This window comes from Gossypium hirsutum, chromosome A01, assembly GCF_007990345.1.
Source record: "Gossypium hirsutum isolate 1008001.06 chromosome A01, Gossypium_hirsutum_v2.1, whole genome shotgun sequence".
Taxonomy (NCBI): Eukaryota; Viridiplantae; Streptophyta; class Magnoliopsida; order Malvales; family Malvaceae; genus Gossypium; species Gossypium hirsutum.
In genome coordinates, this window is record NC_053424.1 from 40,361,174 (window position 1) to 40,433,262 (window position 72,089).

The window sequence follows — 72,089 nt, forward strand, 5'->3', positions numbered from 1 at the left end:
CACTGCACCGATCCACCTACTGCTGGGGATTTCCTGACAGACAAAAAAATAAGGGGTGAGTTTTCGCAAACTCAGTGTATACATCCCCACAGTAAAGCATGCATGAAAACGGATAGCAGACAAACAATCATAATCGAGCCTGAGCACTTAACAGGAATAGTGTAGGCCTTAGCCAACTCAGAACAGTATCAGATACATTCGGGCCTTAGCCCATACAAACATACATGCATCTCAGTCAGAACAGTAATGCCCACCAACCCTACACACCATCTCTGTCCAACCCAACACACCATGTGGGGATAAAATTGATCCACCCAGCCCTACACACCAAGTATGGGGATAAAATCAACCCATCTAACCCTACACACCAAATGGTACCGTATACGACACGTATCAGATATATGCGGCATAACTACCAGATGACATGCTAATATCCTTTCAGTCTTCCTTCTCTTCAACAACATGCCCAACCCAATGTAATACAACATAAATAATAAGGCATGCTCATGTGCAGATATCAAATCATAACATCATCATCAAATCAGAACAGATACACATGCTTTAATTATCATGCTTTTACATACATCTTAGTATCAAATCAGAGAATAAGGGTCTAAGTAAAGCTTACCAACCTTACAATCAGGTCACAGTTGACTTGGATGACCTATGCAACCTTGCAGAACATTTCAAACAAATCGAGCTTCCATGCTCGTGTGCCCTACCCGTGTGGGACCACACGCCCTTGTGGCTCACACAGCCTAGATTGGCCTTTCCCGTGTGGATCACACGGTCTGGCCCAAGATCCCACAAACCTGTGTGGTTCACCCAAGTGGCTCACATGCTCGTGTGGCCCACATGGCCCAATCGGTCAAGCCCATGCCTCGCACACGGCTTTGCCAGCCTCACACACCAATATCCGTCATGCTCGTGTGGCGCACGCACGACCTACTTTGTCAACCACACGGCTGTGTCTCGCCACACGACCTCCACACGGGCAATCCACACGCCCATGTGGCGTCGACAGTAGCATTTTTTACTTTCACCGAAACAAGGTTTCAGATCTATTGGAGTACACACCTGGTTTTGATTGAAGCCTAACGCAATCCCGAACACTCCAGAACCTACTATTGTTAGTCGTAAGCCAAATCTTCAGTCTCTTGATTTGAATAGTTCAGAATAGACAAATCCCAAAACGAGAGATCTACTTACTCTCAACGAATAATGGCGATTACTCGCTGTTCAGAACCCCGATTAGTGATCCACAGAACCTTGATTGCCCTTTAAACAACAAATTAAATCCCTCTTAAACGATCTCCAACATAAACCACACAATTTAACAAAACCATGGCTTCCAAGTAGCCTCCTCAGTGAGATGATTCCGCCATAACACCTTCACTAAAGGAATGGACTTCCTACACAGAACCTTAACATCACGGTCTACAATCTGAACTAGCTCCTCTTCAAACGTCAAATTTGGTCTAACCTCAATCTCCTCTACAGGCACAATGTGCGTGGGATTAGAGCGGTAACATCTTAACATCAAGACATGAAATATATCATGTATGCGATCTAACTCCGGTGACAGCTCTAACTGGTACGCGATTGGTCCAACTCGCTTTAGAATCTGGTACGAACCAATAAACCGAGGACTCAGCTTACCCTTGCGTCTGAACCTCAAAACTTTCTTCCATGGCAAAACTTTAAGAAAGACCTAGTCCCCCAAAGAATACTTAATGTCCTTCCTCTTCAAATCAGCATAAGACTTCTGTTTATCAGAAGCCACTTTCAGACGCTCTTGAATCAATCGAACCTTATCCTCAGTCTCTGAAATCAACTTTGGACTCAGAACAGGTCACTCACCCAACTCAGTCTTTGAAATCAACTCCATCATTATTCAACCCAAAATCTGTAGTAGTCCCAGGGAAATCGCATCTTGAGAGTCTTATCTTCTAATTGCTTAGCTCTAATCTGCTCAATCCATGTCGGCTTCACTTGTAGCTTTTCAGAAGACTTCCATCGTCATAAAGACTCAGTCGAGCAAACAACGCTTTCAAATCAGCCATAGCCCTACGGCTTAATGCATCGGCCACCACATTGGCCTTTCTAGGGTGATACTCTATATTGTAGTTGTAATCCTTAAACAGCTCAACCCATCGCCGCTGCCTAAGATTCAACTCCTTCTGAGTGAGGAGATACTTGAGGCCCTTGTGATCAGTGTAGATGGTACACTTCTCACTGTACAGATAGTGCCTCCAAATCTTTAATGCAAAGACAATTGCAGCGAACTCCAAATCATGCGTCGGATAATTAGCCTCTTGATTCTTAAGCTGTCGAGATGCATAGGCAACTACCTTACCGTCTTGCATCAAGACGCAACCGAAACCCACATGTGACGCATCACTGTAAACCACGAAGTCCCTACCAGGCTCAGGCTATATCAGAACTAAAGCTTGAGTCAAAACTATCTTGAGCTTCTCAAAGCTCTCTTGCTGTGTGTCAGTCTAAACAAAAGGAACTCCTTTATGCAGTAACTTAGTCAACGGCGCTGCAATCAACAAGAACCCTTCTACGAAGCATCTATAATATCCTGCCAGTCCAAGAAAGCTGCAGATCTCTGACACATTCTTCAGCTTTTTCCAATCCAACACAGCCTCAATCTTACGAGGATCAACATGAATTCCCCTAGTAGACACCATATGCCCCAAAAAGGTTACCTCCTTAAGCCAAAATTCACATTTAGAGAACCTCGCGTAAAGCTATTTCTCACGAAGGATCTACAGAACAACCCTGAGATGCTCATCGTGCTCGTCCTCAGACTTAGAGTATATCAAGATGCCATCAATGAACACCACCACAAACTGGTCTAAGTATGGTGAGACGCACGGTTCATCAAGTCCATGAACGCCGCTGGTGCATCTGTCAACCCAAATGGCATAACTAGGAACTCGTAATGCCCATAACGAGTCCTAAATGTCGTCTTATGCACATCAACCTCCTTGACCCTTAACTAATGATAACCTGATCGTAGATCAATCTTTGAAAACACTGACGCCCCTCTAAACTGGTTCAACAAGTCGTCAATTCTCGAAAGTGGGTATTTATTCTTGATCGTCAGCCTATTCAACTGACGGTAGTCGATACACATCCTTATCGTACTGTCCTTTTTCTTTACAAACAGAACCGGTGATCCCTATGGAGACACACTAGGACAAATAAACCCACGATCGAACAGCTTATAAATTTGAGCCTTAAGTTCTACCAGCATTTTGGCGCCATTCGATAGAGGGCAATAGATACTAGAGTTGTACCAAGAATCAACTCAATACCAAATTTACCTCGTGACTTGGAGGCAATCCTGGTAACTCCTCTGGAAAAACATCTGGAAAGTCCCTCACAGTACAGATGTCATTAATCGAAGAGTCTATAGAATCAAAAACACTGATGTAGGCCAAAAATGCCTCACATCCTTTCCTCACTAGCTTCTCTGCCACTAATGCAGATATCACATTAGACAAATAATTCTGTCATTCCCCAATCACGACTATCTTGCTATCCTCCTCGGTCCTTAAAACAACACTCTTTTTAGCACAATCCAGACTTACACGATGCTTCATTAACCAGTCCATGCCCAAAATTAACTCGAACTCCCTAAACGAAAGTTCCATTAGATCAGCCAAAAATATCATCCATTTGACTTCCAACGGAACGTCTCTAAATAATTTATTAACCTTAATGGACTGCCCCAACAGACTCACCATCAAAATCTCACTAGAAATGCTCTCATGCGAGATTTCCAAAGTCTCAAACACAGAACATGCAACATAGGAATGTGTAGAGCCTATGTCTATCAGTGTAATATAAGGTACATCAAGAATTAAAAACGTACCAGTGATGACATCCGGAGCATCTCTATCCTCACAACATCGTGTAGTATAGACAAGTGCAGGCTGCCTCGCCTCAGTCGGCCCATCACCTCTGCCTGGTGCTCTCTGGCGTCGACCCATACTATTACCACCCCTGGCCTGTCCTCAACCCCTAGGTGGCTACTAAATAATCCTCGGCAGCAATGCAGTCTCAGTAGCCGGAGCTTGCATCTAATTAGTCCTTAATGGACAATCTTTAACACAATGCTCAGTAGACCTAATCTAAGACAGGCTCCAGTAGACCTCCAACAGTCTCCCGGATGCCGTCTATTACAGAGCTGATAAATTGCTACCTTAGCAGGTGTAACAGTAGGCCCAACTCTCACAGCCCCATCTGATTTGGCCTTTTTCCTAGGCCTCACCCCAGCATTCGAAGGCTCTACATCCCTATTAGCCTTGCCTCGACCACAGTTCTGGCGCTCAGCGAGCTTAACCTCTTCGGCTAACTTGGCCTTCTCGACCAAGGTAAAGAAATCCCGCTCCCTCTGTGGAGCTTTCAGAACCCGCAGACTATCACGGAGACCATCATCAAATCGGACACAGTGCTCATACTCGGTCACCACCATGCCCCTCGCATAACGGCTCAATCTAATGAACTCAGCCTCGTACTCAGCCACTAAATAATCACCCTGATTGAGATTTAGGAACTCAGCCTCGTACTGTAGCTGGCTCCCACATACTTACTCTGATAAGTGGTCTTAAACAGATCCCAAGTCAGTCGATTGGGCTGAGAGCCCTCCTTAATGGTCAGCCACCACTGCTACACCTCATATCGTAGCAATTACATAGCCCTCTTGAGCTTCTGCTCATTAGAAAAGTCTAGACCAACCATGATACACTCCGTGGCCTCCATCTAGTACTCGGCCACACTCGGAGCAACTCTAGTGATGCCCTTGAATATCTCAGCCCCATTCAACCGGAGTCATTCTATAACCGACCCACGGCCTCCAGATCCAGTATTAGCCCTAGAAACCCTCTCCAAAATTCACAGCATGGCCTAGGACAGTGCGTCGTCCCCAACTGCACGGTCTTGAGACTCAGCACCAGCCTCAGTAACAGGTGACACTAGTGTCTCGCTAGTGTCTAGATTAGGGATCGTATCAGATGCGAAGGACTCAGCTTGAATCCCTCTACGGCCTCTACCTCGGCCTCTAGTACCCCGTCCAAGAGTACCACGTGTGCTCATCGTAACTATCAAATTAATTTGTATTTAGAATTTTTATGCACATCAGTTTACAGTTTCGATAGTATTAGCGGATTTTTTTAATATAATAATAGAGTTTCAGAGTCTGTTATCGTGAGAAGCAGTCTCACTACAGTTTCAGTCCACACTACCTATAGTGTTTCAGTAAAGTGCTACCTACAGTAGTATCATAACACACACAGAGTATTTCAGACAGATTCAAACAACATTTCAAGATGAACATGCTGTCAGATAGTACATATCAGAATTTCAGAGAACTTACAGGATCAATGCTGAAGGCTCGGTGTACCCAAAATTGTTATCAAAGTTATTTCAAATCATTTTACAAAAACCAATTTTTTTTAAAACCCAATACACAGTCGAGTTTTGCAACCTAGCTCTGATACCACTAAATGTTACATCCCAAACCTGGCCTAGACGTTATTGCTGGATCTGGCGAAGTCACATGTAAATGTATTTAAAACTGTTTTTACCCAAAAAACCATTCCAGTTTCCACCTTTTACTTACCTTAGAAAACATATATTGATTAATTATCTTAAAAACATTTCTTAGTTCGCAGAAGCTGGAGAACAAATAAAGTTGCAGTTCCAAAATCCATAAATAGTATTTCAAATTTTCAAACTTAAACCAAACACTCTGAAACCAAAAATTACATAATTACTCCCAACTATAGCAATTAAAATAATAAAAACATTAAAAACCTTTAAAACCAAAGTGTATGTAGCAGTGGTCACCGTTGAGCTCTTCCGCTGCACCGATCCACCTACTACTGAGGATTTCCTGACAGACAAACAAAATAATGGGTGACTTTTCACAAACTCACTGTGTACATCCCCACAGTAAAGCATGCACGTAAACGGATAGCAGTCAAACAATCATAATCGAGTTGAGCACTTAACAAGAACAGTGTAGGCCTTATCCCACTCAGAACAGTATCAGATACATTTGGGCCTTAGCCCATACAGACATACAAGCATCTCAGTCAGAACAGTAATGCTGACCAACCCTGCACACCATCTCTGTCCAACTCAACACACCATGTGGGGATAAAATCGACCCACCTAGCCCTACACACCAAGTATGGGGATAAAATCAACCTATCCAACCCTACACAGCAAATGGTACTTTATACGACACGTATTAGATATATGCAGTATAGCTGCTAGATGACAGGCTAATAGCCTTTCAGTCATCCTTCTCTTCAACAACATGCCTAACCCAATACAATGTAACATAAATAATAAGGCATGCTCATGTGCAGATATCAAATCATAACATCATCATCAAATCAGAACAAATATAGATGCTTTAATTATCATGCTTTTACATCCATCTTAGTGTCAAGTCAGTGTATAGGGGTTTAAGTAAGGCTTACCAACCCTACAATCAGGTCACAGTCGACTTGGGCGACCTGTGCAACCTTGTAGAACATTTCAAACAAATTGGGCTCACACGCCCGTATGCCCTGTTCGTGTGGGCCCACACGTCCGTGTGGCTCACATAGCCCAGATTAACCTTGCCCGTATAGATCACACAGCCTGACCTAAGATCCCACACATCTATGTGGTTCACCTGTGTGGCCCACACAGCCCAATTAGTCAAGCCTGTGCCTCACACATGGCCTTGCCAGCCTCACATGTCTGTGTCTGTCGTGCCCGTATGGTGCGCACACGGCCTACTTCATCGACCACATGGCTGTGTCTCGCCACACGGCGGGCGTGGCGTTGACATTAACGTTTTCAGCTTTCGTTGAAACACGGTTTCAGATCAATTGGAGTACACACCTGGTTTCGATTGAAGCCTAACGCAATTCCAAACACTCTAGAACCTATTATTGTTAATCGTAAGCCAAATTTTCAGTTTCTTGATTCGAATAGTTCAGAATAGATAAATCCTGAAACTTGATATCTACTTACCTTCAACGAATAATGGCGATTACTCGCTGTTTAGAACCCCGATTAGTGATCCACAGAACCTTGATTGCCCTCTAAACAGCAAATAAAATCCCTCTTAAATGATCTCCAGCAGAAACCATACAATTTAACAAAACCATACTTACCGAGTCGACAGAACCACTAGAAGCACACCAAAACTAATCGAAAGAAGGAAAAATAGAGGAGAGGGATAAAAGAAATAAAATTTTGGTAGCAAGGTGTTTGGGAAAAGAAGAGAACAATAGAGAGAGCAAAAAGAAAAAGGAAAACAGGTTAGGCAAACACCTGATAAACCCTACCTCCTCCTTTAGTGTTTTAGTCCAACTCAAATGTCCGCACGGCTTATCAGCAAAATAATGCCACACTCACGACTCGAACTCGGGATCTTAGGCATAACCCCTTGCCATTTAACCACTAGACCAGCAGGCCCATTCTATTAAATTCCTACCAATAAATTCTTATAAGCCTATCAACTAAAAGCCAGGCTTAATTCAAATAAAAACCAAAACTTAGCCCAAGTTAAGGCTCAAGCTTGGGACCTTCCAAACACACCCAAGAGCACATAACCTCTTAAACCACATATATTTGATGCCAAAATGATTCAAAACAAAAGTCCAGATATTTCCAAGCTCAACAATCCCAAAAGTCAAAATTACAAGAATTTGGGACGTTACAGATTTCCCCTCTTGGAAAATAGCCCTTCAACCACCATTGGAAGCAGCATTCAAGTGCTCATAGAAGCCTTGGTTCAACAAGAACAAGTGGAAAAGGAGGAGCGGAGCAAACTAGTTAAGCTTCAAAGAAACACCGAATTTGATTCTAGTTTCCTATCCTTTAATTTTTATTGTTGTTGTTATAAACATATCTATGAATACTTGTTATATTGATATGTTTAATTTAATTAATATGACTTAAATATAATTCGTGTTAGGTTGATTGCATTTCATCCACTTAAGTTATTAAAATGATGTTTGTGTTGTTATAGCCCTTGGTAAGTTGTTTGATTAAGTAAAATCATGATTAAGTTATTCGTGCATTACAATTCTATGGTAACTAATGAATTAATTATTTAATCGTGTTGAAATTGTAATTAATTAACATAGTACTTAATTAGTGCATGTAACACCCCCCACCCATATTCAACGCTAGAATAAGGTTACAGAGCATTACCTAACTTATAGAACAATTAAACAACCATTTAGCAAACATTTTCTCAGTTCAACCATTCATCATCCAATCTCAAACAATTTGTCCCTAATACAAGCCTACGAGGCCCTAAACATGCTTTGGGACTAGTTCGGGACTAAACCGTTAACTTATGAAACTTTACGAAACTTAGAAAAGTTTTCCTCAAAACAGGGGACACACAGCCGTGTGGCCAGGCCGTGTGTCTCACACGGCTAAAGACAGGCTCGTGTCACAGGCCGTGTGGACATTCGAAATGGGAGCACATGGCCGTGTCCCAGCCCGTGTCCAACCCTGTGTAACTCTCTAACTTGGGTCACACGGCCAATACACACGCCTGTATGGCTAGCCGTGTGTCCTAAAAATGGCCACAAACGCTCGTGTGCCAGCCGTGTTCTAGGCCATGCCAAACCTGTAGGGTATACTGAATTATGCCACATAAACAAGTCACACGCTTGTGTGCAAGGCCATGTGGAGCATACTAACTTGATTTCAATTTCAACACCAAGGGACACACGGCGGTGTACTTGATAGTGTGTCACACCGTGTCTCTGCCCATGTGGACAAAATAGGCTATTTACCATACCAACTCAACCAAAATGGCACCAAATCATAGCATAATTGAACATCTCATTTAGCCATAATCAAGGCTACGTCATACCATTTCCAATACTAACAACCAACATGCTTATAACCTCAAGTCTTAATCAAAACATACCAAAACACATTTACAAATCAACTAACTAAACTTTTACCAAACATACATCATTTTTCACCAGTTCACAAGCATAATTCATATCTAATGTCAACCATTTAACATATACTATATCAATATCCACAAGCCTCATAATATAATCTATACACATATCTATTCATGAGCTCACATTAACAATCATATATACATATATATGCACATAACCAAAATCCACCAAATTAAGCTAAATCTTATGGCTATATTTACAAACCAAACATAAAAATTTACAATGCCAATTCATATGGCCAAATTCATTAACCAAACATAACCAAAATGACTTAAAATCCCTATACATGCCATATACTTAAAATACCAAATTTATAGGTACCAAAAGATAGGTGGATAGTGTGAAGCGATCTCCGATGATCCCCGAATCCGAGCTAGCTCTGTATTCACTATAAAACATAGAAAAATAAACAAAGTAAGCTATAAAGTTTAGTAAGTTCATATGATATAAACATAATGCAATCACATAAACATAAATCAATGATTTGAATACACCAATATGTAGCTTGCCTTAACTATCAAACCTTTCAAATGCTCATTCACAAAATTATATACTTCTATTTTCATTTCTTCGATTCAACACTAAAATAGTTTATACACATACCTGTACCATCTCATACCAACCTCACATACATTCTCGTCTTTCATTTACCCGTTGAACCATTTTGAATAGAAGTCGGATACTTACGGGTCTCACACGATAAGTACCTATACCATGGCCCGAAGCCAAATCAAGGTAACTTATCTGAAATTCTAATATCATGACCTGAAGCCAAATCAGTTTATCTCACACTCGAAGTGTTATATCATGGCCTGAAGCCAACTCAAAATATCCCTAATGACATGTCACTAGCATCCTAAACTATTCCTAAGGTTCAACTGGAATTCCAACTGTCGAATCATCATCAAATCATTCCCAAACTTGTTCGAAGTCACAAAAACACAATTTATGCTATATCAAAGCATATAGAATACATTTGAAATGAAATTATAACATAGGAACTTACCTCGATTCAAAAATGATGAAATTGTCAATTAATTGAATAATTTATCTTTTCCCCGATCCAAGTCCGTATTTCTTCTTTCTTGATCTAAATATATTTAAAATTAACTTATTTAATCATCTATTCATTCAATTTGGTCCAAAACACACTTTAAAACACATTTACACTTTTGCCCCACATATTTCACATTTTTCACAATTTAGTCCTTATTTCATAAAATCACAAATTAATGAAATTCACAATAGACCCATGCTAGATAAATTACTATTATGCCCCTAGTAGCCCATATTTATAATTTATTACACATTTTAACCACTAGCTTTACACATTTCTCAATTTAATCCCTATTTTGCATTTTCACTAAAAATCACTTTACAAAACTTGCGTAATTCATAATAAATATTCATAATCTATCATCAAACATCAAAAATAATACGTATTCATCCATGGAAACTTTTAGAATCTTTAATAGTTTTGTAAAATAGTCCCTGGGCTAGCTAGTACTAGATGCAACGATCGTAAAAACATAGAAATCATTAAAAACCGAGCAAAAACGGACTTACAATTGAGTATCAAAGTGATCAAAACTTTCAAGCCCTAAAATGGATTTTCTTCATGCTTCATTCGGCTATGGTAAAGATGACAGCCTTTAATTATTTGTTTGTTTTATTTATTTTATGTTATTTACCAAATTACAATTATACCCTAAATGAAAAACCATTTAAAACATCCATTTAATGTCCAAATATGTCCACTCATATGTAAAATGATCAAATTACAACATAAGGACTCTAAATTAAGATTCCATAGCTACTGAATACCTTTAGCTAATGGAACTCCACTTTTACACTTTACGCGATTCAGTCTTTTTTAACAAATTGACCAATCAAATGATAAAATTTCTTAACAAAACTTTCACACAATCACATTATCATGTTGTAGACATTAAAATAATAATAAAATAAATATTTTTTACCTCAAATTTGTGCTTTCGAAACCACAATTCTGATTTGACTAAAAACGAGTTATTTGAGTGCATGTTTAATCTTCTAAGATAGCTGAGGGTTAAATTAGCAATGGTATTAGACGGTACATTAGCCTTGCATAACTTGAAATATTATTGTGATTAAACTATTTCAAGGTAGGAACACATTGTTACCTCACTTAATCTTTTAATTGCTTATTAAGATTAATTAATTGTTTGAATTGGAATTGGAAAATGTTCAAGAGATTAGTTAATTTAATAGGTACGTAAGAGCAGTAGTTAGCAAATTACCGAGTTGCCATGAATTTATTTGTAACAACATGAACATGAGTTTAGTAATTTTAAATTGAGAAATGTAATTAATCTAACACAATTATGTCATCTTGATTAAAATCATCTTTTGAAAACGTGGATTGGAACTTTCTTTTTACTTAGTTAAATTTTAGTTTTTAATCACTTTCTCAAAATCAAAATATTTTTCTTCACCAAAGTGTTTTAATTGCATTCATAAATAAATTCTTTTCACAGTCCCTATGGATACGATAACTTGACATTTACTTGTCAGTTTATTACTTGTTGCGATTGTGTACACTTGCACATTTTCGTAATTCCAACATCACCATTATATTCTGACCCCAATCATTTAACCTTTATATAAAAACATATTTTTTTAAAGATGGAGGGTAGTGGATAGGCGACAGCAGTATACTACTCATATACATGTCAAAACCGAGTTAAAATACAAGAACAAGGGGGTGAAGGGTGTCTAACAAGCGATATCTAGGTGAAGGCTTGCTAACAGGCGGCACCAGTGGAGGGTTTGTCATAGGCGGCACCCAATCCTATTTAACCAATGTTTTTAAACGGTTTGGAAGATAATAAGAGAAGAGGAAAAAAATTTCTCTAGAAGAAGAGAAGATATAGAAGAATTTGAATGGTTAGTAGATATTAAATTTATTATTTTTGACAATATTTTTTTTGAAATTGCATATTGAGAAATTTAATTATTTTTATAGATTTAGTAAAGATAGAGAATCAATTTTTCGCATGTGTTTATTTCGATGAAGCAATTTTTACAACAACAGTTGGATGTATATTTGAATGTCGCCAACAAATAGCAATGAGATTTAATAGAAATGTATTGGTTGATGATATGAAGGAAATGATCAGTATAAAAATTGTTAGACCTTGTGGAAGGAAGATCTCGAAACTATTCTAAAAATTTCCAGTTTCGACAGATCCCATCAAATTTACCAAGATTGAACTTATAGACGATAAAAACATGGAGACAATGGTTGTTATTTATTGTCAGGATTAGAGTCACCAAACTAATTCGATTTAGTTATTTGCTAAGTTAGTTGATGTGGAGTCAGCTAAAGATTTCACTCCATTAAGTGAAGAACATGAAGTTCAAGATCTGTGTACGGTGGTTTCGAGAGTGTTCGTTGATAGGTGATTGACTATATACGGGATCGACATCAATCTTAATGCTCCACTTGCTTCTGAGAACCTTAACCCGAATCCCCGTTTACAAATACATCTGGTGGTGATTAAGACCGATGCAGATGGTGATGATGGATATGATAATAATGATCCTTTCAATCATGAGGTTAAAGATTATAGTGATCGCGATCTAGACGAGGTCCCAGATGATATTGATGATGAAAGCATGAATAATGATGGAAATTTTAATGCGTCTTTAGTCGAGAACCTGAGTCAAGGCATTATGATACACAATAATCCTGGAGGACATATGTCGGTCATAGATTCCAATGCGGCACATACATCTGAGTTCTTGAAGTACCTCGATATACTACCTATTCAACGATTGGTCACAGATTCTAAACGTGAGGAGTTGTTTATGGGCCAAAAATTTGTAACTAAGGAAGATTGCATATTTGCAATTAAGTGGTATAGCATGAATGTGTCAGTTGACTACAAAGTTGTCGTGTCTAAACTAACATTGTATATTGGAGAGTGTTGGATGTTGGTAGAAGCTTGCAATTGGCGAGTACGAGCCGTATTTATCTAGAAGTCACAAATGTGGGAGATTCAAAATTTTGTTGGGCCTCGCAGATGCACTTCAACACGTATGACGCAAGATCATCGCAAACTTGAATCCAAAACTATCTTCAACTGCATCATGCCAATGGTGAAAGACATGCCGACCATTCTTGTTTCGGTACTAATTGTTGAAATGCAAGAACGATTCCAAAACCTAGTGTCATACCGAAAAGCGTGGATAGCTAAATAGATGGCAATTGAGCAGTTCTACGGAGATTAGGATGGGTCGTACTATGAGCTACAATGGTGGATAGCCACTATGCTGGAGTACGTGCCATGATGTAATAGCTCATTTTTTAGTGGTATCAAAAATAATGGTTTTGGGACCACAAATTTGATGAGTAAGCTCGTATAATTAGTATTTAAATTATACGAGTCAATAATAATTTTTATATTGAATTTGATTTGATGCTTTTAAGTAATTGAATTAAAAGTTAGTATAAGTGGTTTGGTTCAAAAGTCAAGTGGTTATTGAAAATTAGGTATTAAGACCTCGTTTCCATAATTTAAAGCCGTAAATATTTTTGTAAAATATTTGCAGAATCGTATTATAGGTGAATTGAAGTTTGGTTCGGTAATTTTGACGATTGATTTCTTAATTAAGGTAAAAGGATTATATTGTAAAAGAGGTAAAAGTTAATTGATATAGATTTAAAATAATAAAGGGACCAATATGGTAATTAAACCATGGTCAAAAAGTCGAAGCGATGGTGGCATGATTAAATCTACTAACTTTTTGGCTATTTGCTCATTTTAGTCCTAATTAGTTTAGGATTAAATTGTAATTAAGTTTATTTAGTTGGAATTTAATTTAATTGAAGGACCAATTGTGTAATTAAACCTTCCTTAAATGGTAATTATACCATGTTTTTATATATTGGACATTTTTTGACATGTTTTAGTGATTTATAAGTTATAAATTCAATTGTGTAAATTAAAGAATAAGTTAAATTAAAAGATTTAAAGGATGATATTATCAATTTTCATTCTTCTTGTTTTTGGACAAGCCAAATGGCCATGGGAGACATGGATAAACCTACGACCAAGCTAGGGCACCTTGATTGGGTAGGTAATTCTTGTCTGTTTTTAGTAATTTTTATGTTTTTGAGCTCCAATTAGCTTAATCTAAATAACCCATGGATTAATTTGTAAAATTTTCAAATGTTGACGATTATGCCATTGATGAAATTGAGATGTTTATGGAGTTATATGAAAGATTATTGAGTTTTTTTGTTAGTCAGGACTATTTTGTAAAGTAGTTTTTGACGATTTTAACGTTTAATGACTAAATTGTTAAAGTGGTAAAATTACTTGTACTTGGTGTGCAAAAATTGCAAATAGGGGTTGTATGGAGACTTTTGAATAATTGGTCAAGGTGGGTTTTAAATAAAAATGGTTAATTTGCATGTTTGGGGCTTAAGGACTGAATTGAATAAAAGTGAAATGTTAAGGGCAATTTTGTAAAAATGTCAAAAGGGGCTTAATGGCATAAAATGAATTAATATTGCTGTTAAAATTTTTGAATTGAATGGAATTAATATTTTAGATCCTAAACAAGTGGAAAACCGAGGAAAAAAGAAAATTATCAAATAACTCATGTACTTTGTCGTTGTTGCAATTTAGTCTGGTAAGTTCGTACAGTTTAAATTTAGCACATTTTAAATGTATTATATGCCTTAATTGTATAATGTTTGGATTATATTGATGGGTGTTAATAAGAAATGAAAATAATGAATTGACACAACGTCGATCATTGATTGAGTTATTCTGGACCATTACTGCAAATCAGTCTTGTAAGTTCGTATTTCTAATTTTTATAATTAGTGTTTCTTTTCATACATTTTATGTATTTGATATGTGGAATTTATAAGCATACTTAATCAATTGAGGGTTGGTGATATGAACGATTAAGGTGATTCAGCCTTGGGCCGGGACGTGAAATGATTAAATGATTAAATATTCTGTTTTGATGGTATAGATCGTTCCTATGGATGAAAATCCTGCATAAGTTGCAAATTTTCGACAGCTTGTGTGAGTAGCATTGAGAACTAGTGAAATGACTGATAATCTATTCTGATGAATGAATTGTAGCGATGGTTGAGATCCTGCATACGTTGCACATCCTCGTCAGCTTATGTGAGCAGCATTGCGAAACGGTCAATGTTATGGAAACTAGCTCAAATGAGCGATACCCTGTATTTCTGAAATGATGAGTTAATGACATCTAAGAAAATTAATTTAATGAAACGTGTAGCTCTTACCTATGGTGGGTTCACACAAGAATTACCTTATTGGTTATTCAATTGTATTGTTAAGTTACATTGTGGTAAGCTCTATTGTTATTTTTACAAATTTACTAAGCTTCAAGTAAGCATATGTAACACCCATAACCCATAACCGTCGTCGGAATAGGTTAAGAGATACTACCAGACTTGTAATTCAATTTAGAACAATTATATCATAATTCAATTAATAACATTCATTCACAACCATTATGAACTTAAAACAAACATATTAAACTTTAATCATACATTCAGGACTAAATCATAACATATTACAAATTTCAGAAACTTAGAAAGTTTTTAAGTTTTTAACTATCACACGCCCGTGTGAATAGGTCGTGTGCTTCACACGACATTAGACACGACCGTGTGTCCAGGCCATGCAAAACAGGGCATACATACTGACTTGTCCACACGGCCACATGACACACTCGTGTGCCAGTCGTGTGAAAGTTAGGGAGGCTACTGACTTGGCCGCACGGCCAGTCATACGCCCGTGTATCTAACCCATCGAAACTGACTTGGCCACACGGCCTAGCACACGCCCATGTGTGATTGACCATGTAGCCTGCTCATGCTCATTTCGAAATGGCCTTCGAGCAACACGGTTGAGACACACGCCCATGTCCCTACCTGTGTGGGCAAAAATAGGCTATTTGCAAAGCCATATTGCCACACTAATGTCACAAGCATACATAACCTATAACGCCCCGAATTTGGGCCTAGAAGTATTGGGCCTTTAGTTTGGGCCCGTAAGGAGATTGTATATAAGCTTTAATTGTACAAGGAAATGACACAATTAAATGTCTGCTTTAGTGGTTAATGGCCATGAGAAGTATTGGAGAAATCTTGGGTTCAAACCTGGGCTTTAGCAAAAATTTTGGTAATAAGTGAATAAAACCCTGGGTGCTTGGATGAAGGCCTTTTAAATTATTGTGGTAAATAAATGACACAAGGAAGCTTGTGGTCTAGTGGTTGTGGCGTCATTAAGGTAGCAAGGGAGCTTGGGTTCAAGTCTTGGCTCTTGCAATTTATTTTGGTTTTTCTTTTAAAGGAACTCGAACTTTGGCCTATAGACCTTATATTTAATTGGTGATAAAATATGACAAGAAAGAGCCTGTAGTGGAGTGGCAATGTGGCATGTTGTGTAACTATGAGGTCTAAGGTTCAAGTCTTGGGATGCGCAATAGAGTATGTGGACTGGAACTTTGTGGTTGAGGTGGTCATAAGAAAATAAGAAATTTTCCTAATGGTTGAAAGTAATCCCACATCGGGAAGCTAACATGGGAATTGGTGAGATGCTGGCTTTAAATAAAGCGAACTAGATGAGTTGGTAAAAAGAAAAAGGTGATTAAGACCCATTGCAGGATATGCCAAGGTTGGTAATTGTAGACTTTAGCATGTTCTCATAAACAGGTGTGTAGCGGTTGGATTATTGGGGTGGGTTGCACAGCATTGCATGTATGATATTTTTGTGATATTATTGCGATGTGGGCTTCGGCCCAACTGAGGCTAAGATAGGCTAGGCCTAATTGATTCTGTTATGGGTTGTGACCCAAATGATATTGTAATGGGCTTTGGCCCACGTATGCTCTGAACTGGACTGTACTGTTATTGTAATGGGCTCTGGCCCAGACTGATTCTGAATTCTATCTGTTTACTGACTTTTACTCTAGTAAAGGGATTACACACTGAGATTTCGTAAACTCACCCCATTTATTAACTATGCAGGTAATCCCCAACTTTAGGTGGATCGGTGTCGCAGAGGGACTCATAGACGACCACTCAACTGCACATGTTTTTCTATTTCGTTTATTTAGTTAAGCACTTTGGTTTTTGATTTGGGTTGTATTAAGGCCTATTTATTTGCTTAACATTTTATTTGGGAAATTTATTTAGTATACTTAATATCTGTTAGAAGTAGGGCACGGTTTTCCAAAACAACAACTGGTTTTCAAAATATCTCGTTTCTGCAACTGGTTATAAGTAAGCTTTCGCAGCAAGTAAGGTTTTAAGGGAATTAACGTTTCACAAGTTTTACAATGTCCAGAGGTTTTGAGTAGTAAAAAGGGTTTTCAATGAGAACATGATTTTTGAAAAACACTTCAATGTGACACGTCAGATTCGGGCCTAACTTCTAGGCCGAGCTTGGAATGTTACATTTAGTGGTATCAGAGCCAAGTTACAAAACTCAACTGTGGAATGGGTTTTAAAATTGGATTTTCGAAAGAATTGTTTCAAAAAGGTTTGAAAGGATTTGAAGCATTTGAAATGTTTTTCTGAATATTTTCCTGAAAATGTGGTTACTGAGTCTCCGGCACTGAATCCATAAGTTTTCTGTTAGACTGTACTTAAAGTTAGATTTTGTCTTTATTCACTGTATGTTTAGGAAATCAGTTTTTTTTAGTTAGCAACAATACTGTGATGGATTTCAAAGGCAAGCAAGGTCGCGAGGAGTTGCCTGTCTCCCTGGAACATCATATAGTTCAGAAAACTGTGTCAAGGTAAGCCCGCTAACTTCGGGTAACAATAACCCAAAGCTTGGTACGGAGGCACTGATTTTGTTGGTAAGGGAAGGGCTGGAAGAAGTGTTCGAGGCAAGAGTTAAGGCGTATGGTGAAACATTTCAGGCTAGGCACTTGGAGTGCAGCAAGAAGAGGGATCATAGTTCCTTTTAAGTCAGGTGTGTTTTGTTTGGATGTGATGTTTGAATATAGAAATTGTAGGCATGTGTGGTAAATATCTGTTTGCTTCTGTGGTTAGATGTTTTGGTTGGGTGTGAGAGGTTTTGAGATTAACTTAAAAGTGTATTCATGTAGTTTGGAACTAGAGTGCGCAGCGGGAGCGTAGTGGTGTAGATTGAGCTAAGCGCTTTTTCAGATAGTTGGAAATTTTGAGGACGAAATTTCTTTAAGGGGGTAGAATTGTAACGCCCGAATTTGGGCCTAGAAATATTGGGCCTTTAGTTTGGGTCCGTAAGGAGGTTGTATATAAGCATTTAATTGTACAAGGAAATGACACAATTAAATGTCTGGTTTAGTGGTTAATGGCCCTAAGAAGTGTTGGAGAAATCTTGGGTTCAAACTTGGGCTTTAGCAAAAATTTTGGTAATAAGTGAATAAAACCCTAGGTGCTTGGATGAAGGCCTTTTAAATTTTTATGGTAAATAAATGACACAAGAAAGCTTGTGGTCCAGTGGTTGTGGCATCATTAAGGTTGCAAAGAAGCCTGGGTTCAAGTTTTAGCTCTTGCAATTTATTTTGGTTTTTCTTTTAAAGGAACCTGGACTTTGGCCTATAGACCTTATATTTAATTGAGGATAAAATATGACCAGACAGCGCCTGTGGTGGAGTGGCAAGGTGGCGTGTTGTGTAACTGTGAGGTCTAAGGTTCAAGTCTTGGGATGCGCAATGGAGTATTTATTTTGTTGTTTGAGCTGTGAGGAGGTGGAGTTGGACTGGAACTCTATGGTTGAGGTGGTCATAAGAAAATAAGGAATTTTCCTAATGGTTGAAAGTAATCCCACATCGGGAAGCTAACATGGGAATTGGTGAGAAGCTGGCTTTAAATAGAGCGAACCAAATGAGTTGGTGAAAAAGAAAAAGGTGATTAAGACCCAATGCAGGATGTGCCAAGGTTGGTGATCGTGGAATTCGGCGCATTCTCATAAACAGGTGTGTATTCACGCCCTTCTTTGTTAGAAATCGGCAAAAGCTGAAAGCCGCCACGAGCGTTCTAGTGTGCTGGGGCTGTTCTGGGCCTCGATGGGTCGAATGGGCCCGTGGGCTCGCTTGTGTAAATTTAACTGTTAGGTGGGAAGTAGTTGGGCCTGATGGGCCATATGAATGTGATTGGGCCTAATAGGCCATGTGAACGAGATTGGGCCTAAAGGGGCCAAATGAATAAGTATGGATCTGTTAGTGTTTAGTAAAGGGGTTTTGGACCTAGTTTTTGGTAACTACTCAAGCAGACATAAAACTTAAATACTTAATTAATCGTGACCGTGGACGAGTCATAAGGTTAAGGTGTGGCAATGGGTATATGCATGTCTAGGATTGGATCTAGGGAGAGCTTGGTACTTAAGAGGTCTTAATGACTCACCTCCTCTTCTCTGGAATCCTACCTGGTGCATAGTATCTGTTCACTTTAGCCAATGAGGACTTGTTAACGGGCCAAGGTAAGTAATAAACCCATAATAAAGAAAAATTACTGAAATACCCTCGATTTGTAAAATTACCAAAATACCCTCGATTGTGAAATTATCGAAATACCCTCGATTTGTGATAAACCGTAAATTATACATATTTTTACCCCATATTTAATGCATTTTATGGATGATTTCCCTTTAGAATTGGTGAATTCGATGCTCCTAATGCTTTAATTTCATGTTTTATAGTTAGGAGAGCATAGGAGAGTGAAAGGAATGAGAAACGGGCCAAAAATGGAGAAAATGAGCCAAAGAACGAAATCAACACAGCCTGGACCTCCTCACACGGGCAGACCACACGGTCATGCCAATTTGATAGGCTCGAACACGGCCTGAAGTAATCGAACACAGGCGTGTGCCACGGGCATGTCCCTGCCAAGCCCAAGTTTAGTCCAATTCGGAAAAGGCTAATTTTGATGACTTTTAGGCATTCCAAAGCCTATAAATACACCCTAGAGAAGGAAGAAAATGACACGGAGAATAGGGAGTAAGGAATTACTCCAAATAAGCCGATTGATCCATCTCAGAAGCCGGATTCATCATCAAGACTGAAGATCTCTCCTCAATTTCCCTTCAGGAGTTTTGGGTTTTCTTTATGTTTTGTATTCTTTGTTCTTCTGAGATGTTTTCTTATTTAGTTATGAACTAAAGCCCCTAAATACCTAAAGAGAATGAAACCTAAGACGAATCTTGTTATTATTTTCTGAATCGTATGATAAATATTTAACTTGTTCTTAATTATGTGTTCTTAATTCTTGTTTTGATAACCCAGGATATTGATTCAAGACAAGCTCTTATTCAGAGGAGGAATAGACCCTGTCTAAGAGTACATTTGTCATAGTTAAGCGGAGTTGATTGTGTACCTAAACATAGGGTGACAAGATTTTTCCAGATTAGGGTGAAACCTAATAAAGGGATCCATAGATCGAGTTAATGCAACCCTAGAGTGTTAATTAGAGAAAAGTCTCGGTTATTCAATCTAGGGATTAGACGTTATTAGTCTTGAATAGGGATAATAACATAACTTAGGGATCTCTACGGAACAAGTTGAATGAATAAATCGTCCGATTTGGAGCCAAAATAACAAGTAAAGTCTAGGTGGATTTTTCCTTAGGTATTGTCTTAAGTCAATCGATTTTCCCCAAAAGCAATTCCCCAATTCTTTTCTTTGTGAGTTCTTAGTTTAGATAATTAGTTAATTAAAACAAAAAAATTTTATTCTTAGGCTAGATAATAAAAAGATAGTCATTACTAGTACGTTTAGTTTCTTTGGGTTCGACAATCCGGTCTTACTAAAACTATACTACTGTTCGATAAGTACACTTGCCTACATCGCAATAATAGTTAGTTCAAGAACGAGTAATTATAAATATTTAAAACCTATCACGAAATCAGGCGATCAAGTTTTTGGCGCCGTTGACGGGGAGCTAAGATATTAGGAACGCTCAATTTTTATTACTTTAGCCATTTATTTTTCTTGAAATTTAATTTAATTTTATTATTATTATTATTTATTAACTTACTTTTTCTTTCTCTTGGCAGGTTTTTATAGTTTATGACTAGAAGAAACCCGTCAGGACCATTACTGTTTGACGAAGAAATCGATCGTACAGATACACAGAGAACAAGCAAGAAGACGATACTCAACCCCCAATCGAAGAGATGGCTAAAAATCAAGACAATCAGCTACCTCCTGCAATTACGGCTAATCAAAATCCTGCTCCACACACTATGTATGATTATGCTAAACCTTCTTTAACAGGAACTGAATCTAGCATAGTTAGACCTGCTGTAGCTGCAAATACTTTTGAATTAAAACCTAAAACTATTGAGATGATACAGCAATTTGTTCAGTTTGATGGTTTGCAGGATGAACATCCCAACGCTCACTTAGCAAACTTTCTGAAATTTTGCAATACATTTAAAATCAATGGCGTTTCTGATGATGTCATTCGTCTTTGGTTATTCCCTTTTTCATTAAGGAACAAAGCTAAACAGTGGTTGAACTCGTTACCACGAGGGTCAATTACTACTTGGGAACAAATGATCGAAAAATTCTTACTAAAATATTTTCTGCCGGCTAAAATGGCTAAATTACATAATGATATCTCTTCTTTTGTGTAGATGGATTTAGAAGCCCTCTACGATGCATGGGAGAGATACAAGGACTTACTGAGAAGGTGCCCTCACCATGGATTACCGCTTTGGCTCCAAGTTCAAACATTCCACAATGGTCTAAATCCTTCGACTCGACAAATGGTTGACGCAGTTGCTGACGGAACCATCAATAATAAAACACCTAAAGATGCCTATGAGTTTATTGAGGAGATGTCACTGAATAACTATCTGTGGCAAGTCATGAGGACAAAGCCAACGAAAACAGCCGGTGTTTATAACGTCGATTCGGTCACCATGTTGTCAAATCAGGTAGAACTCTTAAATAAAAAGATTGATAGTTTTCTTAGTCTTCACAGGTTCACCCAGTAATGCAGTGCGAAGCAACTAGCGGTGGAACAAGCCATTCGGAATACCAACCTTATGGCCATAGCATGGATAACGAGCAACTAAACTACATGGGTAATAATCCTCGACCTCAAAACAATCCATTTAGTAACACTTACAATGTAGGTTGGAGGAACCATCCCAATTTTTCGTGGGGAGGCCAAGAAAATCAAAGACCACAACATCCTCCAGGTTTTCAGCAACCACCCTACCAACAGAAAAGAAGCTGAACCTTGAAGAGATGCTCTCAAAGTTTATATCAGTGTCAGAAACTCATTTCCAGAACACCGAGACCACACTTAAGAATCAACAAGCATTGATCTAAGGGCTCAAAACTCAGATAGGCCAGCTTTCCAAACTAATCTCTGAATGACCACAAGGTAGTTTGCCAAGTAATACTGAACCTAACCCAAGGGAATAGCTCAACGCGATTAATGTTCAAGATGAAGAAGGATTTGTGGAGCCTGAACCAGAACCGCAGCAAGAAACTGTGGTAAGCAAAGGTCAAGGTGAGGTAGATCAAAACACAAACAAATCAGTGAATGTTGAATATAAACCTCGTGTACCATACCCCAACGCAACAAGGAAAGACCGCTCAGATGAACAATATGGTAAATTCCTTAAACTCTTAAAAAATTACATATTAACTTACCGTTTATTGAAGCTCTATCGTAGATGCCAAACGCAATGAAATTTTTAAAAGAGCTTTTAGCAAATAAGCGAGAGTTGGACGAGCCATCGCATGTAGAGCTAAATGCAGTGTGCTCAGCTATTCTGAAAAATAAGCTACCGAACAAACTAAAAGATCCAAGGAGTTTTACGATTCCTTGCTTAATTGGTAGTTTAGATGTTAATAATGCATTAGCTGATTTAGGGGCTAGTATCAACGTCATGCCTTTTAAAATATTCAAGCAACTAGGTCTCGGGAAACCCAAACAAACTAGGATGAGAATTCAATTAGTAGATAAAACTATAAGATTTCCTAGGGGTATTATTGAAGATGTGCTAGTCAAAATCGATAAATTTATATTTCTCGTTGACTTCATTATTTTAGACATAGAAGAGGATAGCAATACTGCTTTAATCCTAGGAAGGCCTTTTTTAGCAACTGCTAAAACAATTATTGATGTTGGCACAGGTGAGCTCACGCTTCACATAGGAGATGAAACACTCACCCTTTAAGCTCGCAATTCTGACAACACATCGGAAATTGAAAGTGATCGTCTAAACCATTCTATTAAAACTAACCACATGATACAACCCACTTTGCAGGAGATAAGTCTGAAGGAAGTACATGAGCCACTCTCAAACAACAGTAGAGGTTCTATTCATGAAGAACGAAAGTTGCAAATAGAGGAGCTAGATAAATGGCGAATACATAAACCGAGAACACACGATAAACCGAAACTATGCCAGAACGAGCCCGATACCTCTCCAAATCAACTTAAGGTTGGTGATAAAGTCTTATTAGATGCTGCAAATCCCCACATTGTCACTACCACACTGAATGAGGAAATCCCTCTTACGGTACTAAGTGTTTTTCCATTTGGTACGGTGGAGGTGAGTCATCCCAAGTTCGTCACTTTTAAGGTAAACAATACCCGTTTAAAACCTTATTTTAAGATTGATAGGAGGAATGAGGAGTATAAACTCCTCGAACCACCATGATCATTCAACGAAGAGGTAAGTCGAGCTTAGACTATAAATAAGCGCCTCTCGGGACTTAACCCGAGCACTAACTGTATTAACTTCTTCCAAAATTTAGTCTTCAACATCAACTTACTAACGGAACTCTTTAATACAGGTTTTTCGCAGAGACACGGCCAAGCACACGGGCGTGCTTATGGCCGTGGGAAAATAGGGCAAGGATTTCCCCAACACGGGCTACGATACAACGCCACAGCCATGCGACATGGCCGTGGCCAAGCCTGGCAAAACAACACGGGCGTGCGACACGCCCGTGTCCAACACACGTGGTCCAACACACCTGTCAAATTAACACGGGCGTGGAGCTTGCAACACGGGGGTGGGAGAAGCGAACGAAGCTCGACACGGTCGTACGACACGACCGTGTGAACCCATACGCCCGAGGTACACGGGCGTGGGACGAATTTCAAATGCACCCAAATAGGAAAAATGCGAAACACACGGGAAAAAATTGGGGAACACGGGCGTGTTCCATGGCCGTGTGACCCAAAATCTATAAATACCCTACACTATTCACTTTCTTCCCCATTCAAAAACCCTAACCCTTGCCGCTGCAAGTTCACACAACCTCCCTGCCACGCCCGTGCGCAGCCTACGACTCCATTCTCGACGCCCAATCTCTTCCCTTAGCATTTGTTTACTCCTTTTTCTTTTATTTCACTGATTTATAATGCTATTTATCATATTAATCTATATTTTTCATGTTATTTCCATATTGATAATCACATAAATTTCATTTATCAAACAAGTTATCATGTTTCTCATGTTTAAAATCTTACTCATTACATGATTCCTACACTTCATTTAATTAGTTAGAAGTGAATATTCATGGCTAGGATAGTTGAAATAATCATGCATATTGTGTTGACATCTCTTTTCATTCATATAGTATTTTGCATTCCATTCCTTGCCATTTTCACTTATATCACCATGGTCATGCCACAAAGAAATGGGTCATTGAACTTATTGTTTTAATTGAATTTAGTAATTGTGGCTGAATATATTTATGCATTCTCCTTTTCGAATTTAGTCGCATTCCTTTTATATATTATAAATTGTCCACTCATCAAAAGACGAATTGATGTTTCCACTTGCAGGTACACAATGTCGTCTTCAAGAGGAAAGAAAACCGCCGTACCCACTTCAAAAAAGAGGAAGGGAGCATCCTCTTCTGTGGGCCCAACCGCGAAAATTCGTCACCCTCTCCTACAGTTCCCCCGAGGGCCCTAGGAAGAACTGTTCCAAATACTTCGGGCCCAACCTTTAATTGCGAGTCGCTGCATCGATTGGGCTGCTGTAGAATAAGTTCAGTTGGCTGATTCTATTCGAGCCCTCCTAACCATCAACCGTTGGGAGCTATTCTTTGGGATTATCCAGCCAATATACCTTGAGCTCACGATGGAAGTATGCTCAACATTCCATCTTCAGACCTTAATGACGAACTACGATGATCCCGGCATGGTTCAATGTCACCTAGGCAGATTAATCTGCCAGCTAAGCATCCCAGAGTTTGGTGCTGCACTGGGCTTATCTACAGAGGAGTTCAAGGAGGAGAATGATTTAGACACTCTCTGTGGCCACATACACTTCTCCCCTCGAAGTACTGGCACACTTTGGCCCCTGGTGCGGCCTCCTACAATCCTAGCCGCTCCAAGGCATCAGTTCTCCCACCATCCTTGAGGTACTTACACGCTATTTTAGTTCACATGATTACGGGGAGGCGAGAGAGCACTGGCGTCATCAACACCCACGACGCCTACTTCTTATGGTGCATGTCACACGGGCACATCATCGACCTTGCCTATTTCATCGCCCTCTCAATTTAGCACTAGACGGAGCGGTATAGGAAGGGGGTCATCTCCATCGGCCCCTACGTGACTCGGCTGGCGCGACACTTCGAGCTCCTCAACACCGCGGCCCAAGAATCATCCCTCACCCTCATCGGCCAGATGTCTCCACAAGGCATCTCTAGCATCCTTAGCATGAGGATGATTAAGAGGCACCGAGAAACCTACCCTTCCCAGTATCGTCTCACCCAATCTACCAAGGAGGAAGCCTATGAGGACATTCCTGATGATGTCCTCCCACAGCACGACGATCCACCGACTTAGCCACCACCACCCTCTCGTCCAGTTCATGCGGCGACTTCATACGCTAACATCTCTGAGAGCCTCACTTGATTCGAACAACAATGTTTTCAACGATTTGACAACATTGATGCTACTCTACAGCAGATTTGTCAGCACCTCCACATCTCATTACCTGTCCCACCTCGCGAACCATCCAGTGATGAAGATGTTTAAAAACATTTATTTATAATTTTATGTTTTTATGTTAATTTTTATTACAACTACTTTTTATTTTTGTTAGATTTTAGAATTTTATTTTTAATTATTAATTTTGGTTATTTCTTTATGAGTAATTATTCTTCCTAATATCCCCTAAAAAGTTCTTGATTTTATCACAGTTATATCGAGATCTTAAGCTCATCATCACATAGGAACTAAAACTCTACCGGGAAAGGTTCTCCACGACTGCCATGTCCTGCTCGACCACAACCATAGCTACCACTAGATATAATATTCTTGTGGTGCAAGACTTATGGATTAATGAACCTCTACTACCGTTGGAGTATCCTCCTCCACTCTCGAACCAATTACTCTTCAAAAACTCCAGTTTGAGGAATTCATCATACAGGAAGTTTCACTTCTCCCCCTATCTTTTTTTTTTTACTTTAATGTCTATCTCTGTACATTGAGGGTAATATACATCTTAAGTGTGGGGGGTATTTATTTCATTATCATAAAAATCCCTGAATGATTGTCTTGTTCTCTTAAAAAGCTTTCATATCATATTTAGGATAAATTTTAATTAATTTATGATTTTGATTGATATATCTTGAATTAAAAAATAGGCAATTATGCATTGATTGTTTAAACTTTAAGACATTAGAGAATCAAGCATGATGAGTTGATTTTTAAGAATTCAAAATCTTAGGTTGTTTCCCCAAAGTTTAGGTATTACTTTGAATTGGAATTCACAACTTTTTAACATCAAAAAGCCATAATTTTTATGAGATTTTTGAGCCTTTTGAGCATATATTAATTCTTTCATGCTCACTTTTATTATTGCTTTGAGTGCGTTCGTATTGAACTGTTATTCTAGAACTTGCTTGATTATGCATGTCGAGACCACACCATTTGATTTGATATGTCAAAATGATTAAGGCACTTAGGATTAAACCACTCATGCCATGAAAAGCCTACCTCCATGATTAACCCCTAGTAAACCCCCTTGAGCCTAACAAACCATTCTTTGTATTACCCTTAATATTAACCCTTAACCCATTATTATTGAAATCCCCTAAATTAATCCCTATTTTTGTCGAAATTTGAGTTGAATGGATTGCTTAGCTATGTTTTGTTCTTAATAGTTAGTCTATGTTATTTAACTTGTACTTAAAAAAAACTATGTATATTTATTAGTAATTCCATATTCTGAGAAAAAGCTCTGTTGTACGCAAATGAAGATTAACTCTTTTTCTAGTTAGGCAAATTTTCAATTCAACCTCGATTCTAACCCTTTCTTTCAGATTGTGACCACACCCCCTAACCAAGCCTCATTACAACCCTCTAAAGACCTTTTGATTGATGTATCATCTTAAATTATAGTGGTGGAGATTTGATATTTATGCAAGCCTATGGTAATGACTTTTCAATATTGACTATTGAGTGCTTCATTTATTGTCCTTAAACACCTCAAGTGATTTGAGTGAATCTTTAGTGAGGATGTAAAACTCTCTGATATTCTGAATCAAAGGTAATTACTTAGATGAGGGGAGACACCTATGTTTGCATGAATAAAATGCTCAACTTGGAATGTGTGGAACTTTTATGTTCTTTTAGTTGAATTCTTAATGTATGATTACTTATGGATTAATGTGAGATATTATTGATAGAAATTATAAGTTGAGAAGAATTTATTTTGATTATGAGTTGAGAATTTTGCTTGAGGACAAGCAAATGCTTAAGTCTTGGGGTATCTGATAAACTGTAAATTATACATATTTTTACCCTAGGTTTAATGGATTTTATGGATGATTTCCCTTTAGAATTGGAGAATTCGATGTTCCTAATGCTTTAATTTCATGTTTTATACTTAGGAGAGCATAGGAGAGCAAAAGGAGCGAGAAAAGGGCTAAAAATGTAAAAATGAGCCAAAGTACAAAATCAACACGGCCTGAACCTCCTCACACGGGCAAACCACACGGCCGTGTCAATTTGGCAGGCTCGAACACGGCCTGAAGTAATCGAACACGGGCATAGGCCACGGGGATGTCCCTGCCGAGCCCAAGTTGAGTCCAATTCGAAAAAGGCTAATTTTGAGGGCTTTTAGGTATTCCAAAGCCTATAAATACACCCTAGAGAAGGAAGAAAATGACACGGAGAATAGGGAGTAAGGAATTACTCTAAGGAAGCCGATTGATCCATCTCAGAAGCTGGATTCATCATCAAGACTGAAGATCTCTCCTCAATTTCCCTTCAGGAGTTTTGATTTTCTTTATGTTTTGTATTCTTTTTTCTTTTGAGATGTTTTCTTATTTAGTTATGAGCTAAAGCCCCTAAATACCTAAGGGAATGAAACCTAAGACGAATCTTGTTATTATTTTCTAAATCGTATGATAAATATTTAACTTGTTCTTAATTATGTGTTCTTAATTCTTGTTTTGATAACCCAGGATACTGATTCAAGACAAGCTCTTATTCAGAGGAGGAATAGACCCTGTCTAAGAGTACATTTGTCATAATTAAGCAAAATTGATTGCGCGCCTAAACATAGGGTGACAAGATTTTGCCGGATTAGGGTGAAACCTAATAAGGGGATCCATAGATCGAGTTAATGCAACCCTAGAGTGTTAATTAGAGAAAAGTCTCAGTTATTCAATCTAGGGATTAGACATTATTAGTCTTGAATAGGGATAATAACATAACTTAGGGATCTCTACGGAACAAGTTGAATGAATAAATCGTCCTATTTGGAGCTAGAATAACAAGTAAAGTCTAGGTGGATTTTTCCTTAGGTATTGTCTTAAGTCAATCGATTTTCCCCAAAAGCAATTCCCCAATTCTTTTCTTTGTGAGTTCTTAGCTTAGATAATTAGTTAATTAAAACAAAACCTCTTTATTCTTAGGCTAGATAGTAAAAAGACAGTCATTACTGGTACTTTTAGTTCCTTTGGGTTCGAGAATCCGGTCTTGCTAAAACTATACTACTGTTCGATAGGTACAATTGCCTACATCGCAATAATAGTTAGTTCAAGAACAAGTAATTATAAATATTTAAAACCTATCATGAAATCACGCGATCAATTTGTAAAATTACTGAAATACCCCCGATTTGTAAAATTATCGAAACACCCTCGATTTGTAAAATTACCGAAACACCCTCGATTTGTAAAATTATCGAAATACCCTCAATTTGTAAAATTACCAAAATACCCTCAATTTGTAAAATTATCGAAATACCCTTATAGTGTAAAATGACCGACATACCCCTGTAGGGTAAAATGATTATTTTGCCCTTGAGGGTAAATGACCGACTTAGACTTCGAATTTGACTGATTTGATTATGAATGTATGACTGCATTTTAATTAACTTGACTGTGGTTGTATGACTGATATGCTCTTAATATATGTTTAAAAGACTATTACTGGGTATGGTAATTTTGCATACACGTGTGATGATTGAGCATGACATACACGACATATTGCATGGGTTGGGAATTATGGAACGGAGGAAGTATATGAGGATCTCATGGTTGCTTGACGACCGTGGATCGACCGATGGCTATTAAGCTTAATATTTGATTAGCAGCTTGCTGCAATGAAGGTAGTACCTCAGTTGGGCTACCATTGATGTGTATCGGATGGGTGGGTCGATATTTATATCCCCACATGATGTGTACCGGGAGACGGAGTTGGTGTGTAGCGGTTGGATTATTGGGATGGGTTGCACAGCATTACATGTATGATATTATTGTGATATTATTATCATGTGGGCTAAGATGGGCTAGGCCAAATTGATTCTGTTATAGGCTGTGACCCAAATGATATTGTAACGGGCTTTGGCCCACGTATGCTCTGAACTGGACTGTACTGTTACTGTAATGGGCTCCGGCCCAGACTGATTCTGAATTCTGTCTATTTACTGACTGTTACTCAAGTAAGGGGATTACACACTGAGTTTTCATAAACTCACCCCTTTTATTAACTGTGCAGGTAATCCCCAGCATTAGGTGGATCGGTGTCACAGAGGGACTCGGAGACGACCACTCAACTACACATGTTTTTCTATTTCATTTATTTAGTTAAGCATTTTGGTTTTTGATTTGGGTTGTATTAAAAACTCTTTATTTTCTTAACCTTTTATTTGGGAAATTTATTTAGTATCCATAATATCTGTTAGAAGTAGGCACAGTTTTCCAAAACAACTAGTTTTCAAAATATCTCGTTTCCGCAACTGGTTAAAAGTAAGCTTCCGTAGCAAGTAAGGTTTTAAGGGAATTAACGTTTCACAATTTTTAAAATGGCCAGAGGTTTTGAGTAGTAAGAAGCATTTTCAGTGAGAACATGGTTTTAGAAAAAACACTTTAATGTAACACACCAGATTCGGGCCTAACTTCTAGGCCGGGTTTGGGGTGTTACATAACCACCATTGACAATTATTTTACAAACATTTCATATACAAAATATAACCAATTCATACCTATTACATCTTTATCAAATCATTCACAACAAAGTGTATTCATATATCAACATTCAACACTATATATGCCAAATACCATTCATCAAATTTACCAAATTAAAGACATATTACATAAGCTTTCATATTAAGATAACCATTTCCAACTCAAGCCATATCACATAGCTTGATCAAGTACCAAAATTCACATTAAATTCATTAGTATAAGTAACCATATGATTCAACCTAAAAACTAGCCTATACATGTCATATTTACATCATTTACATAAGTTCCAAAAGTACCAAAAGTCGCCAGGATAGTATGATAGTAATCTCTAACTTTAACCTAATCGAGTAAGTTTCGGATCTATAAAACACAAAAAAATAAACAGAGTAAGCATTAAGCTTAGTAAGCACGTATAATATAGAATTAAACTTACCAAATGACAATAAGCATTTTAACAAATTAAAATCCAACCCATTTGTTATATTGCCTATTCACATCACCAATCACAATTGGTTATCTCATATTCATCTTTTCATCAATTCATAAGAATGAAACCAACCACATATACATTCAAATAACATCCAAAACAACTCTCAAGATAGAAATTCTATAATTCAATTTTATAATTCTATAATTCTATAATTCATAATTCATATAACCACTAGGCATTTCAATTCTATAATTCACATATATATATTCTTACAATATTCAAGATAGAAATTTCAATTATAAATATAAGTTCGATTTTAATTATAAGAACTTACTTCGAGTTGCTCAGATATCAACTATCAGCTACTCGTTAATCTTTTCCTTCCCCCGATCTAAACTCGAACTCGGCTTATCTTGGTCTATATATTATCAAATTCAACATTTTTAGTAACCATTTAATTCAATTCACACATATTTGGAAAATTACACATTTGCCCTATACTTTTGACTACTTTGCAATTTAGTCCTTTATACATAAAATGGCAAATTTCACATTTTTAACCACAATCCACCTTAGCCAAATTCCATATGGCATTATACTAGCCCATATTTTCACTTTATTCATATTTCCAACCACAAAATTTCTATCTTTCACAATTTAATCCCTTATTATCATTTTTTTCAAAAATCACTTTATACAACTTGTATATCTATTAACAAGCATCAATATCTAACAAGAAACTTCAAAATACCTAAGTATTCAACAATGGCATATCTCAAAATCTTTAACAGTTTTAAAAATGAAGGTATGGGTCAACTAGATTAAGCTGCAACGAGCTCAAAAACGTAGAAATCATTAAAAACAGGAAAAAATCATACCTTAATTGAAGATTCAAGCTTGGCCGAATAAAAACCTAAGTTTCCTATTCTTTTCTTCTCAATTTTCAGCAATGAAGATGATGGAAATGAGAATTTTGGTTTTTTTTTATTATTAACCTTAATTAACATTTTACCAAAATAACCTTAATGAACTCTAATAATTTCAAAAATACCAAGCCAACAACTTCCACTAGCTCATTTAGGTCTATCTGACATGCAAGAACTCTCATACTAATAAACCATAGCAATTTAATACTTTTAAACAATAGTACTCAACTTTTACGCGTTACGCGATTTAGTCATTTTTACCGAATTAAGCATTTAAACGGTAAAATTTCTTAATGAAACTTTCATCAAATAATTCTATCATGATGTCAACCTTAATAAAATAATAAAATAAATATTTTGGCTTCGGATTTATGGTCTTGAAACCACTATTCTGATTTAACCTAAAAACGGGTTGTTACAACTCTCCCTCTTTAGGGATTTTCGTCTTTGAAAATCTTACCGGTAAAAAGGTTAAGGTACTATTTTCGCATAGCTTCCTCGGGTTACCATGTAGCTTCCTCTATCCCGCGTTATACATTACACGACAAATCAGACTGTATCTCTACATCAATGGGAGAAATCATATGTGGCAGATCCGATCTATATCGACGTAGCATCGAAACATGAAAAACATTATGTATCTTTTCAAGTTCAGACATTAATGATATACGATATGCTACAGGCTCTATTCTTTCAACAATTTCATACGGCCCGATGAATCATGAACTTAACTTTCTTTCCCGGCCAAAATGGAGAATTTTCTTCCATAGTGACACTTTCAAGAATACACGATCTTTGACCTGAAACTCTATTTCTTTAAGTTTCAAATCCGCGTATGATTTTTGTCGATCTGAAGCTACTTTTAAACTACCGCGAATCATTTTCACTTTTTCTTCTGTTTCTCTAATCAATTCAACCCCGTGAATCTTTTTCTCACTTAATTCAGTGTAGTATAACGGTGTTCGACATTTACGACCATATAAAGCTTCGTATGGTGCCATCTTTATACTCATTTGAAAATTGTTGTTATAAGCAAATTCAATCAGAGGTAAGTATTTCTCCCAGCTACCTTCAAACTCGAGAATGCAACAATGCAACATATCCTCAAATATCTGTATAATTCTTTCGGACTGACCGTCCGTCTGGGGATGAAAAGCTGTATTGAAATTCAATTTTGTTCCAAGAGCTTCTTGTAATTTCTTCCAGAATCTTGACGTAAATCTCGGGTCTCTATTGAAGATAATAGACAGTGGTACACCATGCAATTGTACAATTTCAGACAAGTACAGTTCAGCCAGTCTATCAACAGAGCAATCCGTACCAGTATGAAATGAGCAGATTTCGTCATTCTATCTACGATAACCCAAATTGTGTCTTTCTTTTTTGGAGTCAGGGACAATCCTGATACAAAATCCATTGTAACCCTATCTCATTTCCATTCTGGAATCATCACTAGCTGTAATAAACCTGACAGTACTAGATGTCCAGCTTTTACTTGTTGATAGATTAAACGTCTCGATACAAACTCTGATATATCTTGTTTCATACCTAACCACCAGTACAACTGTTTCAGATCGTTATACATTTTGGTGCTACCCGGATGAACAGAAAAATGACTACTGTGTGCCTCATGTAGAATTTTCTGAATGAGTTTGGTATCTTTCGGTACAGAAATTCTATTCTGAAACATTAAGCAATCATCATTCCTAATATGAAATTCAGAATCAGAATTAGACTCACATAAATTTCGTTTAGCTTGCAACTCGCTATCATCTTTCTGAGCCTCGCAGATTTGTTGCAAAAATATCAGCCTAGCTCTCATCTCAGCTAAAATAGATCTATCATCATATATCATCATTTGAGTATTCATTGCCCGTAAAGCAAATAAGGACTTCTGACTCAAAGCATCGACTACAACGTTGGCCTTTCCTGGATGATAATCAGTTACAAACTCATAATCTTTCAATAGTTCAAGCCATTTTCATTTTCATAGATTCAAATCACTTTGTGACATTAAATACTTCAAGCTTTTATGATCCGTAAATATTCAGCATTTCTCATCGTATAGATAGTGTTATCAAATCTTTAATGTGAATACTATTGCAGCTAATTCAAGATCATGTGTCGGGTAATTCTTCTCGTGTGGCTTCAATTTTCGGGAAGCATTAGCTACAACTTTTTCGTCTTGCATCAATACACAACCTAGTCCATTTAACGACGCGTCACTGTAAATCACAAACTCTTTACCCGATTCAGGTTGAACTAAAACTGGCGCTTCTGTTAACAGTGCTTTCAACTATTCGAAACTCTGTTGACACTTCTTAGTCCATTCAAATTTCACATCTTTTTGAAGCAATCGAGTTAACAGTACTGCAATCATCGAAAATCCTTTCACGAATCTCCGGTGATATCCCGCTAATCCTAGAAAACTTCTGATCTCAAATAAATTTTTCAGAGGTTTTCAGTCAACAATAGCAGAAATCTTACTCAGATCTACTCGAATACCTTCAGCTGAAACTATATGCCCCAAAAATCCAACCTCTCAAAGCCAAAATTCACATTTGCTAAACTTTGCAAATAAATTTTTATCCCATAAAGTTTGTAACACAATTCTTAAATGCTCAGTATGTTCAGACTCATCACGTGAATAGATCAGAATGTCATCAATGAATACAACCATGAATCTGTCTAAATACGATCTAAATATTCGATTCATCAAATCCATAAAAATAGCAGGAGCATTAGTTAAACCAAATGGCATAACAAGAAATTCATAATGCCCGTACCTCGTTCTAAAAGTTGTTTTCGGTACATCAGACTCCTTAACTCGCAATTGATAATATCTCGACCTCAGATCAATTTTTGAAAATATTGTAGCCCCTTTCAACTGATCAAACAAATCATCAATCCATGGTAAAGGATATTTGTTCCTTATAGTCACTTTGCTCAGCTATCTGTAATCAATACACATAATCATTGACCCGTCTTTCTTTTTCATAAATAATACCGGAGCACCCTAGGGCTAGAAACTCGGTCTAGCAAAACCTCTATCTGTTAACTCTTGCAACTAAGTTTTCTACTCTTTCAACTCTATTGGTGCCATTCTATACAGAGCTATCGATATAAGTGTTGTTCCTGGTATTAATTCAATACCAAATTCAACCTCTCTAATTGGTGGTAATCCAGGTAGTTCTTCAGGAAATACATCCGAAAACTCGCAAACCACTGGTACAGATTCAGTTTTCGATTACGATACCTTAGTATCCAGTACATATGCAAGATATGCACCACAACCCTTTTCCATACATTTTTGAGCCATCAAAGATGATAATACAGTAGGCAATTCACTTAAATCATCAGACTCAATCAGAAGAATTTCACCATTCTAACATTTCAACTCAATAATCTTTCGCCTGCAATTCACAACTGCATCATGCATAGTCAACCAATCCATACCCAAAATCACATCAAACTCATCGAACGGTAGAAGCATCAAGTCAGCCCAAAAATTGTAACCCTGAGTCATCAAAGGACACTTTCTAAAAAATTTATCAACTAGAATAGATTTGCCTTAGGGTTCGATACTTTAATTACAAACTTTGTAGACTCAGCATGTAAACTCTTTTAAAACACTAAATTTATGCAGACATATGAATGAGTTGATCCAGGATCAATCAATGCAACTATCTCAGTGTTAAAGAGAGAAAAAGTACCAGTAATAACATCTGGCAATGATGCCTCCTCACGTGTACGGATAGCATAAGCTCGAGCAGGTGCTCATGCCTAAGATCTCACTGTAGTATCTCTAGTAACACCTCGGTTACCACTAGCATTCCCAGTATTTTGGGGTGGTCTCCCTCTAGCAGACGTGGTGCTAATTGTCACTAGTTGATCTCTTTCAGCCATAGACCTTTCTGGACAATCCCGGAGAAAGTGATCAAAAGATCCGCATCTAAAAGAAGCTCTGCTCTTAAGTCTACAATAACCATAATGTCGCCTATTGTAATGCTTGTACTCAGGCCTAACATTCTTAACACTGCCCACACTAGCAACAAATGTCATTTGAGGTTTTGAGTTAAATTATCTTGCGTCTCTCTCTCTAATCAAAATTCCCGCAGAAGCAGTAGAGCGAGGATGAAAATCTCTGGATTTATTTGATATTGACTAGTGTGATTTCCCCGCAAATCTCTTTCTGAAGTCCCTAGCCTTAGAATCGGCTTTTCTTTTCTCTTTACTAAGCACATCAACCTTGCACGCTCTATCAATCAAGATAACAAATTCTTTCAAGTCTAGAATTTTGACCAGGAGTTTGATATCCTCGTTCAACCCATTTACAAACCGTTTACACGTCATTTCTTTGGTAGCCACGTACTCCCAGGCATACTTACTTAACTGAACAAATTCTCTTTCATATTCAATTACGGTTCTACGACCCTATTTAACCTCTAAAAAAATCTTTATGCTTTTGATCCAGGAATCGTTGGCTTATGTATTTCTTACGGAATTCCATCTGAAAGAATTCTCAAGTCACTCGTTCTCTGGGTACTACAGACACCAATGTGTTCCACCACTGATATGCTGTGTCCCTTAGCAGTGATACAACACCTTTTACACAATCATCCGGTGTACACGACAATTCATCAAACACTCAGATGGTATTCTCAAGCCATAATTCAACCTTCTCAGGATCATTATCAATTGTATCCCTGAACTCTTGAGCCCTGTACTTTCAGAATCCATCTACTAATGATTTGTTCGGTCACAGAAATTCCAAACCTTGAGGAGCTATGGGTATTGGTTAAGGAACGAGTGGGGGTGGAGGTTGTTGAGCAGCTGAATTTGTTCGGACATGCTTAGAGAACCATTCATTCATCATCTGAAAGAAGGCTTCTTTAGCCTCTCCTCCGTGACTACTTGCTATAGGTCTAGGTCCGGAAGGCACTGTCCCTTGAGCGGGAGCAGGCGCACTACTCTCTACTTCATCAGCTATCGCTCGATTTGGATCCATTTGCTATATGAAAAAACATTTAAAATGTCAGAAGTCATCACACTATCGCCGGTTTTGTATATATGGCATGTATAGCTAGACTTATATATACTACGGTAGTCCTAGAATCGACTAAACCGTAGCTCTAATACCAATAAATTATAACACTTCTAACCTGTAACCATCACTGAAATAGATTAAGAGGTACTACTAGACTTGTAATTCAATTTAGAACAATTATTTATCCAAAAACATCATAATTCAATCAATAACATTCATTCACAACCATTATGAACTTGAAACAAACATATTAAACTTTAATCATACATTCAAGACTAAATCGTAACATATTACAAATTTCAAAAACTTAGAAAGTTTTCAACTTTTTAACTATCACACGCCTATGTGAACAAGCCGTGTGCTTCACACGGCATTAAACACGGCCGTGTGTCTAGGTTGTGGAAAAATAGGGCATACATACTGACTTGTCCACACGGCCACATGACGTGTGAAAATTAAGGAGGCTACTGACTTGGCCACACGGTCAATCACACACCCTTGTATCTAACCCGTACTCGAAACTGACTTGGCCACATGCCTGTGTGTGATTGGTCGTGTAGCCTGCTCAGGCTCATTTTGAAATGGCCTTCGAGCAACATGGTTGAGACACACGCTCGTGTCCCTACCAAATAGGTAAAAATAGGCTATTTGCAAAGCCATATTGCCACACTAATATCACAAGCATACATAACCACCATTGACAATTATTTTACAACCATTTCATATACAAAATATAACCAATTCATATCTATTCCATCTTTATCAAATCATTCACAACAAAGTATATTAATATATCAACATTCAACACCATATATGCCAAATACCATCCATCAAATTTACCAAATTAAAGACATATCATATAAGCTTTCGTACTAAGCCAACCATTTCCAACTCAAGCCATATCACATAGCTTGATCAAATACCAAAATTCACATCACATTCATTAGTACAAGTAACCATATGATTCAACCTAAAACTAGCCTATACATGCCATATTTACATCATTTACATAAGTTCTAAAAGTACCAAAAGTCACCTGGATAGTGTGATAGTAATATCTGACTTTAACCGAATTGAGCAAGCTTCGGATCTATAAAACAGGAAAAAATAAACGGAGTAAGCATTAAGCTTAGTAAGCACGTGTAACACCCCGAACTCGAAACCGACACCGGAGTCGAACACGAGGTGTTAACTGACTTTAACCCCTTATAAAATTTATTTTCCAGACACTGCCCAATCTGTGTACTAGTCGTTTTAAAAATCATATCTTGAGTTTCGTAACTCGAAAATCAGTTTCGTAATTTTTCCCAGAAACTAGACTCATGTGCCCATCTATGTATTTTTTTCTAGAATTTTTGGTCGGGCCAATTAGTACAGTTTATTAGTCAAAGTCTCCCATGTTGCAGGGGTCGACTACACTGACCTTTGCCCATTACGACTTGGATATCTCCCTGCACGGGGCTTCAATACTGATGCCGTTTGTTTCTATGAAAACTAGACTCAGAGAGGAATCTATACATATATGGTACGACCCCTAATTATCTCTGGTTAATTTATAATGAATTTCCAAAGTCGGAGCAGGGAATCCAGAAACCGTTCTGGCCCTGTCCCACAAAAATCTGATTATCTCTTAATATACTGCCCATATGATCTTTTCGTTACTTCCTCATGAAAACAGACTCATCGAGCTTCGATTACATAATTTATTCATCAATTAATTCCAATCCTACTATTTTTAGTGATTTTTCAATCTCATGACACTGCTGCTGCCAGCATCTGTTACGAAAGTAACTAGGTCCATTTCATGCCTACCCTTGATCCAACTCAATCGAACATTCGTGCCATTTTCGCATGGCTTAAAGTTTACATGCCAAAGTTCAACACAACGTAATAGCTTATACATGCCAAAATGTTCTTCTAAGCCAACTAAGAAGAAAGTACCAAAACTTGCTATCCGGTGTGATGACTTCGATGACGGCCCGATCACGCAAAAAGAGATGTGTCCAAGAAACCTAGAATAGGTGACAAGGAAACACCGAGTGAGTTTATAACTCAGTAAGTCATAAGCTATGCACTACCATCCATCAATAACATTATCACAAGAGAAAACAAAATGGAACGAGGCTAATTACTCCATCCATTCCGAACCATACCATAGTTCCTCCAACCTATCGATTCAATTTCATATCAATTCATGCATTCACATTCCATATACTCATCAATAGGACATTGAAGCATTTTCATAAATCAATTTATTTTCGTTACAATCAAACGACTAAACGGCCTTTCACCCATCCTACGATAAATTTTATGTAAGTGACTTCAAGTATAGTTGTCACATAGGTTCAAACTTACCGAGCTCAACACCAAGTATAAGCATAGCACCTATTAGCCATGTACTCAAGACACTTACCCGATCCGCTGTCCGCGATCGACTCAATAGTGTCGCACACATAGTGTCCATAATGATTCACGAATGTATATTGAGTCCGCACACTCAGTGCTATATAATCAACTCGCACACTTAGTGCTACGTAATCAAATCGCACACTTAGTGCTACATAGTCAAACTCGCACACTTAGTGCCGCATGGTCAATTCGCACACTTAGTGCATCATATTCATTTCGCACACTTAGTGCAACATAGTCAAATTGCACACTTAGTGCTGTACAATTTAATCCCGCGCACTTAGCGCCAATCTCATGGTCATAAATGGTTATACCCGCACGTTTAGTGCCGAGATCAACAACTCAGTACATCTTACCTCTTTTCTTTTCATTCAACAATTTCATCATCACATACGTACATGCATATATATATATGTATATTTATTCATTCCATTCAGCATCAATACATAAACATTATGACCATTTGAAATAATACCAACTACATGCTTAATGACTTACCTTGTGTTGGGTAAGACGGTTCCAACTCGACTACTCAGTGATCTTTTCTTTGCCTTTATCGGATCTAGTTCCCTTTTGCTCTTGAGCTTAAGTTCAACAAAATTTAAAATAGTCATTAATCGACTATTCAAGTATTACTTTCAGAATAATATATATATTGATTTGACCTTCACACACATAGATTATAGTAAGCTTTATAATAGTCAATAAATAACTCATTGGCAAATTTTCATTAATGTTTACAACAAAATCACATATTCACTACGAGCTGTTTTCCTGAGCAGTAGTCGCTAAATTGTTTATAACTGGAGCTACAAAACTCCAAATCACTAGCCGTTAATTTTCCCTGAATATAGACTCATATATCTTCCATCCATAAAATTTTCAGAATTTTTGGCTTGGCCAATCAATACCATATTTTTCTTAAAGTTTCCCCTGTTTCACTGTTTGACTATTCTGACCACTCTTCACTACGAATCAAATTTCTCATTTTACAGAATTCAAAATGTGTTGTATTTGATCTCATTTGAAACTAGACTCATTAAGGAGTCTAAGCATATAAATTTTATCTTATAATCATTTTTGTACAATTTATAATGATTTCCTAAAAAACAGAACAGGGAATCTAGTAGTCATTTTGACTCAGCCCCACAATACTTCAAATATCTCAAGATCGGTAACTCTTTTGTTTTTATAGTTTCTTTTGTAAGAAAATAGACTCTTCAAGCTTTAATGGCATAATTCACTCAGCTTCTAATTCAACTCCTACAAATTATGGCGATTTTCCAAAATCACCTTACTGCTGCTGTCCCCAAACAGATTATTACCAAATCAAATACTAACATTAGCATTTCACCTTAATAGCTAGCTTACCAAGCCTTAATTTAACATTTTAATCTTTAACATATCTTTCACTTTTCATCAACAACTATCAAAAAGCTCAAGCACTCATCAATGGCAAAACACAAAATCATCATCAATCCACAAAATTGAACCATGGGTTTTTAGAACTCAAGTCAACTACTAAAACATGCATGCATCTCAAGAACAACATCAAACATACCTTAGTCTAGCAAACCACCATAGCCGATTTTCTCAAGCTCTTCCCCTTCCTTTCTTTCCTCTATTCGGCCAAAGGTGTTCAAGAATGAACACATTTTTTTTTTGTTTTCTGTCCTCAACTCACGGCAACAAGGGGGGGTATGGATGAGACCATTTTTTTTTTCATCACCCTTCCTTTTCATTGTTTAATTACCATGCTCTTTATTTTATTTTTCTTAGCATACATCACTAGCATAACATGTTGGTGACATGTTTCCACCCATAGCATGGCCAGCCACTATGCTTTAATTTGGCTAATTTGACATGCAAGGACAAACACTTTCCCACATATATTAATGGGCCACTTGAACACTTGCCTAGCATATTTCTAAATTGTCTCACATAAGTTCCTACTAATAAATTCCACATACACTGACCAAATTAAAGTATGGAACTCTCACACAAGCATTTACGCACATCATAAACACAGAATATAATCTTTAATTATTTATAAGACTCGGTTTTGTGGTCCCGAAACCACTTCCCGACTAGGGTCAATTTTGGGCTGTCACAGCACGTATAACATAGAATTAAACTTACCAAATGACAATAAGCATTTTAACAAATTAAAATCCAACCCATTTGTTCATATTGCCTATTCACATCACCAATCACAAGTTAGTTATATCATATTCATCTTTTCATCAATTCATAAGAATGAAACCAACCACATATACATTCATATAACATCCAAAACAACTCTCAATTCATGTAACTCAAGTATTATTGTATTCATACTAATCATAAATCTCATGTGTTCTTATAACATATAATCCATGTAACATGTAATTCAAGTATGGTATATTATTCATGTAACATGTACTTTATGTTTCATATCAGTATAATGCCCGTTAAACCTTTAGAAATATCGAGGATACTCGGGTGATACACACTAAGTGTATAAATCAAAAATCCATTAATTCATCATCATATACGCTCTTTCGAGCCATTATCAATATGCTCCTCCTGAGCTGATAAACAGTAAGCTCAATTGAGCTGAACGGTAAGCTCCGTAGAGCTGAAACAGTAAGCCCCTAAGGACTAAAACGGTAAGCTCCAATGAGCTGAACGGTAAAAGCTCATTAGAGCTGAAACGGTAAGCTCATACAAGCTTTGGTGAGTCTACAACAAATGCTAGAGCTTGATCAAACAGTCACCCTAGTGACATGTCACTTGTATCCTACGACTTTCTACGGTTCAAACGGGACTCGAAAATAAATTTGAGCATATAACCAATAGGCATTTCAATTCTATAATTCATATATATACATTCATACAATATTCAAGATAGAAATTTCAAATATAAATATAAGTTCGATTCTAATTATACGAACTTACTTCGAGTTGCTCGGATATCAACTATCGGTTACTCGTTAATCTTTTCCTTCCTCCGATCTAAACCCGAACTCGGCTTATCTTGGTCTATATATTATCAAATTCAACATTTTTAGTAACCACTTAATTCAATTCACATATATTTGGAAAATTACACATTTGCTCCTATACTTTTGACTACTTTACAATTTAGTCCTTTATACATAAAATGAAAAATTTCTCATTTTTAACCACAATCCACCTTAGCCGAATTCTATATGGTATTATAATAGCCCATATTTTCACTTTATTCACATTTCCAACCACAACATTTCTATCTTTCACAATTTAATCCCTAATTCTCATTTTTGTCAAAAATCACTTTATACAACTTGTATATCTATTAACAAGCATCAATAGTCTAACAAGAAACTTCAAAATACCTAAGTATTCAACAATGGCATATCTCAAAATCTTTAACAATTTTAAAAACGAAGGTACGGGTCAACTAGATTAAGCTGCAATGAGCTCAAAAACGTAGAAATCATTAAAAAGCGGAAAAATCTTACCTTAATTGAAGATTCAAGCTTGGCCGAATAAAAACCTAAGTTTCCTATTCTTTTATTCTCAATTTTAGGAAATGAAGATGATGGAAATGTGAATTTTGGTTTTTTTTTATTATTATTAACCTTAATTAACATTTTATTAAAATAACCTTAATGAATTTTAATAATTTCAAAAATACCAAACCAACAACGTCCACTATCTCATTTAGGTCTAGCTGACATGCAATGACTCTCATATTAATAAACCATAGCAATTTAATACCTTTAAACAATAGTACTTAACTTTTACACATTATGCGATTTAGTCATTTTTACCGAATTAAGCATTTAAACGGTAAAATTTCTTAACGAAACTTTCACCAAATAATTATATCATGCTGTAAACCTTAATAAAATAATAAAATAAATATTTTGACTTCAGATTTGTGGTCCCAAAACCACTGTTTCGATTTGACCTAAAAACGGGCTGTTACAGCTTACCTCTATTTGTCCTTTGTTTTGTAGATTTCATTTTACGGTTGGGAGATTAAATCAAGCTCCAAGAAACATACTATCTCAAGGACTCTTTTGGATAACTTGGTTATATGGCATGTAATCAGAACATATGGTTATGTTTTGTTATGACTCATAGTATTTGAAATGCTTGTGCGTTGGGTATTTGATCTTGTGATAGAAGTAATTAAATGAAGTATGCATGTTTAAGCCTGAGCTTATTCAAGAAATGGTAAGTTGAAGGAATATGGAATGATAAATTTGGTATAGGTACCTATGCATATGGTTGGAAATCTAGCTTGAAATTGATCATTTTTGGGCACAAATAATCTAGGACACGAGTTGTCACATGGTCGTCTGATACACACGGGCAAGCCACATGGGCGTGTACCGAGAACGTGTTTTTAACACCGCTTACTCGTATTCAACGCTAGAACAGGGTACAAGGCATTACCGAACTTACATCACAAACAATCATGCAATTCTGGGTCTTAAATTTTCATCCAAATTAAAACTATTTACTTTTAATCATAAAGTACCTAATACGAGCCTACGAGGCCCGAAACATGCTTTTGAAGTGGTTCGGGACTAAATCGAGCACTTAAGAAAATTTTACAAAACTTAGAAAATTTTTGCTATGAACAGGGGTCACACACCTGTGTGGCTTGGGACACGCCCATGTAGGAAGGCCGTGTGGTCACACACACTCGTGTCTCTAACCCATGTAACTCTCTGTTTTGCAATGCATGAACAAATTGATGTCACACGCCCGTGTGCCAGGCCGTGTGGTAAATTATATTTTTATAAAATAGGTGCAGACTTCACACGGTCAGGACACACACCCGTGCCTGAGGCCATGTCCCTCACATGGCTGAGACACACGCTCGTGTCTCTACCCATGTGCTCAATTCTGAGCATTCTATTTCTAAAAATGAAGGTGTAGGGGACACACGGCTAGAACATATGGGGTAGACCGTGTGTCATATATAGCCTAGACACACGCCCGTGTGTCTACCCCTGTGGACAAAATAAAGGCTATTTACCAAGCCATTTGTCACCCTCTTTTACACCTACACAAACACAAGTTCAATGGCATAATCCATAGCATGTTTAAGCAACCAAAACATCCATAAAAAAGGCTAAATCATATCATTCATTACCAACACTTAACATATTTACAATAGCCTAATTTACCAAATCAATTCATACCAAACTCACATTCACAAGTATCAACATAAATACTTTCATCATGCATAATTCTACTTAGGTTTCCTAGCATACCCAAGGACCCATCTCATCCATTTCATAAGAAGTCATTTAACCATAATAAACATATAGCAACCTATTACAAAACACAAAAACAAGAAGGCATTAACACATATACTTATATAAATGGGCTTACAACCATTTTAGCCAAAATAAGCCAACTACATGGCTAAATACCAAATCACCTTAAACAAATATAAGCCAATACATTTGGCCAAATCAAATGACACATATAACAAAAAGACCAAGTCCCTATACATGCCATACTCTCAAAATGTTTTAAAATCATCGGTACCCAAAAGACAGTTTGATAGTGTGATGCGACTTCCAACGATCTCCAATCCCGAGCTAGCTTGGCGACACTATAAAACATTGAAAATAAAACAGAGTAAGCTATATAGCTTAGTGAGCTCGTATGAAGAAATAAGCAACCTTACCATACATTAATCATGTAAGTAATATAACATAATATGACATAATTTACCATAATCACAAGATCATATTTCACTTCCATCGCAACTTACCTTGAAATCGTCATTTCACGAACAAATAATCATAAGCTTCGAGTACATACCTGTACCATCTCGTAACGAATTTAAACTTATTCTCATCTTTGACATACCCGTGAACCACTCAGAATAATAATGTCGAATACTTGGGAATCTTGCACACTAAGTGCCACATATGTAGCCAATGCTACCTCAATCTTATATTGCTTAATTGCTCATTCTCGAGCTAATCAACGGGCCTACTCACACAAGCTGTCAGTCAAGACGTAGCTACTCGGTGCTGCTCACACAAGCTGTCAAGTAACGCAACATATGCTGATATACTTAGCCACCGGTAGGACATACGAGACCAGCATCCTGATCACATAATCATATAATACATGGTAACCCTAGTGACATGTCACTTGTATCCTAATATATTCCTAAGGTTCAAACGAGATTTATTGCTTATCGAACCGCCGTCGAACTCGTCAATAAAGTTAAACTCGTCCACACAATTAATCATACAGTTCATACAATATTAAAGGCATTTAGATACAATTATATTAAAGCTTATTTAACATACGAACTTACCTCAGTTACAAAAGCGACCAAAGGGAGCTATTCGTCAATTACTTTATTTTTCCCCCGATCTTGACCCAAACTTCGTTTTTCTTGATCTATAATACCAAATTTAACTTATTTAATAATCAAATTGTTCAATTCGGCCAAAAAACACACTATGGAAAAATTTACATTTTTGCCCCTAACTTTTTAGCATTTTACATTTTAGTCCTTAGGCTTGTAAAATGAATTTCATTCAATTTTGATCACAACCCAAGCCTAGCCGAACCTTACTAGTACTTATAACAGCCCACATTTTTCATTTATTCACACTTTTCTACACATTTTATAGACTTTTACAAATAAGTCCCTATTTGACTTTTTACTGAAATCACTTTGTAAAAGTCATTTAACACAATAAACATGCATATTCTACCATTAAACATCAAAATACACACATATTCAACATAGGTAAAATTTTAGACTTTAATCCTTCTTCAAATTAATCCTTGGAAAGGCTAGATTAGGTTGAGACAACTTCAAAAACATAAAAATCAAGAGAAACGGGGCAAGAATGGTGTTACAATTGAGCTTGAAAGTGGCCAAAACCCTAGCTATGGACTCCCTTGAATTTCTTGCATAGGAGAATGAAATTGGGAAGATGGACATCTTTTTATTTGATTTATTTTATCTTTATTTACCAAATGACTAAAATACCCTTCACTTAAAACTTTTAAATTTTGTCTAACCGTGTCCATTTTTGTCCATACAAAAATATAATGGTCTAATTACCATTTAAGGACCTCTATTTAAGAATTCATAGCAATTAGGCACCTTTAGCATAGATAACTCAAGTTTTGCACCTATTGCAATTTAGTCCTTCTAGTCAAATTGGACACTCAATCGATAAAACTTCTTAACAAGATTTTCACTCAATCATTCAATCATATTGTAGAACTTAAAAAAATAATAAAATAAATATTTCTACTTCGAATTTGTGGTCCCAAAACCACTGTTTTGATTTGACCCAAAAACGGGCTATTACAGTGTTTAAAAATAGTATGGGTGCAGTTCTCACACGGCCTGCGACATGGCCGTGTGATTCAAATTAGAGAGTTACATAATCCATGCACACGGGTGTTGAGGTCGCACACGAGCGTGTAGGATAGCCACACGGCCATGTTTGGAGCCACACGGGCTGAGTTCTGTCACACGACCTGGACAGACAACCATATGACCCCTAATTTAAATTTTTTTGAATTTGTCCTAAAAGTTTTGGTTTGTTCTGATTTGGTCTCTGAATGTCTATAACTTATTTTTATTGTTTTGAAAGCTCAACTTTAATGCGTAATAGAATGTTGTTTTTTGTTAAGAAATTAAATTGATAATTGAATACTATTTGTTATGCAATGCTCTGACTTGTATGGTAATACTCAATAAACCTTCCGGTGATGGAAACGGGTTTTGGATGTTACACAGGGATTGTCATTGAGTTGTAGACACGACCTTATTGCAGCCTGGATGACCAACTACAACCTGGAAGAAAAGTTTTCTACTGGATGTTCTAGACGTTCGATCCATGTGTGCGGGCATTTCCTCACTGCAAGCTACTTGTACAGATTGATATGACCTGGCCATATGAAAAATATATACAGATCCTACTTATTACAGTTGCCCGAGAAGAGAACCAAAACTTACTCTCGATAGCATTTGCCATTGTGGACAAGGAGAACATGGAATCATGGGAATTCTTCCTAACGAACTTGTGGACATATGTTGTTAGGGACAACAATATTTAAATAATATTCGATAGAGTGAGGGAATAATTATCGTAATTAGGCGTTCTGATGTTTCGTGGAGATCCGTTTACTGCATCTGACATATCGCGGCTAACTTCTACTGAGACTACAAGAATGCAAACTAGCAGAAACAAGTTGTGAAAATGGGTAAAATTTAGTTTCAACATATGTTTTAAATATTCTTAATACATCAAAAAATTAATTCGACACTGTAACTTGTCTTTTCTTAATACATACGTAACGTGCAAAATAGAACCACACCTTTTTAGGTAAAGGATGACCAGACTTGAAGATGACATGCAAGGTGAAACGAATACTCCTTTCTGTTGGGTACCATAGAGCCAGGTAATGGGCTCAAAGTTTTGATGACAAAGCTCGATATGGTCATTTGACCACCAACCTAGCAGAGGCAGTTAACTCCGTGATGAGGTGAACACAACATCTTCCAATTTTATCTGTTTTTTCAACTATGTTCAGACTGGCAACCTTGATTCCAAGAATGGGCCTGAAACAAGTTAACCAGATAGAGGCGGAACATGTGTTTCTCGAATATGTAAATAAGGAAATAGATGTGAACCGTCAAAGAATGAGGTCGATGAATGTAGAAATATATTCTTAACAGTTAGAAACTTTTCAAGTTACGAAGCCCATCAGCCATCGACCCTGTATCCTGCTTTATCTCTGAAATAGATGGTGCGATTGTGGAAAGTTCTAATCACTTCATTACCTCTGTGTACATGTCATTGCAGCTTGTGCTTGCACCTCGATCAATGCTGAATAATATATCGATGAGGTGTACACTCTCAAGCACACATTGCGTATTTGGGGAAATGAGTTGTAATAACCTATGTTTCAAAGAAATCGAAACAGTGGTTTCGGGACCACAAATTCGATCCGAAAATAAAATTTATTTTATTTTATTACATGGTCCATAATATGTTAGAAATGTCATGCGAAAATTCTGATAAGAAAATTTTATCGGTTATGTGCTTAATTACGAGACGGACTAAATCGCATAAAATGCAAAAGTTGAATTCTAGTAGCTACAAGGATTAAATAGCTATGAAATTCAAAACTTGAGGTCCTTATATGGTAATTAGATCATTAAAGAAAAGTATGTAGATATTTTAGTGACTCATCCATGGAAATTTAGAAAAAGGCCAATGACTAAATTGAAATTTGAAATAATTTAATTAATTAAAAGATGAAAAAAAGAAATATCATCTTATTTTCTCATCTTCTTCCCCAAAAATACTTGGAAACACTAGGAGAGAGAGAAGAAACTTTCATGGCTTAATAGGGTAAGTTTTATTGTCCGGTTTTTAGTAATTTTAATATTTTTGAAACCGATATTGTTTAATCTATATATTTGGAGGATCAATTTGAAAATTTATGAAGGTATGGAAATTAGGTCATGGATGACTATCCTGAAAATTTAAATTTTATGGTAGAAAATGAAAGGTTGTTGATAGATAAACAATTTTTATAAAGTGATTTTTGATGAAAACATGATTTAGGGACTAAAATGCAAAGTTGTGAAATTTGATGAAAAATTCTAAAATTTATAGAAATTATGTGCTGTAAATTCTATATTAAAATTTTTTTCTAGGCTTGGAATAGGGAGTAAATTGCATAAATTTCATTTTCCGAGCCTAGGGACGAAATTAGAATTTATGAAAAAGTTAGGGGCAAAATGGTAATTTTTGCCTAGGACGTAAATTGAGTCCAAATGAATTGAAATGTGTGAAATTGATAATTAAAGTTATTTATATAGATATGGACAACACATATTCGAGGTTAGATCGAGGAAAAGAAAAGGTTTCAGATTAGTAGATTTTATACGCGAACCAGTGTTAAGGTAAGTTCGTGTAACTTAATCGAGCATGTAAATATGTTAACTTGAATGTTATGATTGTATGCAATATGATTTATATTTATATGAATATTATAAATGTATGAACTGATTTCATGTTCATAAATGTTGGAAAAAGGGTAAAGTCTTGTTTGAATATTGAATTTCGATGGATAAATGTGATTGCCTTATAAAATGAGGTTCTACATTTGTTGCTAATGGGATTTAGCTCAGACGAGTAATCCTATTGATCTCATTATAGAAAGTATTTAGCCCGGACAGGTAATTCTAACATAATCCCTCTCGAGCATATGTTACAATTAGAATTTAGCCTGGATTGGTAATCCTGTAATACAATATGTGGCTTGAGAGTGTGTTCTTTGATTTAATGCCCTAATGGGTACTCTTGAATAAGAATTGACAAGTTGTTGAATTGTACACCTTGAGTGTACTACTTGAGTATCCATCGGAATTTCAATGATTTAACGACAAAACTCTTGGCATGATGAGAGAATTATGAGATGAAATGATGATGTCTTGAAAGAATATTGCATGATGAGCTCATCTATGTTAACTTGATGTATATGAAAATTTTGTGACTAACATGTTTGATTGAATGCATGTGTTTAGGAAATTTTGCCAAGTTGATGGAAAACATGATGTTGTATGATTAGATTTAATAAACAGGATTGGTAAGTTTAGTTTTCGTTATACGAACTTACTAAGCATGTAATACTTACTCCATTTTATTTTCTCTGTTTTATAGTGCTCGAGAGCTCACGAAGGTTGGAGACCATTGGACCATCATCACACTATCCATTAGCTTATTTTGGGTATATATAGTAAAATTATTTTGGTATAATGGCATGCATAGGCTAACTTGGCCTTAGATGGCTTAAATATGTGGTTTGTAATCTATCCATTGGAATGGCCAGTAATGGTTGTTTTTGACATACATGTATTGTCATACTATGGTAGCTACATACATGTTAAATGGTTGTTCAAATTATGCCTAACATATGGAACATACCAAGGTAAGATTATAAACAAGTATGCATGTAATGATATGCCATGTTGAATGATAAAGTTTGCTTAATTTGAACGCTTGAAATGGTTGGTATTTAGATATGAGTTTAAGCGTAGGTCATTGGTGTGCTTTTGGGTGACAAATGAAGCTAGAAATGGCTTCATTTTGTCCATACAGGCAGACACACGGGCGCCTGTCTAGACCATGTGTGACACACAGCCTAGTACATGGGCGTGTGGTTAGGCTGTGTGTCCCCTGCACCTTAAATTCGAGAAAATAGAATACTTAGAATTGAGCACACGGGCAGAGACATGGGCGTGTGTCTCTGCCATGTGTGCCACACGGCCTAGAACACGGGCATGTGTCTTGGCTGTGTGAAACCTGCACCTAATTTCGAAGAATTTAATTAACCACACGGCCTAGCATACAGGCGTGTGGCATGGCCATGTGCACAAGTCAGAGAGTTACACGAGGTTGAACACAGCATGTAGCACGGGTGTGTCCTAGGGTCACACGGGCATGTCCCTTGGATCACACGGGCCTGTGAGCCCTGTAACTTAGAAAATTTTTGTAATTTCGCGAAAAATTCTTAGAGTTTCTAATTAGGTCCCGACTTGATTCTAATGTTCATATTGGGCCTCGAGGGTCCATTTAAGGAACGATATGAATAATCTCGGTTAATGAATAGTAATTTATGGGAATTATCTAAAAATGTTCTAAAAGTTTCAGTAGTGCTCTATAACCCTGTTCTGGCGACGGATATGGGTTAAGAGGTTATGTAGGAAGCCGAAAGGTCACTTGCAAGTCACCAGGATCCGTAATGAAATGGACACGAAGGAGAAAACCAACGGCACATTTTGTTGTGTATGTATAGTAACTGATCATAACCGAACTAAATGTCCACAATAAACCTACCATATTGGAAAATCATCGAGATCAGGTGCAATATGAATTAATGTACTCCATGTTCAAGCTCGTAATAAAAAAATTATGATTATTATGGAATTTTCATATTTATATTTCTCTATGTATATTGTTAAAAAATCATATTTATATTTGTGGTAAATATAAACTTGAAAATTAAGCAAAAAATAAGTAAAAAGCCTAGAATTTACTCTAATTAAATTAATACAATCTTGAAAATGCAGTAAATATAATGTTACACCCCCCAAAATTGATGATTCGATGGTGTCATCCTAGAGGTAAACCGTTGTGGTACCTGGCGTTGACGTTGAGAGTGCTCGCGGCGATCATTGTTACCCTCACTTGAAACATCATTCGTAGCATCCATCAGCGAACCTTAAGGTGTGCCAAACATACTCAACAAATCGTATGTCCCAAATGTTTTCCCGATAGGGGTTGAGTATTAAGGTGGTAATAAGTTGAAGGTATCAAACATCATCGATGATCTCGGATCTGACTAATGTGAACAGGAACCATTAATCTTCGATTGATATGCATAGCCCAATAAGCCCAAAAAATAATCATCAATCCCCAAGTCCAGATGATAAGAACTACCCTTAAACTATGAATAATTTCGCTCGGGTACGAGCGCTAGCTCTGGTTCGGCAGCAGGAGGTGGATGTGTAGGCAGTGCAAGAGGTGCCCTAGTCGTTGTATGTGTGAAGGGATTAGCATTGTTCACCCACCAAATAAAAAAGGGTTCCCACATGCCATGTACCAGCGCTAGTACTCCACTAAAGGCCCCAAATCAAATGCATAATCCATCCAAGGTCTTTGCCCTATCTAGTCATTCCACAATACAAGATATTCTTCATGCTCTAATGTCTAATTCTTGTCTTGTTTCCCGCTTTTGTTAATTAAATGTACAGCCTCCAAACTCTGTAGAACATCCAGAATATGTTGGACGCACCCAAACTATCGCAGTACTCGATCAATATTATACCACTCGACTGTTGAGAAATTCAGCAGGGATGCGTTAACACACCATAAGTGTGAGTGGATGTGAGCAGACGAGGGAATAATAGACGCAATGTCCAGGAAGGAATGTGGCATCCAAATGAACTACACAATTAATAACATCATTATAGTAGCACGACTCAAATTAAACAAATAAAGTGATTACATGTAATGAATATTAGTATAAATTACCCCCTCCATGGAAAGTGTCCCAATCATCTGATGGTAAATCGGAAGCGTATATGACCTTACGATACCCGAAAAAGAACTCCATCTATGAAAAAATAAACTTGTTAGAACAAATTTTCATAAATAAAGCAAAATTCTTGTTATAATGGTTAAATTTTATCACTTATTCACGAGTGGGAATGTAACAGTTGACTTTTGGGCCAAATTAGAATAGTGGTTTCGAGACCACAAATTCGAAGTAGAAATATTAATTTTAGTATTTCTTTAAAGTTTACAACATGATAGAATAATTGTGTGAAAATTTCGTTAAGAAATTTTATTGATTGAGTGTTCAATTTAGCTAAAAGGACTAAACTGCAATATGTGCCAAACTTGAGTTCCCTTAGTTAAAGGTGCTTAATTGTTATGAATTTTTAAATTGGAGGTCCTTAAATGGTAATTAGACCATTATAATTTAATATGGACAAAATGGACATGACTAGGTGAAATTTGAAAGTTATTCTTTAAGGGTAAATTGGTAATTTGGTAAATAAAAACAAATTAACCTAATAAAAGTGTCCATCTTCTCAATTTAGTCTCTCTTAGCTGAAATTTTGGAGGAAGCCATAGCTAGGGTTTTGACCAAGCTTTCAAGCTCGATTGTAAGTCCGTCATTGTCCCGTTTTTAATAATTTTTATATTTTGAGATCGTGGTAACTTGATCTAGCTATTTCAAGGACTAATTTGAAAGAAGGTTAAAGTTTAAAAATTTTCCCATGTTGGTTGTGCTTGTATTTTGATGTTTGATGGTAGAAAATGCATGTTTTTTGTTAGTTAAACAACATTTGTAAAGTGATTTTCAATAAAAACATCAAATAGAGACTTATTTTAAAAAGATTAGAAAATATGTAGAAAAATGTGAATAAATGGAAAAAATATGTGTTGTTATGAGTACAAGCAATATTCGGCTAGGCTTGGGTTGTGATGAAGTTGAAAGAAATTCATTTTTTGAGCCAAGGGACTAAATCGTAAAATGTTGAAAATATTAGGGGCAAAAATGTAATTTTTTCCATAATTTGATTTTGGACTGAATTGAATACTTGGATGATTAAATAAGTTAAATGCGATATTATAGATCAAGAAAAACAAAGTTCGGGTGTAGATCGGGGGAAAAACAAAGTAATTGACGAATAGTCTATTTCGTCATTTTTATAACCGAGGTAAGTTCGTATGTGAATAAGCTTTATTATAATTTTAATTTTGTATGAATTGTGTAACAGACTCTATGGACACGTTCGACAACATTTTAACAAGCGAAAAATCCCAATCGAACCTTAGGAATAGATTAGGATACAAGTGACATGTCACTAGGGTATTATGTAATGTGATCTGGGTGCTGGTCCTGTACGTCCTACCGGCGTCTGAATATACCGGCATATGTTGCCGTTACTTAACAGCTTGTGTGAGCAGCACCATGTGACTACGTCTTGACTGACAGCTTGTGTGAGCAAGCCCGTTGATGGCTCAAGAGCGAGCATATATGTGTTATGAGATAGAGGTAGCAATGGCTACATATGTGACACCTTGTGTGTAAGGTTTCTCAAGTATCCGATATTGTTATTCTGAGTGATTCATTGGGTATGTCAAAGATGAAAATAAGTATGAAACCATTATGAGTTTATACAAGTATGTGCATAAAACTTATGATTATTAAATTCGCAAAAAGATGAATTCAAGGTAAGTTTGTGATGGAATGAATTATGGTTTTGAGATTATGGTAAATTACATCATTTTATATTATATTACTTGAATGTTAAATATATGGTAAGATTTGCTTATTTATTACATATGAGCTTACTAAGCTATATAGCTTACTCCATTATACTTTCCATGTTTTATAGTGTCACAAGCTAGCTCGAATTGGAGATCGTCGGAGATCGCATCACATTATCAAACTGTCATTTTGGGTATCGATGATATTAATATTTTAAGTATATGGCATGTATAGGGACTTGGTCATTTTGTTGTATGTGTCATCATGATTTTGGCCAAATGTATTGGCTTGTAATTAAAAAGGGCTTGATTTGGTATTTTGCCATGTAAATGGGCTCATTTTGGTTAAATTGGTTGTAAGCTCATATATATATATATATGCATGTATGTGCTAAAGCCTCTTGGTGATGTGGTTTATATTGATTTGCTAAATGTTGATTGGGGCTTAATGACTGGTTGTGAAATGGATGAGTTTGGTTCATTGATAGGCTAGAGTATTTTGATAAGTTAATGCAAGTTGAAAATAGTGTTAGTGGTGTTTTAAATGAGAAATTGGTATGTTTGATTTGGCATAATAGAATGTTATGAGCATGATAGATGATGGCATTACATTGACATGTGTTGGACATGATTGTAGATGTTTTGGCTACTTAAGTATACCATGGTTTATGCCATTGAATTTGTGTATGTGTATGCGTATGTGTAAATGAGGGTGGAAAATGGCTTGGTAAATGGCATTTATTTTGTCCACACTGGTATATACACGGGCATATGTCTAAGCCGTATGTGACACACGGCCTATCCCATGGGCATGTGTTTTGGCCGTGTGTCCCCTGCACCTTTATTTTGAGAAACAGAATGCTCAGAATTCAGCACCAGGCTTGTGTCTTAACCGTGTAAGGGACACGGCCCCAGACATGGGCGTGTATCCTGGCCGTGTGAAGTCTACTCCAATTTTATGAAAATTAAATTAACTATACGGCTTAGTACACTGACTTGGTTGTGTGACTTCAATTTGTTCAAGCCTTGCAAAATAGAGAGTTACACGGGTTAGGGACACGGGCGTGTGTAACCACACGGCCTACCCACACGGGTGTGTTCCAAATCACACAGGCGTGTGACTCCTGATTATAGCAAAAATTTTCTAAGTTTTGTAAAAATTCCCTAAGTTATCAATTAAGTCTCAAACCACTTCCAAAGTATGTTTTTGGCATCGTAGGCTCGTATTAGGAACTTTATGATTGAATACAAATGGTTTTTAATTTGGTTAAAATTTATGACTCAGAATTGTATGTTTGCTTGCGATGTAAGTCCTGTAATGCCTCGTATCCTGCTCCGGCATTAAATACGGGTAAAGGGTGTTAAATTTAATGGTATTAGAGCTACGGTTTAGTCGATTCTTGGGCTAACATAGTGTGTGAGAGTCTAGCTATACATGCCATATATAATTGATGATAGTGTGACGACTCTTGACAATTTAAATTGTATTTTCATATAGTAAATGGATCTCGACCGAGATGTAGCTGATGATGTTGAAAGCAATGCGCCAGCTCCCGCCCAAGGGACAACGTCATTTGAAAGTATACCAGTAACGGTTAGTCAAGGAAGAGAGGCTAGGGAAGCCTTCTTCCAAAAGATGAATGAGTGGTTTACTGAGTTTGTTCGAACAAATCCAGCTGCCTAACATTCTCCACCCCCTCCTAACCCCTAACCGATTCCCGTAGCTCCTCAAGGTGTGGAATTGTTAAGACTGAAAAAGCCTCCAGTTGATAAGATTCGAAAGCAAGGGGCTGAAGAGTTTAGAGCTAATGTTGACAATGATCCTAAAAGCGTAAAGTTTTGGCTTGAGAACTCTATCAGGGTATTTGATGAGCTTTCTTGCACACCAGATGAGTGCTTGAAATGTGCCATATCACTTCTGAGGGACTCGCCATATTAGTGGTGGAATACTTTTGTATCTATGGTATCGAGAGAAAGAGTTACCTGGGAATTCTTTCAAGATGAGTTTTAGAAAGAAATATATCAGGCAACGGTTCATTGATCAGAAACACAAAAAGTTTTTAAAGCTGAAACAGGGTCGTATGTCTGTGACTGAATATGAGCAAGATTTTGTTAGGCTTAGTAAGTATGCTTGGGAATGTGTTTCCACCAAGGCCATCATGTGTAAGAGATTTGAAGATGGGTTGAATGAGGATATCAGATAGTTAGTTGGGATTTTAGAGTTGAAAGAATTTTTTGTGTTAGTCGACCGAGCTTGCAAACCCGAAGAGTTGAGCAAAGAAAGAGAAAAACTGAGTTTAAGACTAGAGATTTGAGCAAAAGACCTCTGAATAAGTCATTTCAATCTTCGTCAAAGAAATCGAAGAATTTGTATACTCGTTTGAATGTTTTAGCTGGGTATCCCAATAGAGATCACGGAAAGTAATATTCGGGTTCTAATGCCCAAACTAAGTTAATAGCGAGCATTGGTAATGCTAGGTCTAATGGACCTGAATGTCAACACTGTGGTAGACGACATCCCAGTGAATGCAGAACGAATAATCAGGCTTGCTTTAAATGTGGCTCCCCAGATCATTTCATTCAAGATTGCCCTGAAATGATGGAGAAAGATAATTTTTAGAATACAAGACTGAGTAACACTGCTACTAGAGAGAGGCCACTGAGAAATACAGGAAATAGGAATAGTAACAGAGGTGTAACGAAAGATTTAACTACGAGATCAGAGGTCAGAGCACTTGCTAGAACGTACACTATTCGTGCTCGCAAAGATACGTCATCCCCTGATGTTATCACTGGTACATTTTCTCTCTATGATACTAATGTAATTGTATTAATTGATCCTGGATCATCTTATTCTTATATTTGCATGAATTTGGTATCTAGTAAGAATTTGCCTGTTGAGTTTAGTGATTTTGTGATTAAAGTGTCGAACCCCTTAGGCAAATATGTTTTAGTCGATAAAATTTGCAAGAGTTGTCCTTTAATGATTTGAGGTCACTGTTTTCCGACTGACTTAATGCTTTTACTGTTTGATAAGTTTGATTTAATACTTGGAATGGATTGGCTGACTCTACATGATGTCGTAGTGAATTATAGACGAAAGATTATTGAATTGAAATGTCAGAATAATGAAATTCTTCGGATTGAACCGGATAAGTTGGGTGAGTTGCCAATTGTTATTTCGTCGATGTCGGCTCAGAGGTATGTAAGAAAAGGGTGTGAAGCTTATCTTCCATATGTACTAAATATGAAAGAGTCTCAATTGAAGATAGAATCAGTGTCGGTAGTTTGTGAATACCTGGATGTGTTTCCGGAAGAGTTTCCTAGGTTGCCACCGATCAGAGAAGTCGAGATTGTTATTGATTTAGTACCGAGGACTTCACCAATATCGATAGCTCCATATAAAATGGCTCCTACTGAATTGAAAGAATTGAAATCTCAATTGCAAGAGTTGACAGATAAGGGTTTTAAGAGACCAAGTTTTTCTCCCTAGGGAGCACCAGTGTTATTTGTCAAGAAGAAAGACGGATCCATGAGAATTTGTATTGATTATCATCAGATTAACAAGGTTACGATAAAGAAAGTATCCTTTGCCGAGAATTGATGATTTGTTTGATTAGTTGAAAGAGGCAATAGTGTTCTCGAAGATAGACTTGAGATCAGGCTATTACCAGTTGAGAGTTAAAGATTCGGATGTGCCGAAGACCGCGTTCAGAACAAGGTACGGGCATTATGAATTCCTTGTTATGCCATTGAGGTTAACAAATGCTCTTGTAGTTTTTATGGACTTGATGAATCAAATCTTCAGGCCGTATTTAGATAAGTTTATGGTTGTATTTATTGATGACATCTTGATTTATTCACGAGATGAGTCTGAACATGCTGAGCATTTAAGAATTGTATTGCAGACCTTGAGAGACAAGCAATTGTTTGTTAAATTCAACAAAAGCGAGTTTTGGCTCTAAGAAGTCAGATTTCTAGGAAACATTGTTTCAGAAAAATGTATACGGGTCGATCCGAGTAAGATTTCGACAACTATTGATTGGAAACCACCGAGAAATGTATCTAAAGTCAGAAGCTTTTTAGGTTTAGCTAGTTACTATCGATGTTTTGTTAAAGGATTCTCGATGATTGCTACACTTGTGACTAGATTGTTACAAAAAGATGTGAAATTCGAGTGGTCTGAGAAATCTCAACAGAGTTTTGAGTAGGTGAAAGTGTTGTTGACTGAGGCACCGGTGTTAGTGCAACCTGAGTCGGGAAAAGAGTTTGTGATTTAAAGTAACACCTCATTGAACGGTTTAGGTTGTGTGTTGATGCAAGAGGGTAAAGTGATAGCTTATGCCTCGAGATAGTTGAAACCGCATGAAAAGAATTATCCGACACATGACTTGGCACTAGTCGTTATTGTGTTCGCTTTAAAAGTTTGGAGAAATCATTTATTCAGTGAGAAGTGTCACATCTTTACCGATCACAAGAGTTTAGAATATTTAATGACACCGAAATATTTGAATTTGCAACAATGGAGATGGCTCGAACTATTGAAAGATTATGAGTTAGTGTTCGACTATCACCCGGGGAAAGCGAACGTAGTCGCATATGCTTTAAGTAGAAAGACTTTGTTTACTTTGAGGGTGATGATGTAACAGTCCAGTTTTGACCCTAGTTAGAATAGTGGTTTTGGGACCACATATCAGAGTGAGAAAAATAGTTAAATATCATTTTCTATGCTTTTGATATGTGAATTATCATATGTGAAAGTTTCGTCTAAAAATTCGATTGTTTGTGTGCTCAATTTGATAAAAAAAACCTAATCGCATAAAATGTAAAAGTTGCTTGCTACTTGTTAAAAGTGCTTATTTGATTTATCTTTATAAATGAGAGGTCCTTATTATGTAATTTGACCAGTAAGAGTTTGAATGGACATAAATGGGCATTGCTTAATGGATTTTAAATGATATTAATAAGGCCATTTTAGTAAAATGCATATTAATATGTGATTAATAAAACAAAGCTTAAAACTTGTTCATCCATTATCATTCATAGCCGAAATTAGCAAAGAAAAAGAAAGAATAAAAGCTCTTAGGGTTTCGGCACTTATGGGTGTGATTAAGGTCTGGTTTTTGATCCGTTTTTTATAATTTCTACGTTTTTGTAATCATTGCTTCGTATACTACCAAGCCCATCCCTCAATTTATGATTTTGATGATGATTTTGAAATGTTCCATGGATGAATTCATGAGCTTTATGTTGCTTATTGATGAAATATGAAAGTTTGATGTTGGGTTTATATGTTTTGTCTTTGGATTTTTGATGATTTTGAGTAAAATGGGCTAAATTGTAAAAATGTTATTTTGAGGGACTAAAATGTGAAATAAATGAAATGTATGGACTTGTATGAAGACTATGAAAGTTCGGCTAAGCTTGTGTACAGGCAAATTTTATGTATTTTATGATTTTGTGAATTAGGGACTAAAGTGTCAAAATGTGAAAATATGAGGGCTAGTTTGCAAAATACCCTAATTGTGTGTATATGGATCGGTTTGAATGATTTAGTGAATAAAAGGGTTAATTTTGAATACATATAGATCAAGAAAAGAGGAATTCAGACTTAGACCAAGGGAAGTCGAAGATTATAGAGTAAACTGTCCGAGTCGACAATTCTGAGTACGAGGTAAGTTCGTACGTAAAACTTGATATTGCAAGTATGTTTTGATGCTTTGATTGTACATAGATTATATATATTTTGTTTGGATGAATACAATGATAAATCAATAGTATTTGGCACTAAGTGTGCGATTTAAGATAGCTTCGGTTATATGAGGCACTAAGTGTGCGATACTGAGATAGCTTCGGTTAATTGAGATGGCACTAAGTGTGCTTATTATAGCTTTGGCGAATCTTTAAAGTACTAAGTGTGCAGATGTTTAAAGCATTGGTAATCTTTAGAAAGTCTTAAAATATCCGAACAAGAGGTGAGAATGAAAATGAATGAATTTGAGAAGGTTCAGGTACGTATGATACCTATGTGGTAGATGGTATTATTCTTATAAAGTTCATTGAATTGGTAAGAACATATAGATGGTGTTGGCATCAAATTGATAGATGAATTGAGAATTTATAAGTACTTATGTGTTGTTGTTTTATATTTTATATACTATTGATGATTTTTTGTACGAGTAAGCTTTTAGAAGCTTACTTTGTGTGTGTTTGCATTGTTTTATAGATATCGAATCTACTGTGAGCTCGGGGATCGTCGAGGATTTTCATCACACTACCGAACCTCATTTTTGTACTTTGAAAATGTATATATTAAAGTATGGCGTGTATAGGCTAGTAATTGTAGGATTATGTTTTGTGATATGTATATATTTAGCCACATGATATGGCTTGGTATGGTTGTGGATATGCCATGGTTTTGGTATAAGATATGTGATGCAATATGATATATTTGGTATGTTTTTGTTGAAAAAAAGAAATGGTGAATATTGCTAAGTTTTGGTAAGTTTTAGCATGAGATTGAATGATGTATGGAAAGAAATGCTTTGATATGCTTTTGGCTTATATTTTGATTTGGAATTTTGGCTCTTTACTTATAGGTTAACCCAAATTGGGGTGGCAAATTGGCTACTCAAATGGCCTAAGTTTTTCCACAATGGCAGAGACACGGGCGTGTGTCTCAGCCGTGTGCGACACACGGTCATATTGCACGGTCGTGTGTCCCCTAGAGTACCCTACAATTGTAAGTCAAGCTCGAGCACAGCCAAGGCACACGGGCATGTGGCTAGCCGTGTAACCCAAGTCAGATTTGACCACAGCCAAAGCACACGGGCGTGTCTTATGGCCGTGTGAACAAGTCAGTATGTATGCCCTGTTTTGACACGGTCTAGACACACGGGTGTGTCTAAAGCTGTGTGAGGCACACGGCCTGTTCACACGGGTGTGTGACCTATACTTATTTAAAAATATTTAAATTTTGGAGAAATTTAATATGTGTTCAATTTAGTCCCGACCCCTTTCTAATACATGTTTAAGGTCACGATGATCTATATAAGAGACTCTATATTAATGATTAATTTTTAATACTTCAATACTTATGAAATGAATGTTAATGTTCCGATTTTCTCCAGTAATGCCTTTAACCCTAGTTCGGCAATGGATACGGGTTAGGGGTGTTACAGATGAATATGCGGTTAACCTTATCTAATGATGGATCAATTTTGGTCGACTTAAAAGCTAGATTGGTATTTCTTCAGCAAGTTTGCGAAGCTCAAAATGGTGATAATGAGTTACAAGCTAAAAGATTTCAGTGCAAATTGAATAGTGATTCAGAATATCAAATTGGATCGGATGATTGTTTGAGGTTCCAAGGTAGGATTTGTGTACCGAAAAATACTAAACTAATCCAGGAAATTCTTCATGAGGCACATAATGGTTGTCTATCTATTCATACTGGAAGTACAAAGATGTATAATGATTTGAAAGAATTGTATTGGTCGTCAGGCATGAAAAGAGACATTTCAGAGTTTGTAATGAGATGTTTGATTTGTCAACAAGTGAAAGTCAAACATCAAGTGCCTTTGGGTTTACTTCAGCCTGTGACTATACTCGAGTGGAAATGGGAGAGAGTTATGATGGATTTTGTATCGGGGTTACCTCTGACTCTGAAGAAGAAAGATACTGTTTGGGTTGTTGTTGATAGATTGATGAAATTGCCTCATTTCATTCTAGTACGTACCAATTATTCACTTGATAAATTAGTTGAATTGTACATCACTGAGACTGTTAGATTACACGGGGTGCCTACTTCTATTATTTTAGATAGAGATCCGAGGTTCACGTCTCGATTTTGGAAAAAATTACAAGAAGCGTTGGGTAAAAGTTGAGTTTTAGTATTGCATTTCATCTACAAGCTGATGGTCAATCTGAGTGAGTGATTCGAATTCTTGAAGATATGCTTCGCTATTTTGTTTTAGAGTTTGAAGGTAGTTGGTAAAAATATCTACCGTGGGTCAAATTTGCTTATAACAATTATTTTCAATCGAGTATAAATATGGTTCTGTATGAAGCATTGTATGAACACAAGTGTTGAACTCCATTGTATTGGACCGAGCTTAATGAGAAACAGATTTACAGGGTTGATTTGGTTAGAGAAACCAAAGAGAAAGTGAGAGTAATTCGTGATTGTTTGAAAGTAGCTTCGAATCGACAGAAATCGTACGCGGATTTGAAACGGAAGGATATTGAATTTCAGGTTGGTGATAAAGTGTTTCTGAAAGTATCTCCGTGGAAGAAAATTCTTAGATTCGGTCGCAAAGGCAAGTTGAGTCTACGTTTCATTGGGTCGTATGAGATTATTGAAAGAATAGGGCCAGTGGCATATCGACTAGCTTTGCTGTCGGAATTAGAAAGGATCCATAATGTATTTCATGTGTCGATGTTACGATGATATAGATCAGATCCATCGCTTATAATCTCACCGTCAGAGATTGAGATTCGACCCGATATGACATACGGTGAAGAACCGGTCAAAGTGTTAGCTCGAGAGGTTAAACAATTGAGAAATAAAAGCATAGCTCTAGTGAAAGTTTTGTGGCAACGACACGAGGTTGAAGAGGCTACGTGAGAACCCGAGGAAGCTATGAGAAAACAATACCCTAACCTCTTTTCTGGTAAGATTTTCGGGGACAAAATTCCCTAATGGGGGAGAGTTGTAATAGCCCATTTTAAGGTCAAATTGGAACAGTGGTTTCTAGATCACAAATCTGAAGTAGAAATATTTATTTTATTATTTTTTTAAGGTTTACAGCATGATAGAATAATTGTGTGAAAATTTCGTTAAGAAATTTTCTTGATTGAGTGCTCAATTTAGCTGAAATGACTAAATTGCAATAGGTTCCAAACTTGAGTTCCCTTAGCTAAAGGTGCTTAATTGTTATGAATTTTTAAATTGGATGTCCTTAAATGGTAATTAGACCATTATACATTAAGATGGACAAAAATGGACATGATTAGGTGAAATTTTAAAGTTACGCATTACGGGTAAATTGGTAATTTGGTAAATAAAGACAAATTAACCTAATAAAAGTGTCCATCTTCTCAATTTAGTCCCCCTAGCCGAAATTTTGGAAGAAGCCATAGCTAAGGTTTTGGCTAAGCTTTCAAGCTCGATTGTAAGTTCATCTTTATCCTATTTTTAATGATTTTTATATTTTTGAGATCGTGGTAACTTGATCTAGCTATTTTAAGGACTAATTTGAAAGAAAGTTAAAGTTTAAAAATTTACCCATGTTGGTTGTGCTTGTATTTTGATGTTTGATGGTAGAAAATGCATGTTTGTTGTTAGTTAAACAACATTTGTAAAGTGATTTTCGATAAAAATGTCAAATATGGACTTATTTGTAAAAGATTATAAAATGTGTAGAAAAGTGTGAATAAATGAAAAAAATGTGGGCTGTTATAAGTACAAAAAATATTCGACTAGGCTTGGGTTGTGATGAAATTGAAAGAAACTCATTTTTCGAGCCTAGGGACTAAATCATAAAATGTTGAAAATGTTAAGGGCAAAAACATAATTTTTGCAATGTGATTTTGGACTGAATTGAATAGCTTGATGATTAAATAAGTTAAATGTGGTATTATAGATCAAGAAAAACGAAGTTTGGGTGTAGATCGGGGGAAAAACAAAGTAATTGACAAATAGATCCTTTTCGTCGTTAAGTTCGTATGTAAATAAGCTTTATTATAATTGTATTTTAAATGCTTTAATTTTGTATGAATTGTGTAAACGACTCTATGGACACGTTCGACGACATTTTGACAAGCGAGAAATCTCAATCGAACCTTAAGAATAGATTAAGATACAAGTGACATGTCACTAGGGTATAATTTTATGTGATTTGGGTGCTGGTCTTGTACGTCCTACTGGTGGCTAAGTATACTAGCATATGTTACGGTTACTTGACAGCTTGTGTGAGCAGAACCGTGTAGCTACGTCTTGACTGATAGCTTGTGTGAGCAAGCCCATTGATGGCTCGAGAGTGAGCATATATGTGTTATGAGATAGAGGTAGGAATGGCTACATATGTGACACCTTGTGTGTAAGGTTCCTGAGTATCCGATATTGTTATTCCGAGTGGTTCATTGGGTATGTCAAAGATGAGAATAAATATGAAACCATTATGAGTTGATACAGGTATGTGCATAAAACTTATGATTATTAAATTCGCGAAAAGATGAATTCAAGGTAAGTTTGTGATAGAATGAATTATGGTTCTGAGATTATGGTAAATTACATCGTTTTATATTATATTACTTGAATGTTAAATATATGATAAGATTTGTTTATTTCTTACATACAAGCTTACTAAGCTATATAGCTTACTCCGTTTTACTTTCCATGTTTTATAGTGTCACCAAGCTAGCTCGGATTGGAGATCGTCAGAGATCACATCACACTATCAAACTGTTATTTTGGGTATCGATGATATTAATATTTTAAGTATATGGCATGTATAGGGACTTGGTCATTTTGTTATACATGTCATCATGATTTTGGCCAAATGTATTGGCTTGTAATTGATAAGGGCTTGATTTGGTATTTGGCCATGTAAATGGGCTCATTTTGGTTAAATTGGCTGTAAGCTCATATATATATATATGCATGTATATGCCAAAGCCTTTCAGTGATGTGGTTTATTTTGATTTGCTAAATGTTGATTGGGGCTTAATGACTGGTTGTGAAATAGATGAGTTTGGTTCATTGATAGGCTAGAGTATTTTGATAAGTTAATGCAAGTTGAAAGTAATCTTAGCGGTGTTTTGAATGTGAAATTAGTATGTTTGATTTGGCATAATGGAATGTCATGAGCATGATAGATGATGGTATTGCATTGACATGTGTTGGCCATGATTGTAAATGTTTTGGTTGCCTAAGTATACCATGGTTTATGCCATTGAATTTGTGTATGTGTATGTGTATGTGTAAATGAGGGTGGCAAATGGCTTGGTAAATAGCCTTTATTTTGTCCACACGGGTAGATACAAGGGCGTGTGTCCACACACGGCCTGTCCCATGGGCATGTGTTTTGGCCATGTGTCCCTGCACCTTAATTTTGAGAAATAGAATGCTCAGAATTGAGCACACCAGTAGAAGCACGGGTGTGTGTCTTAACCGTGTAAGGGACACGACCCCGGACATGGATGTGTGTCCTGGCCGTGTGAAGTCTGTACCTGTTTTATGAAAATTAAATTAACCACACAGCCTAGTACACAGGTGTGTGACTTAGCCGTGTGACTTCAATTTGTTCAGGCCTTGCGAAACAGAGAGCTACATAAGTTAGGGACACGGGCGTGTGACTTAGCCGTCTGACTTCAATTTGTTCAGGCCTTGCGAAACAGAGAGTTACATAAGTTAGGGACACAGGCGTGTGTAACCACACGGCCTGGCCACAGGGGCATGTCTCAAACCACACGGGCGTGTGACCTCTGTTTATAGCAAAAATTTCTAAGTTTTGTAAAAATTCCCTGAGTTATTAGTTTAGTCCCAAACCACTTCCAAAACATGTTTGGGTCTCGTAGGCTTGTATTAGGGACTTTATGATTGAATACAAATGGTTTTTAATGTGGTTAAAATTTATGACTCGGAATTGTATGTTTGCTTGCGATGTAAGTCCAGTAATGCCTCGTATCCTGCTCCGGCATTGAATACGGGTAAGGGATGTTACAATGAAACATATGTCTGGTGAGTAACTGATGCCAAAAATGGCATCCAATAAAGCGCCTAGGACTACAGCAATACCAGGCACCCATCTATGTCCACTACACGACGCTTTGTCGTTCGAAAATGCTAGCAATACAATGTAGCTAGTACTGCTGAGCCCCAACTATATGAACAAGCAGTGTTTAAATTAGATAATAGGGGCAAGTACATTAAGTGGACCTTGTTATTATTTGCATCTGGCATGAGTACACTCCCTATCATATGCCTTATATATGCTTGAGCAATGCAAATAACCTTCTGTTCAGTGGCAGTACTCAGTAAATACTCAAAATTTACCTTCAACCATGAAAATTTTAAACTCGTAAATTTTTCAACACCATAACCGAGCAAGCGTTCTAGTAAGTCATAGCAAAAGGCCACAGGTTTAGATACTATACTTACACCCATGACCACACTATCATTGAGTAGAAGCATGAGTTGCAGTGCAACATCTTCCAAAGTGATGGTGCACTCCCCACACGATAAATGAAATGTGTGAGTCTTCGAGTGCCACTGCTCGACCAAAGCCAAATCAAGCCGTACTACAAATCAAACGTGCAGATCATTGCAACTGATCCTAATCCAGATGCCTCCAAGTATGGCATAAGACGAGGATCTGACAGATAGCCTACACCGTTGACATGGCCTCTTAGCACGCAGTACGAACCCTAACCATATTAAACTACCGCAATAATTAATATATCCAAATTAAATAAAAAATGACGTGGAACATTATAAGAGGACACGCGAATAACAAATAATAATTTTATGTGTGATCTATTTCTGTAATCAAAGATGTCATTTCGATATTTGCAGTTTCAAATAAAAAATTTAATCATCACCTAAACAAATAAAAAATATACAAATAACAAAAATGAATTTTGTACCGTTTGGTTTTTTTTGAATAATTAATAGCATTTTTACCTATTACATTTATGCAAGTCGTAATTTGGGATACACTAATGTAAGTTGATCGTTTATTTTTTGTTAAAACCATCTAACATTTAACTCTAATGTAAGTCGCTCAAATATTCATTTTTTTCATTTTTTATCCCAAGAACAAAATTTTTGTTACATAACAGATATACCAAAATGAGTCACCTTACCAATTTGTAACAAACGACCCATTTAGGTAATTAATTTGTAACGTCATCCATTTTGGTATTTAATTAATTTTTTATATTATTTAGGTAAAAATGTTGTACCATACATCATTTCTTGACCTTTTTACCCCAATATCATTTATTGACCTTTTTACCCCAATAATCCAAAAAACATAATAAAACACCAAAATGGGTCACCCACCAATTTGTAACAAACGATCCATTTCGATAATTAATTTGTAAGGTCAACCATTTTGGTATTTAATTATTTTTTATATTATTTAGGTAAAAATATTGTATCATATACCATTTCTTGACCTTTTTACCCCAATAATCCAAAAAACATTATAAAATATCAAATTGGGTCATCCTACCAATTTATAGCAAACAACTCATTCCGGTAATTAATTTGTAAGCTGACCCATTTTGTAACAAACGATTCATTTCGGTAATTAATTTGTAAGGTCAACTATTTTGGTATTTAATTATTTTTTAGATTATTAAGGTAAAAAATTTGTACCATACACAACTTCTTCTCTTCTAATGCATTCAAACAAATAAGTAATAATTATAATGTAATAATGTTGAACAAATACAAAAGAAAATGAAATATACACTAACATAACAACATATAACACAACTAATAAATCCAAACAAACAATAAGGATTACAAAACAAACATATAATAACGTAACTACAAAAGAAAATTAGAAATGTAATGTACCTTTAGATTTTAATCTACAGCGATCCCGTTTCCTTCCAAAATTACAAAATAAGACAAATTGTTAGAATAACAAAACAAACTAATAAATTGTAACCCCCCAATATTTGAATTTATTTTTTGTTTTGTTAATTTTAACAAAGGTAATGTGATTTGCTCTAGTGGGTGGATGCTTTAGTATGGGTTTGTGGTCATTGGCTTGAATCCGTGTGCGGGGTGATTTTATTTTGTGTTGTTTAGGTGTTGTTTAGGGGAGTTTGTGTAAAGTTGAACTCTAGTAAGGCTGTTAATATAAGCTTGGATTGAGAGTTAGTTGGGTTGTTGGGTAATTCTATTTGATTTTGACTTATTATAATTATTTTGTTTTGTTTTAGTCTATTTTGAAATTAAAGAAAAAAATCCCAAAGATTTTCTGCCCATTGTTTTCACGTTCTCCAAACCTCTTCTCTCACTTTTCCATTCGGTTTTTCACGTCAGTTTCGGGGTTGGGGGGGATTTCCAAAATTCCATTCTTACTATCTTCATCTTGCTGCTCCAAGTCTTCTTTCTTTTGTTCTTTATCTTTGTGTTGATCCGTTTGCTATTCCATTTTGGCGTAATTAATGTTTCTTTTAATCTTGCTTTATTTCTTGTTCCTTACGAAGGTTTGTAATTGAATTTAGTTGATGGTTTTTATTAAGGGTTCTTGTAGGGTGAGTTCATTATTTGGTTTGTGACATGGGTTTATTCTTGCAGAGAATTTTTGTTGTTAGGTATTGATCATGAAAATTGGAATTTCCCTCCCGCGAATTAGTATTAGGAGTTGTTGCGGTCGATTGGGTAAGTTTTTGAATGCTTTAGTGTTCAATTTCCAATTTAGTAATGTCATTATTTGCGTTGTGATTATGAGGGTTATTTGGTAAATTTGAGGAATCGTTACTGATTAAGCGTGTTAAATGATATTTTTAAGTTATAGAAATCTCACTATTGATTACTCGTCAAAATTGAATCAAATGTGTGTAGCCGTGTGCCTAGCTATATGGGTCACACGAGTTGGTCATTTAGGTTGTGTAGGTCACACGAGCATGTGGGCCCAAAATTCTAAATTTTTCATAGGGTCGGAAGTATTATTTGGATCGAACGTAGGCCTACTGTAGGGTCAATATGTGATCAATTAAGCTATAAAACATGAAATCGAACCATTTGGTAGCATAAAATAAGTTAAATGTATGCTTGTATGATATAATTTACAATAAGTAAAAATCATGATATGATATTTACAACATGAAAAATGTTGGGTATCTTGTATCTGCCATGATAAGTATGTATATCATAAACATATCTACTATCTATTTGTTTTGCATTTGCATATAGCATGGGATTTGTTATACGGAGGAAGTATGGGCAATTTAATAATCTATTGTATTTGGTGGCTCAGCCAAATATATTTCTGTAAACAGCAATAAATCGTCTAATAAACTGGCATCTCAATTGCAAATATTTTGTGAAGTGTCATACCGACACTAAGTGGTGTGTACGGGTGGATGGGTATACAATACCCTATGTGATGTGTTGGGATGGTCGGAGTTGGTGTGTAACGGATAGGGGTAGGATTATATTTTTGCATCTACTCTGCTCTAATATGATCAACTTTTACTTTATCTATCTGTTTAGCTTTTGTGGTTTGAATTATGTTTTACACACTGAGTTTCGAAAACTCATTTTTTATCTGTCTATCACTTTTAGGTAACCTTTAGACTTAGGTGAGTCGGTGGGACGGGAGCTCGATTAGAATAAAAATTGCATCATTTAATTCATTTAAATTTGGATTTAAGTGTTTGTAAAATTGGGACTGTCTTTGGTTATTTTGGGTCTGTTTAAATTTTTGGACTATGCTTACTGATTTTAACTGTTTAAATGTTTTTGATGAATTTATAACATGTTCTGCGAACTGTTGATTTTAAAGTAACAAACCGCATTTTCAAAATCGAACTCAAATAAGATTTTTCTATTGCAAACTTAGTTGTTTTATAAATATATGTACATATATAAACAACGTTTTTGTTAATCGGATACTAAAAATAGATTTCCAAACAAATTGGATTTTCACATAACAAAAAACATATTTTTTAATTAACGAACTCTGGATTTTCAAACATTCTACGGTGACACCTTCAAATTTGACCATAACATTAGGCTGGGTTTGGGGTATTAAATAAATAATATTTGTAAACAAATTAATTAAAATTATACCTTTAAAGCTAAAAAGGTTGTTGCCTCCTATAAACCTTAAAACACAAAATATAAACATTTATTTTAGTTTTAACACAAAATAAACTTAAATCTACACAAATAAATGATAAAAAAATGCCTTTGTAACCCATTTGTTGTTGCTACCTCCTCCTTCAAACATCCTAAATCCTTTTTCAAACCCTACTCTCTCCTCTTCTCCTTAAAATTTTTGTTTTTTTTTTCTTTTAATAGCCATGCCTTTATGGGGCAAAATTTACCCCTAAAAAGGCTCGAAAATTGGGCTGAATGCCTGACCACTGGTTAGGAAATTTTTTTCCTATGACCGTCAGGTCACTTCCACCTAGAGTGTCGCTTGCCACAACCCATCCACCAGTCCTGCTTGACAAAAAGCCACCATCCCTATTGATGTCGCTTGCCAACCCTTCTCCACCCAATTAAAAAATTAATAAGCCCTAAACCCATATATAACCCATATAATTTCAATATCAGTGTCGCCCTAATACTACCCTCCACCATTAAAACAATATATGTTTTTTAATGTTAATAACAGTCAAATGATTGAGGTCAAAATACAAAGTGGTGTCACCTCTTCACCACCCACACCATACCATTTTCGTAAATAATAGTGTTGGGATACTATTTTGGTAAATTTTTAAATTATAGAAGGAAAATGGCCATAAAAACAATGTATTTTTTTATTCCACAAACAATCTTAAAAAATTATCTAATGTCTTATTTACTATACATTTATTGGACACTTATCAATCTCCCGGCTTTACTTGTGAAGTCTAAAACTCCATTAACATTATACCTAAACTTTTTTATTAAAATAAAAAAGCTGTACATTCACATTATGATATAATGATTATATATACAACATTTGATTAAAAAATAATTAAAAATTCATATAATTATCATATTAAATTTAATACTCATTATTTTTAAAAAAAATATATGTAATTTTTACAATTATGTCCTTATGTCTTGCATGCATTTAAACCTAGTATTTATATATTTATATTATATATTAAATATTCGATTGAGTTGGTATCACTAGTTAATCTGCATTAATTCAGTTGGATAATGACGAAAATGTCATTTACAAAGCAAAATGTACTGCTTTGAGGGTATTTTTGTTATTTTATTTTTGACATAATGCAAAATTTAGCCGTCAATGTTTACATATTTTTCAATCTAGTCATTATTCTTTTTTAAGCTAAATTTTGGCATTAACCTTTAAAAAAGAGTCAAATCGTCTTTTTTTAAACGAAAATGCTGACTAAAATATTAACCTTTTAACTATGTTGGTGTAACAACTTGAGTGGTAGTCCACACATACTTTATGTTGACATGATACTATTTTGTCTTACATGTCACGCCAACAAATCCTTTAAAATTTATAAAAGATTCAAAAATATAAAATAAAAAACTATAAAAATGTTCATAAAAATTAAAAAAAGATTAGCATAAAATACTTGTGACTTACCATAGTGGTTGTCATGTTTAAAAATTTAACGGTTTAATCAGTATTTTTATTAAAAAAATAAATCGACTCTTTTTGAAAGGTTAATAGCTAAATCTAATTGTTTTTAAAATATTGAGGGTCAAATTTAACTAAAAGTCAAATTGATAAAAAAATGCAAATGTTATGTGCTAAATTTAACATTACGTCATTATATTTTTATATTAAAAATATACCCATAATAAGATTTGAATGTAGGCTTCTATAATTTTTAACATTCATATTTAACCATTAAAAAACTCTCATTTGCAATTTATACCAATTTTTATAAATATATTTGTTACATAATTCCGTTTTTCACTTATGTGTGAATAATAATTAAGTTTTCTCTTGTTTAAATTATTAGTTTTTATACATGATAATTTTTTTTTCTTGTCTTAAAAACCATATAAAATTATGGGTAAATTTCACCGTTAGTAACTTGAAATAAGGGTTGTTTCTATTTTAGTCACCCAATATTTTTTCTTTGTTAATTTGGTCACTTACAATAGAAATTGATTAAATTGACCACTTCAGTGCTAAATGGTAACGGAAGATTAATGGTGCATTTCCACTCTAGTCACTCTAAATTTAAGATAAACTAGCCGTTAGTCACTCCAAATAG

General features: G+C 36.2%; 1 protein-coding gene and 1 non-coding gene across 2 annotated transcripts; both read right to left on the reverse strand.

Moving 5' to 3' along the window:
• Positions 1-1,333: 1,333 nt before the first annotated feature.
• On the reverse strand, positions 1,334-4,004 carry LOC107963162 (uncharacterized). Its single transcript, XM_016899740.1, has 8 exons — positions 3,756-4,004; positions 3,603-3,648; positions 3,336-3,490; positions 2,517-2,714; positions 2,274-2,432; positions 2,012-2,180; positions 1,731-1,824; positions 1,334-1,667 (listed from the first exon to the last, which is right to left on the reverse strand). Exons 1-8 carry the CDS (start codon positions 4,002-4,004, stop codon positions 1,334-1,336), a joined length of 1,404 nt encoding a protein of 467 aa, XP_016755229.1.
• Positions 4,005-21,641: 17,637 nt separating this feature from the next.
• LOC121207538 (small nucleolar RNA R71) lies at positions 21,642-21,747 on the reverse strand. Its single transcript, XR_005902612.1, has one exon. It is a non-coding gene; the product is annotated as a small nucleolar RNA R71 (small nucleolar RNA).
• Positions 21,748-72,089: the final 50,342 nt, after the last annotated feature.

What these genes read in the sequence shown, in the direction of transcription:
- LOC107963162 (XM_016899740.1), bottom strand. Translation starts at nt 4,004, where the DNA reads ATGGGTCGACGCCAGAGAGCACCAGGCAGAGGTGATGGGCCGACTGAG. An exon ending in GATTGCCTCCAAGTCACGAG is followed by an intron (nt 2,715 to 3,335) that starts GTAAATTTGGTA and finishes TGGCTTAAGGAG; the next exon opens with GTAACCTTTTTGGGGCATAT. An exon ending in TTGAAGAGGAAGGACATTAA is followed by an intron (nt 1,668 to 1,730) that starts GTATTCTTTGGG and finishes TTTGAGGTTCAG; the next exon opens with ACGCAAGGGTAAGCTGAGTC.